This window comes from Colius striatus, chromosome 15 (genome assembly GCF_028858725.1).
Source record: "Colius striatus isolate bColStr4 chromosome 15, bColStr4.1.hap1, whole genome shotgun sequence".
Lineage (NCBI taxonomy): Eukaryota > Metazoa > Chordata > Aves > Coliiformes > Coliidae > Colius > Colius striatus.
In genome coordinates, this window is record NC_084773.1 from 11,461,527 (window position 1) to 11,533,615 (window position 72,089).

The following is a 72,089-nucleotide window of genomic DNA, read 5'->3' on the forward strand; positions in this document are numbered from 1 at the left end:
CATCTCTTAAATCATCAGTTTCTAATTTATGCTTTTTTTTTTCCTCCACATTTCCATCTATTTACTTATTTATTGCTTCTCATAATGCAGAGTAATTAATATTATCTTCTCAGCAGACAAAAAACCCCACAAAACAACAAAACAAAAACAAAAGGAAGAAAAAAGATATATTACCAGAGCACGTGCACCAAGTCCTCTTCCTTATGACCTTGTGTGGATGGGGCCAGTTGTGGAGCACGAAGAGTGTGGTTTAGGTTTTGGCCAAAGATTTCTGAATGCTAGACACAGCTCTTATATTTTCTCTATATGCTCTCAGTGGCCTTAAGCAATTTTATCACACTTTCAAAATGGCTTGAATACCGTTGACTTTCAGTGGGATGTGCTACTCAGTTTGGGCAATGCGAGCTGGGCTCCTAATGCAGATGGCTACTTTAGAAGTCTTCAGCTTTTATCTCTCTTTTTTCACCCCTGAGACTATATAAGTTTGCTCTAGGTTGTATGTTATCCAAGGCATAGACTGATTTTCTCATTGCATACCTGTAAGGTGCTCAGGGTGACAGGCTTTCCATTAAGCCCAGACAGTTTCACTCTACAGGAGTGGAGGCAGGAGGTGTGGAAGCCTCAATGCTTTTTAGTTGGAAACAAAACCAAATATGTTCTCAACTTGCTGTTGATTTTCATTGCCTCTACTTATGGTTGTCCAATCTGAGGAAAGTTAAGGTGACTTGATTTAAGGAGAGTAGATTCTCAGCACTTTTGGTAAAGCTGAATGCCAAAAAAAATCACTAGTGGTGATTGAAAATGGAAGCCAAAGCTTTTCACTTGCAAATCTTCAGTTCGATTCTGGCTCAGGCAAGCAGCCACTGGAAGTTGTTCCTGTCTGACAGTTGCATCAGTGGCATCTGGAAAATGAGTTGCTAAGTTTCAGCTTAATTTCTAGTGAATATATTACTAAAAATCCATTCAGTGCATACATCCTGGTACCTACCAACTGCAATTGACTGTGAATCATCAGGGATGAGTTTGTACAAATGATGCTACCACAAAAATAAATGGTTGTGATTGCATCATTCTATCCTCAGCGTGGAAATCAGACACTAAATTATAAAAAACATTTTGCTTCTTGAGGTCAGGAGCACAGAAACAGACCCAAATTTTGTAATCCAGAGCTAGATAGGTTTGTCTAGCTTCTGAGCTGCTCCTGAAATATTGCTACAAGACGCTTTGTGGGCTGACAGAGGCAATGGCCTCAGGGGAAGGCAAGGAGAGCAAATTAATTACAATGTCAGAGTTAAACTGGAGCAAAAGCAAGTGGAGGCAGACCCAACTGTGAGCTCAATGAACCTCTCTAAAGTAGGGATTTTGTAGCAATTAATAGGATTGTACCCTGATAAAGGTCACTCTGTCACTGCTAACAGTATGTGATTTTCCCCCTTATATCCATATCTATATTGTTTGTCAGAAATGAACTTTAATAAGATTAGGCTGTCAGAACTTCGGAACTCATCACCAGAGTGACCACACACATAGTGCAGTAGATTCAGTTTCAAACCAGTTCAAATATGCATTACAGCCATTGGCACCAAGACAAGTTCCACAATACCATGGCAGGACCATCTTCAGGACCCTTCTCTCAGGATGGGAAGGAGAGATGCAAAGACAGGCTGGTAAGAGGTGAGATACACAAATTCTAGTCCCAGCTTTCGATAGCTGTGTTAGGCTGTCTGGGTCATGATATTTCCAATTGTGCAGTCACATGTGTGAAAATACCCACAAAGCAGCCACCAAAGCACTAGGCAAACCATCTTCTACTCAGTTACCCATGATGCTGTGCACATTCTTATGACCAAACTAATGTTTGGATCTAGGGAGAGGGAAAAACTGAAAATACTTTAGTGTGAGCACTTTAATATGAGGAAAGTGCATTAGAGCCCTGTCTGTTTCAGTCCAAGGTGAATAGCCATGGCAACAGTCATAGTCTTGTCACAAGCCTGTTCTGATGCTCACTCCTTCCCCTCAGCTACAGCCAGACTCCTAGGAACTGTTCCCATCTCCTCCTCCAGGTGTTCTTAGTTCCTAAAGGGAGGAGAGGATCAGCATTGAGTGCTCAGCACTTTCTAGCACTAAAGCTTTACAGGAGTCAGGGATATTGAAATGAAAGGAGCCTCTGCAGGATTCATGCATTGCAATGGTAATACGGGGTGGAGGAAGTGATAATATCTGGAGGACTTTTATTTATTAACCATTTTGTAATCACAATACATGCAATTACAGTTTGACAAGGCACTGCCAACGTGAACAACATCTGAAAGTATGCTGAGGTCTTCAAAATGAGTACAGTTTCATTTCCATTATTATTTGCTTCTGCTGAGAGTGGCAGTAAACTGTAGTTAATAAAGGAAAGCCAGCTTTTATGGGCTAGAAAGACAGTAAATATATGCAAAATGGTTTGTTGAATCTAGCAGTGGGGTGCCATAAGAGGCTTCATAAAGCAAGGATAGAGTTTTGTATCATTCATCTAGGTCTGGGAGTGATGCAGAATAAATCTCTCTTGAGTCTACTTACTGACTGGCCCGGTTCAGATAGTATATACACAGTCAGAGCTTCTTCCTCTGCAGTTTCTGTTAATCATTGTTAACGCCAGTCATCAGATCACTAATCACTTGAAACAAGAAGCTACAGATATCAAGACAGAGATTCAGAATGAGATAAATAGCACAGAACCCCTCAGAGGTAGGAAGAAGGTCCGAGCCTACCTGCCACTGATGCTGCCCAGTACAGTATGAGGCTGTTTGTCTTCCTAATCTTATTTATGACAGGAGCTACTCTACCCTGGCACACAAAATGAAGCAGAAAACCTGAGAAACCTTCATGTGGACAAATGGACACAGGGATGGATGTGGCCAGACCTTAACCATGTCCCTCTGCAACAGATGACAAGAGTACAATAAATCTACCTCATGGCTGTCCCCTACCAGACTCAAAGTCCACATCTTTTGTAGTAGTTTATTGAGCTGCAAGTGCCGATAGCCATACACTGAATCACTTGAGCAGCCTTGATGGGAAGCCAAGATTTCTTAAGTCCCATATTGCTCTTCTAGCCCAACCTGATTCTTTCTGTTGACTACACAAATCTGAGAGCTGAAGCAACATCATTTTCTCTTGCTGTTGGGGAGGGTTTAAAAGCAGGTGCACAGGCAGAATCTGTGGTTTGATTATGCCCAGTTGTGTCTCAGTTTATCACTTGCAGTCCTGGAAACATGTTCTGGGTTGTCTAAAACAACCCTTTTCCCTGCTCAGAGCAAAGGCAATGAAAAGGTTACGCCACTGCAGTGCAAATTTTCCTTGTAAATCAGATCCAGAAGTCAATGTCTGGCAGCCTCCACCTCTGACATATTTAAGATCCTGAACCAATGGCATGTGCTTGCAGATGTCAGAGTGTGGATTTACATGGTAGTTTGGGATGTGGGTCTCTGGCTGACTTTGCATGTACTACCAACATCAGCTTCATTTCATCTGATGATGGCATTCGGTGTCCTTGGCATTAGACATTTTATGATAAAGGATCTGTCATTTGAACACGGGTTCACCTCTGAAGCATTGGAAGAGGGTAGACAGCAGTACAAGTGCAGTACCCAGTGACTCTCAAGGGCAGGACTTCACAATGTAACAAGCAAGAAAACTGGATGTCAAGGTGGGAAGGAGGGGGAATAGACTCATGGTATGATCTTGCCTGAAGCTGATTTAAGCAGACTTAATGGGAGTTAGAACTATTCCCTTCTTAATAGTGGGAGTCCAGGTAATTGTGAGATTGAATCTTACAGGAGATCATGACTTGCCAAAGGGGAAGTCAAATAACATCAAAGCAATCAAAGGAATTCTTCAGAAATTACTGACTGAAATTCTCTGGCTCAAGCAGGATGTTAGGCTGGATTAATTACAACTGGCATGTCCAGATCTAACATCTGCAAATATCACAAGTTATGTCCATTTCTATTTTGTTCTTGCTTCCAAGACTTTACTTTGAAATCCTGATCTGATGGAAGTGAAAGTGAGAAACAAAGAGGAGGAGCGCTGCCAGGTGATGTCTTTAGAGGAAGGGCTGTCTAGAAACAGTGGGTGTGAATGCTTTTGGAGCAGAGAGCTAGGTCTTGCCTTTGTTCAGTGAATAAATGGAGCCAAGAAGGGCAGTGAAATGGCCCCATGAAGCCTGCATGTAAACGAGACTAGAAATACCTGCACAAAGAGATTCTGTCTAGCTAAATTCCTTGGCACAGATCTGAGATCAAACATAACTACCAGTGGGGCTGGTTCCAGACCAGCATCTGCAACACCATGGTACAGACCAACATCACAACCATTATCTCACCAACCACAGAACAACTGCATCCCCCCAGGTCTCACAATCAAATTACATCCCAAGCAGAGGCAGTTGTGAAATCCTGCAGCACAGCAAATACTCATTTTACCAGTGAGGAAGGACAAGGTTTGCCCATCACCACTCCTCAGATCTTGCCTTCAAGACCACTTTTCTCAATAGTCCTGACCCTTTCAAGTCCTATCAGAGCTGAAGAATCTCAATTGTTATTCTAAGAATTTCTTCAGGCTGTGCTGGTAAATGCTTTGTTGGATTGGCAATGATTCAATGAATTGTTTAATCTTTCTCAATTGATTCACAGAGAAAGGAATGAGACAGATGATTTATTTATTTTTTTAATCTCCTTTTTCTCTAAGCTTCTTTAAGAGACAGTTCCTTCTGCTCTCCCTTCTTCCAGCACCCACATGCACTCTTGTGCACACACTCACCTGAGACCTCAGTGTCAGCTTCTCCTGGTACAGATCAGGTGCTGTGTTGCTGCTGGTGGATAACATCTCTGAATAAAAATATCAGGGAGACAGTGACCCTTTAGAGAGCAAGTGAGCCATTTGCCTTTTATTTTGCATAAAGTGCAAGCTGATGAGCTTCTGTTAAGTTTATGTGCTAGAGTTCCTCCGCATCCTTCCCAATTGCCTACCAAAAAAAATATATACCTCAAAACTTGCAAAGCATTTGCATACTATAAAGTAAGGTTGCTTCTCCATGTGGCTAAGGTAGCTTGGCATATTTCTTTTCAAAAATTCCCAAGTGTTGCTGTCCATTTCCTAACTCCACACTGCAGCACAGCATGTAAACCTCAGCTTCTCTGGAGATGGATTTTAGCTGTGTGTTGACTGTAGTTTATGCACACTTATAAGAGCATCTGTAGAGAACAAGGCCTGCATTGACTTCATGAAGCTAATATCCACATCTTCTGTGTCTGCAGCTTACCGTGTACATTTTTTTCAATTAAATCCTTACGCAGGTTGAGGGATGTGATTCTCTCTGCTCTGGTGCATCCAGCTCTGCAGTCCACAACAAAAGTAGAAGATGGAACTGTTAGAGTGAGCCCAGAGGAGGCCACAGAGATGATCAGAGGGCTGGAGCAACCTCCAGGGTGAGAGAATTGTGAGACCTTGTAGCAGCCTTCCAGTCCCTAAAGGGGCCCACAAGAAAGTCAGAAAGAGACTGTAGTGATAGGACAGGTATAGTAGATTCAAACTGAAAGAGGGGAGATTCAGATTAGATATTAGGAAGAATTTCTTCCCTGTAAGGGTAGTGAGGCACTAGGACAGGTTGCCCAGAGATGCTGTGACTGCTCCATCCCTGGAAGTGTTCAAGGGTAGGTTGGATGGGGCTTTGAGCAACCTGGTCTAGAGGAAGGTGTTCCTGCCCATGGTGAGGTGGTTGGAAGTAGGTGATCTTTAAGGTCATTTTCAGCCCAAACCATTCTATGATTCTGGGAAATAAGAAAGTCTGCATTTCTTCATTTTAAAAGCAGAGGTTGAAGAAAGCCCCCTAAAGCTTTGCTTGGGAGCCTAATGAAGTGGTCTGGCTTCCAGGAGGGGCTGAGTACCTGGCATGTCTGATGTAAAATCAAGGGCTGGAAATCATACTCTTCAGGGAAAGTGTTGTTCTTATTAGAACTATAAAGAGGTCTCTTCAGTCTGTCAGCATAATGCTGAAGCCAAGTTTGTACTGCAAGACAGGGTATCTTCCACCTGCCAAAACTCAGTAGTATTGGATTCAGAGTTCGGGTTCAGATTTCTTCTAGAATATATACACAAACATAACATCAGTAGGTAAATAAAACAGCCTGATGGGAAAATACTCATCATAATTTACCATCTTAGGAAAGTAAAGAAAGAATTTTCCTTCAGTCGGAGCTATTAGAAAATTGGCTTAATGAAACTACTAATTAAGCTAGTCTTCTTCCTCTGAATCATTAGCTATGTTGTAATTGCTACCAGACAAAAGGGTCCCATGGTTGATCTGGTGTGACCAGAGAAAGGATATTGCAAATTATTGCTGTTATTTTATGACAGCTTCTGTCCTCCATCCTCTTTGACCCCCCTCCTGTACATTCTTCACAATTCTCTCCAGCCTTCCTGAGTTTGACTTACAGTTTTAGAGAGTGGTTCCTGTACTAAAGCTGTTTTCTAAACAGGAAACATATATGACATAGATAAAATAAGACATATAAAATATAGGAACTATTCTTAGTATAAGTACCAGATCTGTCATTACAGAGACTGTTCCAGTTTTCTTTCACTATATACATCCTCCTGATAAACTCCCTCTGCTAGAACTAGGAATGATTACTTCAGTCCCCCTCTTAGAGACACGTAGGATACTTATGATGAATGAGCTTCCAAGAGTGCAGATACTTAATTTGCAGCTACCACGGTTAGTGATGATTAAGATCCTCTTGTTTTCACAGTGTTTCTTAAATAAAGTGTAAACACGTCCTGTCCAACTCTGTTAAACAGCGAGACACATGGGAATGCTAGTGGAATTGCTAAGAAAGATACTGAAACTGGCCAGGCACAGAGTAAATACGTGTGATTGCACATATATACAACAATGCATTTAGCTGTGTTTGTATATATGAAAAAAAGCATGCTTACACAGATATAGATATATAGAGAGTTATATGTATTCCTTCTGTCAGGCCTTGACTGCAAGTAGGCTTAATGTCTAGGGATTTCCACTAAAACACCAGCTTGATTTCCCACCAGTAAATGTGGGAAAATTAAATCAACCTGTCTGGGTACTCAGTGAATACAATTCCCTATTCACAATTGATGAATCAAACAGATAGGCCTAACCAAACAGTACTTGCAGAGAAGCCACAAGAGGGAAAGAACAGGAACAGAATAACAGGCAAGAAAAAAGTACAGTTCACAAATGGCCCCTTCCCAACATACTCCTGCAAAAGGCCAGCTAGGTTTGCTCCTCCTGTATTTGCATCACACAGAGTTTATCAATCTATATGAGTGTTTTAGGGTAGCATATTGCACTGCAGGTTGAAGCAGAAGACATCTTCACATCTGTACATGGGAAGCCAGACGCTCTTCCCATCAGCCACTTATCTTAGTTTCCCCGTGACTTCCACTCCTCTGGAGTAGCAGCATATTGGATCTCAGGACAATGTTTATCAGAAATCCCAGAAGTGTATGAAAAGCAGTGCTTTTCCTCATTCCTTGTCTCACTATTTCTGTTCTGTGTTTGCAAGCTACAGGATCACATGAAGATTCCCCAGGCTTTTCACAACACTATTTTATATTCGGTATTTCTTTGACTGTACAATATAGTTGATTTTAGCAGAAATTGCCCCAAAATGTTGCAGATTGTGAAATGTGAATTTTACCTGTGAAGGGGCTTTCTGTTCAATCTCCTCACTTCTCACAAGATATCAAGGCAATATTTTTATCCTTCTTGTTTTCTGCCCCTCAAGTGCTCTCCAGATGCAGCTGATCTTTTCTCTAAGGCTTCAATCTAACAGACAAATCGTAGAATCATAGAACTGTTTTGGTTGGAAACGACCTTTAGGATCACCAAATCCAACCACTAAATGAAACCATGTCCCTCAGCATCTCATCTATGTGTCTTTCAAATATCTCCAGGGATGGGGACTCCACCACCTCCCTGGGCAGCCTGGGGCAATGTCTAACAACCCTTTTGGTGAAAAAAGTTCTTCTCCTAATGTCCAATTTAAACCTCCCCTGGTGCAAGTTGAGCCCATTTCCTCTTGTCCTATCATTCTTTACTGGAGAGAAGAGATTGATACCATATATCTATATCTATTTACACACATCCATACATGTATATACAGCTGTAAGAATTAGCAAATAACTAAATAAACAAACAGAAAAAGCCTGTTACACACTACAACTGCTTGATGAATTTGTAACATATGGTGGCAAAGCACTATAAAAACCGTAAACTATAAAGAGGGTTACACAGTCCCATTCATTTATCATGTTACAATGAGTAATTTGTGCACTAGGCAGGAAAGAAAAAACCCACACAGTTGGAGAGTGCATATGTATTTCTGAGGCTCACACTAGAGAGCCTTTTATAAAACATACACACAATTTGAATTCCAAAGTGAAAGCACCGAGAGGCAATGCACAGGCTAATATTGTTAAAATGGTGTATGCAGAGCTTAGGAAGAAAGAGCACTAGTTGATGTCCTTTAATGATGAGGACTTTCAAACAACTTGGGTTTCTGTACAGTTCAGTCCTTGGTTTTGTAGTTTAACCCCAGATGACAACTAAGCACCAGGCAGTTGCTTGCTCACTTCTTTCCCCTCCTTGGTGGGACAGAGAAGAGAATTGGGGAAAAAAACCATATATAACTCATGGGTTGAGGTAAGAACAGTTTTATAACTGAAATTTGAAAATATTATAATAGTAGTAATCAAAAAGAAGATAACAAAAAGAGAGATAAATAAAATTCAAGACAAACAAGTGATGCTCAATGCAATTGCTGACCAGACAGTGCCTGTACAGCAAATGAACTCCCCCTACACCAACTTCACCCAGGTTCTATGGTTTGGAATAGCCCATTGACTAGTTTGGTCCAGTTGTCCTGGCGATGCTCCATCCCAGCTGATTTTGCTGGGATTGTTCTGTTTTTTGATAGTTTTCCTATTTTTTATCTCCCTTCATATGTCTGGTGGGGGTTATGTTGAACCAGGTGGGTCTGTGTGCTCATGGTTCAAGCTGTGTTTACACTCAAATCCATGTGTTATGTAGAGACAAAACAAAAATGGTAAATCTGACCAGTGCAGTGTCTCACACGGTGTATTATTAAATCATCTAGATTCTCCAGCTAGTACAGGGCCTTATAATTCACATCTACCTGTTCTTGCTTTGACATTTCCTTTTTTTTTTTTTCCAGTTGGCAAAGAGCTTTTATGAAACATATAACACACACCACATGCTCTGTCCTGGAAATGGATTCGTTTTCCCAGTGGGGAGAGTGAATGATGTAGGCTGCATCCCGGTTGTCATGTCCCGGTGCAAATGGTTAAGATCTTCTTTTTGTCTCAGCAAATGCCCCGTGGAAGCTTGAGCTGGGTTTAGGCCCTAGGGTCATTGCTAAGCAGTTTCTCTTTCATCCTTTTTAGCACCAGCAGACGCAGCTTGAAACATGTATACAAGATGCCGCTTTACAGCATCCCTTATTCACTGGTACCTTGGAGACTCCAGTTCATTGAAAGTAATAAAACCAGATCATCAAAAAGAATCCTTTTGAACAGGCTTTGGGCTGTGCTGTGCTACTTGGTTACGGATATTCATCTTCCTGGAAACTGTGCTGTTTGATACAGCATACCCGCATGAAAGCATCAGCTGCCTCCCTGGTGCATTAACCCCTCGAGTGTTGAAATCACCATCCTCGAATAGCAAAACAGCTATTGCTTATAATTGCTTGAGGGGAGAGGCAGATTTTATTTTCCCAGATGCAGGAAGGCTGCATGCTGGAGTCAGAGGGTTTCCCTGTCCTCTTCCTACTCCAGTGATGCTTTTGTGTACAAAAGGGAACAAGGAGCAAAGAGAAGCAGCCTCTGTTGATTACAGCTACAGGCAGGCTGTAAGGTGAATTCTGTATCAAAGGGTGCCATGGCACTTAATCCAAACTGAAGACATAGATATGCTGAAAACACAAGCATTCTGATACTTGGGACTCTAACCTTCTGTTAACCTTACATATCTCGTGGTCCTGTGTATCTTACAGAGCTCTGATGTCAAAGCCTTATACCAAACCCCTTTGTTTTGTTTTGTCAGAGGGAGAGTTGTCACTGTTGTCAGAGTAGCCGGAGTTCTGGTGCATTTTCATTGCATTCAAACTTTCCTTTCTTTCATATCTCTCTACAAGAAAGAAGAGACGGTCAATACTGGCACCATGAACATAGGTCTACAGTCACTGAGTTTCATTTCTCTAAATGGGAAAAGAGCATTTCTCTAAATGGTACAGCTGGGCTAATTTCTGCTAAGCTTCTTGTTTGAGACTTTATTGCATACTATTTGCATGTATGTTTGCAGCACAAGGAGGATTGTAGTCTGGACTCATGCTCTGTTCTCCACAGGGCTGCTGTGTGCCTCTACCCTGAGAGCTCTTTGCTTTGTTCTAGCTTCACCCTGGGGCAGCAAGTCCATCTTGTTTGCAAAATTGCTCCCTTGAACTGCAGCTTGTCAGCTGCTGGGAAGAAGCAGTGGAAGAGGGCTACTCTATCCACCTAACCTTTTCCTTATACTCTTTCCAGGCCTCCTACCATTACAGTCAAACACCAGTCTGGCTATTTGATATGTCTGGCTATTTGATATGACCTCATACAACCACTCTTACACTTCACCTCTCACACTGCACTGTTGGAACTCTTGCGCTTAGTGAGGATGGGAGAAGAGAGATCTACCTTCCTAACTCACTCATTTCATACCACTTTTCTTCGAGGCTCTGACAGCAGGAAAACATATGGTGCCTTTTTACTCATGGCTTGCAAACAGCTGCAAAAAAGGGAACATTTCAATGCACCCTTTGAGTCTCCGTTCCCTGCCTGAACCCCATCTGCATCTGTCCTGCTGCACCCATGTCCCCCGAGAGGCTGTCTCTGGCTTCAGATTCAGACAACACAACAACAGTTGCCTTTACAGCATCCTTCTGTTTCCAGAACAGGCTCTACTAGGGACAAAGAGAGGAAATGGCTGAAGTTTCAGATCAGTTGAGAATAAATCAATGCATGATCGCCAGGAGGTCATTTTTACAGAATTGCTCTGCACTAGAACAGCAAGCGGAGGAGCAGGAGAGTACTAGCTGGCATTGATCACACCTGATTACTTATAAGTTTATAAGGAAAGATGTTGGAGGAGAAGAACAGCAGGAGCACCTTTTATGATCAGACTAGAAGGATTTGGGGGAAAAGAGAGAGGAAAATCACTCAAAATGGATTCTTACAATGTTTTCTTATGCTGTGGTCCCATTTTTTTCTACAGATTTCATCACTAGTTCATGTATTCTGAGGTTAAGGTGAAACTGTTACTTGTGAGGTGTCTGAGTAGAGTGAGGACACAGGCAATAATACATGCCCAACCATTACACAAACCAACACTGTGAAAGGATGCCTCTCCACTGAAGTGCATTAATTACTCTGTTTCTGCACATCTCTGTATAGACACATACCTCTGTGTGTGTGTCTGAGGACAAGCATTCCTTTCTCTGCAGGTATGAGCACGTGTTTGTGCATATACATAAATCTGACATTAGAAGATACAGATCTTTCCTCATGTGGTAGTTTCAGTACGGCAACTGCATGTATGTGCAGGAGTGCATTTACGTCTATAGGACAGTATGTCTCCACCCACATGCATGTCTGAACACAGATCCCCCAAAAGGACTGGTGTGTAGCAGAGAGCCTAAAGCAAATGGGTCCTTTGCAGAACAGCTCGTAAGCTACTGTGGTGTTAGTTAAGAAAGCAACATCCCTTCATAAAACCTAAAATAAGCCCTACATCAAAAACAGTACCAAACAACTCTAAACCTCCAGGCTACTGCAGGATTATACAGTTGTGAAATACATTATCCAGCCTTTAAAGTAATCTTTGACTATCCACCTGGGGTCATTCAGACAGCCCAGACTCTCAAGCTACAAGAAAAGGCAAGCTTGCAGATGTTCCCAGGCAGGCAGCATGGCGAGGTCCAAGCTCTTCCTGCAGAGAGTGGCCGATGGGATCGTATTTGAATTCCTTGCTTGCCAAAAAACCAAATGGCTCAGCAGAGAATTAGCACCAACAAACTGCTGTTAGAGAGAGATCTACTGTGTTTGGTGACAGGAACAGAAAAATCAAAGAGTTACTGGACTCCTGTGACTGAGTCGTTGCATCAGAGGCCTAGAAGCAGACAGGCTACTCCTTAGTAATAAAGAAGCAAGAGACAGTAATTTCCAACAGCAGCCTTTAGATGGATATGCAGGTAGAGTTTTCTGTTTTATTCACAGCAGGCATACCAGCTTCAGCCTCCAGTTGTTTTTTTCTGGTTAGCCAGTCAAGCTTCTAATTGGATCTCATGTTGGACATTATCTCTGAGACACACCAGGGCTGAGAAAAGGGGGCCAGGCTACTTTGCCAAGACAGCCAAGCCATCAGGCATCATCCTGCAGTGAGATACACGCAGAGAGGGGGCTATATGCAAAAACTCATCCAAAGCATCATGTAGTCATCAGTTCACTGTGGTTTTGCTTAAGCCTCTATCACAGGGCCAGCAGCAGAACCTCACATACCAGCTTGTTCATTTTGTTCTTACACATGGGTAGTCTTGGCTGTCCATTCCTAGCTTACCTCTTTTATTCTTCCCAACAAGCCCACGAAAATGCTGGGATCCCCAGGGAAAATGAAGCAGCGTGAATTAGCTTGTCAGCAGCTTAACCAAAGGATAAGCCAAACCAACGCTGTCAGCACAGCTAATTCCAGCTTCAGTCCAACAGGCAGCTGGATACTTCAAGTGCAAGAAAATAAGTGTCCTGAGAAGTTCTGCAACTGGTCCTTGACTGACATTAGAAATGCTCAGACCGGGAGGTCCATGCCTTGTGGGTAAAGGAGGCTTGATGTGATATCATCCAGTAGGTATGTTTTATGAGAAATCTCTAATTCAGAGAATGAAGGTGATGAGCTCTCTCTAGCAACCAGCCAGAATCCTTCAGGAGATGAGAGGAAGTATGAAATGAAAGGATTGTTTTCAATGACAGTAATGGTAAGTCTAGAGGATTTTTTTGTTCACCCCAACTACTCAGATGGCCTTTTTCTTCTGTCAGTTGCAACAGATATTTGCCCACTCCTTTGGCTGCTTACCAGCTGCTGCAATGGTGTATTTTGTAATTCTTACTGGGACAAATTTGCACGATTATTATCTGTGTTCTACATAAGAGCAACAAACCTTGAAAGGAGCTCAGATACAAATTTCCATGAAAGCACAGACCAACTGGCAGGTGACTTCACCCCTGTGTAACTGGCCAGTGCCAGAATGCCTCATCCAGTCAGGCCTGATGAGAGTTCCCTTGCAATCTCTCCTTGGCCTTGCATTGCCATTAAACTAAAGAACTATTTCCTTAGTATGGGAACTATGGAAAGTAACTCTTTCTTCTTAAGAAGTGATGAAGTCCCTGGTCTTCTGCAACAGGTCTGCTGGTGCTGACATGCAACTGTTGTTCCTTATGGGGTATAGCTGTGAAGTACTTACAGTCAATTTATCCTTTTGTTACTGGAGATTTACAGGGGGAGAAAAAAAAAAAGCACAGGCTGTGTTTACTGAGGAGCAGTGGGGATTGTTCTGTGAGCTGTGTGCTTCTCGAGCTGGAGGCACTTGTACCCCCAGGACTCTGCCTGTAAGCGTGTGCATCTGACCGCTACGTCGTCCCTGTTCTTGCGACCTTGGGTTCAGCCTAACCAATGAGCCAGCTAAGAAGTTTGTGTTAACACAAGCAGAGGCAGTGGCAATGGCAGTCAGAAGAAAAGACATCAAAAATCAAACCTGAGAAAAGGAATTAGAGGAAAAGAATTCATTCATTTCCTCTTTGCAGTGACACATGCTTTCCACTCACTCTTTTAAAATGACATTTTACCTGCTATAAGTTTACTGGAAGCATCTCCAGTGCTGTCTTCCCTTCCCACAAGAGTTCCCTCAAGAACAAAATTAAATTTAAGCTACTAAAGTTGGACCTTTCTGAAGTAAAAAGAATCTTTAAAAATGGATTTTTTAAAGGTCATTTTGAACTTTATCTGAGCACACAGAGAGACACAGGCCATTCAGCTAAATAATGCCATCTGACCACCTCCTGTCACCATTACTAGGATAAGAACATCAATTAGGTGAGGGAGAAAGGAGAAGGCTTTCCATTCATTCCTTTTAGTCCTCTAATTTTTGGAGATTTTAATGCTATTCATTTTTATAGCTCCTTCACCACTTCCTGCTTCTCTTAATAATCCATATGAAGGTCATGAACTTACACTGAAATGAGACATCCTGACTTTGACCCAAAACAGGACAGACTGAACTCCATGCTCCCATGAGATCAAGCTGCATTTTCCAGGGCTCCACTTTCTCCTCACCCTCAGCATGTCCTGCCATGTAGGTAGTGCCTTGACAGAACAGGTCAGAGCAGTCCATCCTCTTTCTTGGGTCTCTTTCCTCTTCCAGTAATTCTGCTTTAAGAACTAAATAAAACATAACCTAGTATCGTGCTTAACTTCAAGCACAAGAACAATCTAGTCAACTTCATGAGCCTTTTTTTGTGGATTTATGCTTCACAGTGCATGAGTACAGTCTGTGAGACCAAAACCTTGCTCCAAAGTAAACTCAGGGAAGTATTTATTGTAGCAGTCTCTGTCTGCCAGAGAAACCTTCACCACTGACCTGAAGCACCTAGAATCAATTAACTTCAACATTATCTTAACAGCAAAGGCTGGTGTGGGGAGATGGCTTTGCACTGCCAAGCTCCAACTCAAACAAGTAAGGCCTTTTAAAACCATGGACTCTGTTTCCAGATGTGTCAGATCCACCCTCCTGTTGTCAGCCAAAAGTAAAGGGGGTTGCACACAGCCTGCTGTGAGACGAGCCATGTGGCAGAGCTCAGTGCTATGAAAATACTGCACGTTATTTACTGTACCCACGTCTCTCTAATCATGCCTTAAACAAGGCCATATTTATTGAAGAGACACTTAAAAATGTCCCATGACATGTTTTGTGTGAATAGGGACTTTCCTCAAATGGAATTTCAACACTCCAGCTCTTCCTGCCACGGCATTCGTGTCCCACCTCACAGCTGCCCAGTCCCCTTGAACAAGCTTCCTTTTAACGACGTTCAAATATTTAATTTGCCAAGTGCTGTGGGAATCCCAAAGGTTTGGAAGAACTATCTATTATAAATGACAAAACATGACATTATTATAGGTAGCCTGCCTACTCGATGTCATCTGTGTTCTACGCTGCTCCTTTAATGAGGCTGTCTTTCAGATCCTATACATAATAGAAAGATCCTGATGCCAGCACTTCCCAGGTACTCTAAAAATTAAAACAGTCAACTCCTTACAGCATAAAAAAAGACTGCTTTCTAAACCCTAAGCCCTTCATGTGCAGAGGAACTGCTTTTAATATTCTGTTATTTAGTTGTACAGGCATTCAGAGGAGGCTGCTCACAGCCTACCAGTGCAATTCAGTAAATGCTCCCCTGAAACCTAACCACACAGTGCCCTCTGCTGTATTTTTCTCTGATATATTAAAAGGAAAAAAACCCCACCAACCATACAACAAACCAACCCTGCCATGCTTTACAGCCTATCCTCTGGCTCAAATAAAGATAAGCAGATGATTTGTTAATACTTATCAATGACTCAATAACATCCAAGCTACTACACAAAGCACTTTAGCCAGAGAGAAGTCAAAATAACAAAATGGATTCCATATGACACTGAGTAAAAGCAATTGAAATACAAGGTAGAGTGTACAAGTGCTAGAAGCTCCATGCCTTAGCCTGGCTGTCCCTCCTCTCCACGCAGAGCTCCAAACCCAATTAATTAAATAACTAGTTGCTACAGTCTCGTTGCTCTGGCCTTTCCACTGCCCACAGTCCTATTTACCACATCCTCCTGTGACAAAAGGCCTACAAGAATTACATGAACAAAACCAATGACACACAAGATTGGCAAGGCCAAAGACCGTGCTAGCTGCACAGTCTTGATGTGGAGCAATTTGCATCAAATGCAAGCACGACCACCTCGGGAGAGAAGGATGGGTCCCCCGCTCTCTCATTTCTCTCATGCTACTCTTGATTTTGATGGCAGTGCTAGCTGATGACATTCCAGGGGACGGGGATCTTTGTAGATTACTGCAGAAGAGGAGGACAAACACAAGACAGCCTTGGGAAACCTCAAGGCCAATAACAGCACTTCTGCAATTCTTACTTTGAGCAATCACTTTGGGCTCAGTTAATTAAAATCAATAAATGCATTTGCTTTGATTTGGATTTTAGGCCTTTACTGAACAGTGCTAAGGCTTTCTTTCACCGATTCACCAACAACAAAGCCAGTAATTTAAAATGACTTAGGCATACAGTGATTATTGTCTTGGCTATGTAAGGTACCTCTGAACACAAGGACTCCAGGGAGTGCACAGGCATTAGGATTTTAAAGCTGGTGCTGTGGCTAAAGAACAAAAACATTTCAGATATACCAAAAAGCCTATATTCAGATTGAATTGCACACCAGTGTTTGGAAATATTTTATTCTGTTTTCTAGGTTAATCTGACAGAAAACTAGGGACTGCGTGGAAACTGAATCAAGAGTCAATCATATGACAATTTCTAAAGAGCTGACAGTTGAGTCTTGCCACTAAAGCATATAAAGATCAATAGGCTCTAAAATTCTGGCAGTCAGAAATGTTCAGTTCTTTGCAGTCAGGCTGATATGCAGGATTGTCGGACCCCTGTTTCCAAGCCATTGTTTGCAACAGAAGCTTAAAGACAAGGTAGCATTTCTCTCCTCATCACCGCTTTAAGCAACACACAAAAATTGAGAAACTTGTCTAAAAATGCTGAGATTTGACAACAGTCCAGGTTTGTGTCTGAGTTATGCTGTTATCTAGCAAGGCCATGAAATCTATTGCAGTGCAAATATGGGTTTATTTGATCCTTCCCTAAGATCTGAGCTTCATCCATCTACAAACCTTCACAAAATGTAAGTCTATTATTTCTTCTCCTTTCACCAATACCTTCTCTTGTGCTTCCTGCACCTTCCTGGGTCCCAGCCAGGCCTGGAAGCACCAAATAACCACAAGAAAGATTGCTCCTTGAGATCACCACCCAGGAGCAGGAAATATTATGAGCCTCTTGGGCGGGCCTGTTTTTACTGAAGGAACCACCCTACTTGGCAGATGTGAAACCTTGAATGGATCCAGAAAGTCAGCCAACAGCTTATCCTTCCACTATTAAGAATCAACTCATTCCACTGAAGCAGTGAAAATCCTAAAAGGATGGCTTGTTTTGACATAGGCAGTTAGCAACACTATTCTGATCAGGAGGGAGCACAGTATATGTGAATCAAAAGGCACAAAGAGCAGAGTTGTCAACTCCAAGGAGTCAAAGATGTCGAACCTGTGTGTCTGCAGAATGGAAGAAGAAACTGGAGAAGACAACTGCAAACTGGGCAGGAATCTGGATGAACAGAAAGAATCTCTCTCTGATGCAGCTACCCTGAGGGAGAATCCCTGCTCTGTTCAGCACAGTATTTAATTACCTAAAAGAAAAAACATGTAAATAGACTTTTAAGAGACACTCTTGATAATAAATCTTTGACAAAAGGCAATGTAGAAAACTGTGCTTTTGAATTTATTATCTGACCTCCCTGCTGAGCATTCCTGTGCAGCTGCTGGATAAAATAAATTGGTCTAGCTGAAGAAACTGCAGGAAACATTTGAATATTCCCTGTTTTGAAGTATTAACCTGTGATACTTCTGACCATTTCCCTCTCAAGTGGAGAATGGCACAGTCACAGTGGACAGAACAAGACACCAGGAATTTTACTGGAAGTGAGGAATGCAAAGGGGAGTAGACCCCAGGCCAAGACCCCTGCGTTGCAAGTGCAAAAGAGTTGTCTTGCTATAAAGCTGACTAGAATGTAAAAAAAAACCAGCCTTCATTAAAATACTCTCCTGGGAAATGTGCAGCATATGACTACTTAAAGGAACTGGTTTTGCTTAGAAATACAGCCAAGTTCCCATATTTCTAAAAGATTAAAGACTTTTTTTAATCCTTTATTGCTATATTTCTTTTCTTTTCCTTTTTCTTTTAAAAATGCCTTCGTAAGAAACTTAGCATGGAAAGGTGACTTCAGTGCACAGGAGACGGACATCCTGCTGTTCATTAAAGCAGAGAAATAAAGAGCTCATCCTGTAAAGCAGCTCAGCACCAACACTTTCTGTCAGCTGTAGAAAAGCTTCTGGCTTGCAGCACTTAACACAATTGAACTGTGGAGGTCATTATTCTGCAGGTTTAGATCCAGCCTGAGTCCCTCTGACTTCATTAAAACTTCATCTGGGCAAAGGGAGACCCTGCTCTGCACAAATCCTTGGAGCCTGACAGTCTCATTGCTTTCCCTCTCACTTGAAGTCACCTGAGGAAGAAGACCTGACACTCTCTATACTACTGTTTATTGTAAAATACGTATCAGCCACAAACATTGTGCCTTACACCTATAGGAGGAGACGTTCCCTGAGCCTAAGTGCTGGCAATCTAATTATCATGTGTGCAGAAAACCTGACGCTCACCTTAGCACTTTATAATAATGACATTAATGAAAAATTAAACACTAACCACACATCTTAGACTGGAAATGTGACAGATAAGATTAGATGAGACACATTCAGCAGACTGTCAGGGCCAAATTTTGAAACAAAGGACCACCAAACATCACGTCTGCAGAACAGCAGGTACACGGTCATCTCTCATTTGCAGGCACAAACTAGCAGATGGTTTTCAAAACCAGGAAAGTGAATTTAAAGCACCTACTCTGTCTTCTACAACTTCACAAGTATGAGTTTTATGTGGGAAAAAAAAAAAAAGCATGTGTACATCATTAACAGATGCAGGTCTCAACTCTTCCACTTTGATTATCTCCTTTTAACTTCCTCGTTTCTGATGCCTGTTAAAAAGAAGCGGACTAAGAATTCTCACTATTTATTCAAGACCTTGAAGAAACATTCCTGGTGGGTCTTGAGCTCCCCTCATTGACTTTTCAATAACAGGTAACATCCAGGCCTCATTTCAATGCTCCACCGTGGTCCAGACAAGCTTTCCTGTGTGGGAAGTTAAATCTTTACAACAACAAAGACGTGATTGCCCTCTGCTGTGTGTATGCTCCTGTATTTTAGCACTACCACTGCTAACAGAAGTTATTGCTATGCCCAGCCCTTCCCGGAGAGTGCTGCTACTCAGTTGAAGACCTTATTTTCCTCCTTCTTCAGTGAAGGAAGAATAATCATTTCTCCCTAAGCTCTTCCTGTTTCCTCCCTGGCCAAAGTCTCTTGTGATCTGAAAGACTCTCCTAGTCTTAGAATTAAAGCACAGGCTTATTATGAGCTCTCTATTATGTGCACCATCAGCATTCTGATGAGCTGATGGTAATATGCTTAACGGTGCCAAAACTTGTGAATGTGCCAGAAGGCTTTTGAAAACATTTGCCATGAACCTTAATCCATAAACTCTGAGCTGCAGGCCATCTGCATGTCACCCAAAAGACTAGCTATCAAATCAGGTTTCCAACTGCCTGCAGCATAGCTCAGTCTCCATTAACTCTCCATTGTCATTGTTGGTAAAGGGTGTAACCATGCTCATGGCTAAGGAATTTAGCTGTCTCCTGGATTATGACCAATTTCTATAGTGATTCAAGGACAGGTAGTTGTTATTTTTTTCTGAAGAAATAAGCAGCCTTTCTTTTCTTCCTTCTAGCCATGAAAGCTTGTGGCTTTGGGGAGATCTGTACCTCCTCCTTCAAAGAAGGAAACGCAGTTCTAAAATGCAGCACCCTTATTCTTCTCCTAGTGTGGACAGAGTAAGTTTCCAGAAAGTCAGGGAAGTCACTAGAATAATGTGAGGAAAACTGCAGACACAATTCAGGGCTTTTATCACCTTCTTAATCTCATTCTCTACTTGTTCTTAGCTGTGTTACAACATTTTGGCTATAAAAGAGGCCAACAGGCAGATCTGCAATGGAATATAAAGCTGGATATAGGTCATGCTCTTTCCTTTCCTGTGCTGTGACATGAACACTGAGTCAGAAAACAAAGGGATGTGGCTGGGGGTGAGCTGTTGGGCTATTCTTCACTGTTTAATCAAGTCTCTTCAGCAGCATTTAGGCCCATAGCTATTGAATGCACCCCAGGAATGGGAGCAAGCCCAGGTGACACATTAATTTTATTTCAGATTAAAAGATGGCTAAATGTTTTCACAGTCATGTTTAGAACAGCTCCCTGGTTTGGTTTGGTTTGTCTACCAGCTTATTTGCACCTTCCTCCAAATATCCTCTTGAAAACAACTTCAATTAGAAATATTTCCAACATATGCTGTCTGTGTCAATTTGTCTTTTGGAGCTTTTTGTTTATGGCAGAGACTGTCTTACTCCAAGTTTTTCAGAATGGTATGTGGCTTTTAACTTTTAAATATGGGATCAAACCTTTCTGATTCTAAGAGCCTTTTACTGCCATACAAGAGCTGTGGAGACGGTGCATACTGTATTGCATTCTATTCTATTCTATTCTATTCTATTCTATTCTATTCTATTCTATTCTATTCTATTCTATTCTATTCTATTCTACTCTATTCTATTCTATTCTATTCTATTCTATTCTACTCTACTCTATTCTATTCTATTCTATTCTATTCATAAGCTTTCCCTAACAGTTTCTACCTGGATGCCTTCCCATGGCATGTTATGCTACATGATTAAGAACTGTTTTATGTGGTTTGGTTTTTACTAATCCTCAGACTAAGGTGAGTAATGCATATGAAAAGACTGTCTTAATAAGACCAGTTGCTTTTATTCTAGCTGTTGACATTAGAGAGTGCAGACCAAGGCCTTTCATGAGGAAGGTGGGGAAGCTTACTGTCATCTTATAGACTGTTTGTATAGCTGCTGACTGGCTTGCAGGAAGTCACAGTTCAAGCACGCTTAAATCTTTATTAAACAAGTCTTTCACACTCATATGTTTAAAACAGTTTCCTGGTTCTTTCCACAAGCCACTTGCGTCTTCCTCAGAAAATCTTCCTGCAAATCACTTCACTCAGAAGTGTTTGCAACACTTCTGCTGTTTCTAACACTTCAGCATAGTCTCCTAGGCAGTGGAATGGTTGCCCAAAGAGCCCTAGTCAACCTCCTACATCTATCCCCAGCACACCCGAAGAGCACAGTCTTGAATGCTGCATACAATCTGGTATTCTGAGGGAGAAAAAAACCCACAGAAAACAGATTAAAGGCCTGTACTGTTAATAATAATAGAGCTATTATAAGCTATTGAGGTGCATAGGTAGGATATTAATGTGGCAGTCTCTTCCTCTCTACAGCTGAGCAGTTGTTTTCCCTCTTCTTCTTACTACAGAGTTCAATCCTTTCCTTTTCTTTCAGTCAACAGTGACTCCAACATAGCAAGACCTTACCTCCCTGTTCTCTTCTCCACCTCAGCTTTGAGGCAAGCAAAGCTAAGCAAGATATTACCATGACAGTGCTTCCAGACCTTCCATTTGTGTTCTGAGTTGACATCCTCCTCATCCATTCTTCATAGAATGATAGAATGGTTTGGGTTGGAAGGGACCTTTAAAGATCATCTAATACTATCCTACCGTAGGAACATCTTCAACTACATCAGGCTACTCAGATCCCAGTATCAACCTAACCTTGAATGTTTCCAGGAATGGGTCATTTACTGCCTTCCTGGACAACCCATCTTCCTTATATCTAGTTTGAGTCTATCCTCTTTTAGTTTAGTTTAAAACTTCATTTTTGCACTAAGGTAATAATAAGGTTATAATAATAACCAACAGCAGAGAAAGGACAAAAGGGAAAAACAAACCTCTAGTGGCCTAATTTGCCTTGGACGTTTTATTCCTCATGAGACTTGGCATATTGCCATCAGTGTTGAGCGTTTCAAGAGAAAAAAAGCTATTTTGAGTATTCATCACATTCTCTAATCTTTCTGGAGCTGATGGATGCCAAGTTCAATGCGAAAACATACCAATGACACAAACCCTTGAGCTTGTGATACTAATTCTTGTAACAATAGTAAGGGTAATAATGTTTCTCATCAGGTAAAAGGGGTTTGAGGAGGAGGGAGAACAATTAGTCAAAGCTAGGAGCCAAACAAGCAGCTTTGGCTGGACTACTGAAGGCCAGTGTATAGCTCTGGGTCTCTGCCTGTTGCGTCACACCTTAGTAGCTGCAGGTACCATATTGACTTTCCTACACGCCAATACTGAAATCAGAGGCTGCAAAGCTTAGATTTTTCTCAGTGGGGAGTGTATAAACAGTCTAGAACTCTTCCATCGGCAACATTCAAATAAATGTAATACACATTTTTTCAAGCTCACTGGGCAGTGAACACCACAGACGCACGTGATGGGAAAGAATTAGGCAAGTTAATTCAGCTGTCTCCCACCAGGCCCATTTTCATCACTGGTACCATTACAGCTTTTATATGTGATTATTTTTAGCATTACTAAATAGCAGTCGGGCTGGTCTGTGCCAGGCGTGGGAGACAGCACTGGACTTTATTACCTGCTTTGTTACAAAACTCTTACTGAACTGTATTAACTTGCTCTGCCTCTGCGCTTTCTTCACTTATGCAAAATGATTCCTGTCACTCAGAAGCTGGTAGGGTTTGATTTCTTTCTTAGATATTAAACCAGGATAACCTTTCAATTGTTTGCAGAAAGCTGCCGCTGCAATCAGCAAATGATGGTGTGCTCTGAGGAAGATGACCAGGTTCTTGGGACCTCAGCATGCAGCCCACCACTCCTGGCCAAAATCCCACCAAAGCCAGGGACTAACCAGATTCCTCTGCTATGCCCTGATACAGACTCTTCCCACTGTACAGCACAACATTCCCTCCCACCTTCCAGCCCTGACAATTTCTATGATCGTTGGAATAATCAAATGAGAGAAGCGTGTGATGACAAACAGATGCTTCAGCATCCTCTTCCTAGTTTATAGGGCACCGAGAGCGGACACGACCGGCGCCCTCGGCCCCCGCTGCGAGTGTCTGTTCCACGCCGGGACACGGGGCGATGGCCGCAAGCTCGGCACCGAGCGCTCCGTGGGGTGGGAAGGAGAGGCGGGAGAAGGGCGCACGAGTCCCCGGGACAGCCCCCACTCCCGTGTGCCCTCGCCGGAGACTATTTGCCCTCCCGTGCCGTTGGAGGGCCCGCAGGCGCCGCGTAAGCCGAGGCGAGCAGCCACCGCCCCGAACAGCCCACTGCCGACACTACCCTCCCGCCACCAGGGCTGCTCGACGCCCGCCGCGCATGCGCGCTCCCGCCTCCCGGGTTATGCCACATACCCTCTCAGAGGGGAGGGGCGGCTTAAGAAAATGCAAGTTTATCCTTCTCTACATCACCTTTAGGTAGATAGTAATTACCATAACTCTGATATAAAAGTACTGTTTAATTATTTTACAACGATTCATGGCACGTGTGGCTAGAAGATAAGACCGAAAGCAATCTTTGTCATTTTTCTACCCCCTCTCCTCTCTGTCTATAGGTCGGTCCGGCTCGTCACCTTCCCTGCTCCGGAAGGCGGGGGTGAGGCTGCGGGTCAGTGAGGGTGTTGGGCACGCGTCGCTGCCGCCGGGGTGAGGCGGGTGCTCCCTGCGCGACTGGGTATCAGTGCCTCGGCCTCGCCATGCCGCCGCCGCCGGGACAGACCCGGCTCCCGGACTGGGATGGCCTGAAGCTCCGCGTGCGGACCCTCATCGCCTCTCACCGCGTCATGATCTTCAGCAAGAGCTATTGCCCGTACTGCAATAAGGTGAGGCGGCGGCGGGAGTTACCTTAGCACGCTCCCCTCTGGGCCCCTCTCCTCCGGCCGGCAGCCGCCGGAACGGGGGCTCGGGGAGCCGCCTCCCTCGCCTCGCCGACCTGGCGCGGCCCCGCGGCGGGCCGGGAGGGATCTGCCCCCAGGGCGCCCGTTCGCACTCCCGGCGGCCCGCCCCGGCCGGGGGAAGTGCGCAAGGGGAAGAGGGGCGGAAAGCGGGCCGTGTGGGGATGCTGCTGCTAGTGGCGGCACCCTTGGGATTCGGGGATTACAGCGGTGACACTGTATCCGTCCCACTGAAGTTAAGCACTGGCTAGTCCCTCTTGGAAACTCCTTTATTAGGCTTGAAATGAGGCAAAGATCCTAACTGGCATCCTCAGTAGTTCTTTCCCTTTGCCTTGTGGGTTGGGATGAATATGTGCTGGTGGTGGTTGTGTTGCTGTCTTACTGAAAGTTTGAGCACCACGTTGATGTTCAGCTTGGGTGAAGTTGCATCTCTGAGGAGAAATAAGTTTTAAGTGTTCCGCTCTTTCTAAACTTGAGGGAAAAGGTTGAATGTACAGCAAGAGTGTGAGTTCTAAATGCTGGCCATAGTGTGTGTTTCAGAAGAAAATCACTAGTGGTGAAATGTGGTGTTTCAATGAAAACATCTTTTTAGTCCTGGTTATGCATCACTATCACAGGGTAACTGTAAATAGTGAACTAGAGTCAATAAAGAAGAAAGCCGGATCTTCATTAGAACTCTGTGGTAGGAACAACATATACTCATAGCCCATACCCAATCTGTGTGTTTGTAGGCATTGTGATTCATGGATAGTTACAAAGAGCATGTTATGAAATGTCAGTTAAACTTTATAATACCATATTTGTTCTGACCATGGTGGGAAAACGTAAGTGGAATTGTGGGACTGAGTCTTGGTGTGCCTCAGTGGAACTGACAACCAAGAAAACATTTAGAAGCTGCACTTGCATGTATTGATTAGATTTAGTTCCAGTATTTCTTGCATGGAAGGAAATATTATGACTTATAGAAGAATTAAATGAATACATCCTATCTCACAGCTTAATTGAGGTTTTGGGAAAGGAAGCTCTCTGTAAGAAAGGCTAAGCAAAACAAACACCTTGTCTCTAAGAATGCTTTGGCAGAAAGATAGTGTAGCGTAGTAGGCAGCTCAAATCTTCCTAGCAGTTACTTACCAACTTACTCAGTAAAAGTTTTAGCAAGTGAGAGATGGGCATCTTTACTTGAGTCTAGTCCAGTTGACAAAAATGTTATGGTCTGTTGAGGGGAAATCCTGTAGTTGTGAACTTCAGGGCTACCCATTGAGGAAAAACTTAGTTGTACCTCTCTGTATTGCTTTGTGTGCTTTTAGTGATCATGATTGCCTAAGTGATGGTAGACATGGTGTCCAGTCCAGTGGTTTTGAGGTCATACAGTGGCATGGTAACTTTAAACCTTACAGCCTTTTCTTTCGTCTATTTCTGGTGATGCAGCGAGACTGGACTAACACAAGGAAATTAAGGGGAAAATAGACCTGGTTGTAGTCCGGTAATTAATTTCTAGGTTGATGTTTACTCCTGCATTTGTTCAGAGCTTCTCCTTTAGCCAGGATTACTTACTTCAGGGGAACAAACAGATATGAGAAATATTACTCTCATTGTCTTGGAAAGGGGAAGAATGAATATTATGAGAAGGAAGGCCTTATCTCATGGCCCTTTCTAGGAAGGAGAGTTGAAAGACCCCATATGAGTCTTTGTGATGGAACAAGTGATAAACTTGAGGGAAACAGGGCAGGGCGAGGCAGCACAAGGTAGAGCTGGTTGCTCTAGTAGGCAGATTTCTTTGGCATACTTTTCTGCTTGGGACAGAGGGGAGTAATAACATAACGAAGGAAACATGTAGAATAGGTATATATTGCAGAAAGGGAACTAGAAGCAAAAAGCTTCTGAGAGAAGGAAGCCACACTTTAAATGTGAAGTGATAAAACAGAAATACCTGCAGCAGTATAACATTCCCTCCTACCAAAGACTTAGGAAATAGTGAAAGGGATGGGAGAACATGGGTAATGCAGCATTCTTGCTAGTTGATCTAGTCTGTAGAATTAATGAAGTGGATATCATTTGGAAGTGTAGTTACTGCTTGGGTACTTAGCCTGTAATCACATAGTTTTGAGTTCTTAGATGGATATGAATAGTGTGCACAGTGTCTGTCTCTTACTGTGGATGGTTGTTAGCAGTGTGCTTTTGGTAGGATTAATTTAATAACTGTTGATGTTTAGCACTAGTGAAGAGAACACTCGCGCTTTAAAAGGACCTAATTTGGGGAGTCGGAGGAAATCTCTTCCCAATGGAGATAGCCATGATGGAAGAAAATCAAGATTGTGATTTCCTTCAGAAAAGAACTGCAGATAAATTCTCTAAACGAATCGAGTAGCTGATTCTGTTCAGTTTAGCTAGTAGCATGACTAGGCAATTGCGCAGTTTTTTGGCAAATGCGATTTATTTTTCAATTGCATTAGCAAGGCAGTAGCAGAGAGAGGTTGGTATTAGAATTACTTCCTTGTTGTAACTGAACTTGACTGTTCTTTAATTGCTTACCACCCTGAAAAGACTTAAATAAGGTAGAAATGCATAAAGAAATCACAAAGTTTTCACATGAAATTTCCAAGTCAGTGATATATTGAAATTGTTTGCAAGGCAACAACTATGACTGCATAGAAATTGCCTGATAATCTAGTTACATGTTACACTGTTACCAGTTGCATTCTGTGTCCATGGGGATTTCTGGTCAGTTTAGCTTATATGTGGAACAGCAGACCTAGGACACACCAGTATTGCTTAACTTGACCATATGCAAGTTTATCTCAAACCTGCTTAGCTACTCTAATGACAGAAAGCAGGGAGAGTTTTCTAAAGTGTTAGACCAATTTCTCAGTTTCAGAGAAATTATCTACGGTTTAATGTCTCTTTGTGAAAACTGGAATAATTTCATAGGTAAATGAGACCACTGCATTGGAAGTGAAGTGAATGATTGTATTGGTGACCATGCAACTTAGTATCCTGTTCTAGACCCTTGTTGGAGAAATTACGTTTTTAGGATTGGGGCATAAAGAAGGAAATTTCCCAGTATGCCACTGAAGTTTCCAGTACTGTGTAGCTCAGGAATTTCTTGACCTGACTTTGCATTAGTCTTACTGGATTAAGTTTTCAGTGGATCTTTATTTCATTAATTGCTTTAATAGCTCTTTAGATCACCTTTTAATTTTTAGCTTTTACAATGTCAGGTGGCAGTATGTTCTCTGGTTTTGTGTATTTTATGGAGACTTACTTCCCTTTCATTTCAAAATTGTTTTCTGGTGGCAAATGACAATTGTTGCTGTTTGCTCAAGTGAGTATTTCTCAGAATCATTTCCCGATCACCTTATCTAGATGTTACTCATGATTAGTGTACCTTATCTTTCTACTCTTCCTAATCATTTTCTTTTCCAGACTGAAATACTCTATTATCTCTTGCCTGCATTGGAAGTTTCGTAATTGATGCTACTTGTTACTTTGTTTCATTAGTACAACACAACTATCATATTTATACTTAAGTCTAAAGTGCAATAGCTGTTTCTAATCAGGATGCTGACATTTGTCTGTTTTGTTTTGTTGTGTGATTTATTTTTTTTTTCCCCCTATACTACATATATATAGAGAATATATATGTAGAGAATAATGGTTGCTTAAATGCATTGCCTTAAATCTGTCCTTTCTGGAACATAATTCTCTCTTGTTCGACTAATGTTCTCTGCCTTGTCCTCCCCTCTATCAGTTGCTGTTGGAATGTTTTAGCATTTAAAAAAAAATCGACCAAACAAAAAAACAAGGTAGTGAAAACTTGTCTGTACTCTGCTGCTTTGCTGCAAACTGTATCAGCATCCAAGTAGCTAATTTTGAGACTTCCTTCCAGATTATTTACTTCATAGTAGTGATCTCTTTAACTTTGCCTTTTAGATGTTCTGTGGCGTTTAGCTTGGACTTTGTAGCAGCAATTGCAGAGTGGAAGGTTTGTGACAGTTTCACTGTTTTCCCTTTCATTTGGTCTGTAGCCATAGTCATTCGAGTAAGCAAGCCTGAAGTAACAGTGAGTTTAGGACAAAAGTTTAGGGCCATGTGGATGGTTAAATGACTGAGGCATGGGATGTGTGTAGGAGCTCAGTTTGCTCAACTTTGAGAAGACTAAGGAGGGATTTTAGTAGTTGTCTTCAGATAGAAGTGGGAGGATAACCAGAGTTGTCAAAGTGAAAGAACAAGGGCCAATAAATACAAGTTGTAATGAGAGGCACTCCAATGAGATAAAGTGGAACATCTTTCCTGTGATGATGGTCAAACATTGGCAGAGGCCAGAGGTGCTGGTTTCTCTGTCCTTGTTAGATATTCAGAACTGGAATAGACAGTGCTCAACTAAGTTGTTTAGGATATTAAGACCAAGCTTGTAAGTAGTGTTCTTTTATCTATTGCTGACTTTGGATATATGAAACTTGTCTCTAGGACATGTTCTAGTGATCCCTTATCTCAGCTTTTTAATGACCAAATGTGTTCAGAATGCTTGCTGTGGGTAATAGACAATAATGATTTAAAAGGTTAAAAATGTGACTGCTACACTGTGGTACTAAACTCAAGCAAGGTATGATTGATTTAGTGAAACAACAGCAAACAAGTCAGAACTACTCCTACCTGAACCTGGAGGCTGTGACAGATGTTGTTAAGCAGCAATCTAAAAATCAGAACTCGAAAAAAAAATCATGAGATCATCTGGTCTTGTCCCTTGCCTCAGGGTGGGAGAAGCTATATTTCAAACAAATGTTGTACTCTGAAGCCACTCGCTGGTGACAATTGTCACCTACCTAAGCATTGTGTTCCATGGTCTTGCTATTAGGAAAAAACTCTTCTGAAGTCTTAATGGCAATCTCTTGATGCAATTCAAGACCATTAGTTCTTATTCTCTTCTTTCTGAGTTCTGCTTCTCTTCGTTCTCGAGGTAGTCAACTGTTTATTTAAACACGACTATTTTAAACCATAAACTGTGGTAGCCATGAGCTGTCCTAGTGCTGAGGACACTTAAAGATTATCGCCTATTCTGCCACTCTTTAGAACATGCTTTCTTTTTTTGCATTGATTTGGCAGTGTTTTGGTTTGCATATTATCTCCTTCCACTAAAGGCAGCTATTCTCCTGGCTTTTGGTATCTGTCAGGGATGGGGAAGTCCACAGCTAAGCAAATTATATATAAAATTAAGCTAATGAACTTGTACTAGAGGGTTGCTGTGATGCAGGATGCTAACCTGAGTGCCGTTAAATAGCCTGACTTTAAGTGAGGAACATACAAGTCATAGAAGTACCAAGCTTTCCAAAGCCATGTAGAGCAAAGCCTTTGGAACAGACCTGTGTTTGTACAACAATCAGTTTATTCTGAGCTGTGGGAGGTGTCTTCTGAAGCCTTTGCACTGGCATTGTGTCTGTTACTATTGCAGGTGAAAGAACTCTTTCGTTCTCTGAGGGTGGATTATTACGCTTTGGAACTTGATGTAACTGGTAAGTAGAATATATTATGTGCTGCTTCATGTAACTAAAAGTGGGTGACTACATGATTACTGAAGCTGTCTAGAACTAATTGGAGGATATAGAAAACAATTAAAATAAATGTTAATATATGCAAAGATAAATAAAAGCAAATGGGCTTCAATGTAGATTTTTATACAGGATGTGTTTTTAATAGAACTAAAGGCTTTGATTCTCACTGTATAAATCATAAACTGACAGAGGATGTGAGATGTTTTGATTTCTTTTGGGGAGAAAGCATGTAGTACTTTTCATCTACCTCAGGTTCTTTTGTGGCTTTAGAAGAATAGTTAATGTTTTACTTGATATATGGGTGACCTTCATAGGGGAAGTTGCTGAGTCATTGAAAGGAAGGGTAAATTTCAGTATCTTGACTGTTGCTAGCTCAAGATTGGGACTCTTAAAGAAAACAGTCTAAGTTGCTTTAGTTTTAGTACATCTGTGGTGCCTTATGTATATATGTACATGATGCATGTAACTTTTAATGTAGCTTTAAGAACAAGTAGTCTATAAAATAATTCTTGATAAACTCTTAATTGTACTGTTGGTAAGCTGTTGAATGTGTATTACTTTTTTTCTGTACAAAACTTAATTTCCAGTGCTTTTTTGAAGTGTTTGTGCCTAAGGAGTGTTTTAGAAAAATATATATGTACTTATTGATCTGTAGCATTTCTTCTTATTTGTTTTTACTTTTTATTAAAGTTGTGATACTGTGAAGCAGTTACACACTAAGATACACAAAGTACAATGCCCAGTCTTTTTCTGGAATTTCTCCTAATTAATAACGTATTCCCTTGTAGTTGTTCTTATTACTGATCCTAAACAGATATGGTTTTGGACAAAGAAGTCTTTAGTCAAAGTGACTACTGTAAATTCTGATTGACACATTTACTGATAGACATCTGCTTAGAGATCCAAACTGAGCTAGTGTGTAGGTACTGCTGAGTCACATGACAGATCAGGCGATTATAATCTTACAATTGGAAGGTTTAAGACAGTGTGGTGGGTAGAAATTCTGAAGGTAGGTTTAAGTGAAGTAGAAGAGCATGTTCGTTCTTTCAATCCTTATATTCTCATAACACAAAGCTGCTGGGCAGAACTGTGTGTACTCACACAGAACACATTCCAAAGCCAGACCATTCTGATGAAAATAAAACTGTCTGTATTATCTCCTGAGAGATCTGAAAAAGAATTTTTGTGTAGGACCAGTATAACACTCTCAGGAAGAGAATGATAAGAATCCAGGGAATGCAAGGACTAAACTCTTACTGCTTCAACATTACTCCATTACTCTATTTGTAGAATTATGGTTTGGAGCACAAATTTATCCTCAGTATTTAAGCATGCTCATTTCAGGAGCAGTTTTTGGAAACTTATGTTCAGGAAATCTACAGATGTGATACTTCGATTAGAATTTTCTTGGCAGGCCTACAATATGTTGCAGTCCAAACCTCTAATACACAGGTTGTTTTAAAAGTTCCCTCCTTAAAAAGTTGTTCTAAAATATACCTGTTTCTTTTAATCTTAGAGGATGGACCCAGTATTCAGCAAGTGTTAGCAGAGCTAACTAATCAGAGGACAGTGCCTAATGTATTTGTGAATGGAACTCACATAGGTGGCTGTGATTCAACATACCAGGTAACTTTTCTTTAAAAATCAACTGGAAGTAAACAAGACTGAGCAAATTTGCTTCTTGATCATAATGAAATTGTGTGACATAGTAGACCATATCTAGGACACAAAAGATTGTTGTTCAAGTTTTGTTTGCTCAGAAATGTGTGTGGTAAATTGATTATTTTTCCTCTCCCAGGCTTATCAAGATGGATCACTGCAGAAACTTCTTGGGGATAAAGATGTGGAACCCTATGATTATGACCTCATTATTATTGGTGGTGGTTCAGGTGGACTTGCGTGTTCCAAGGTATGACATGAATGTTGCATTAAAGAACAGGTTGTATGTGAAACTTCTTCAAAGGTTAGTCTAATAATCGTAATGATATAAAACAGTCTACATATTGATGATTGTTACCATTCAACTTGATGAATCAGTAGTGGTCTAGTAACGTGCGTGCTCAGGAGATCATGATTTGTGACCAATTTCTAGACAATGTGTATTGAGGTCTCAATCCTAATAACAGGGTTTACGTTCCTGGCTGCGAGTGGAACCAAAAGTTTTAAGTATTTCCTCTTCATGTGTAGCACACAAGCATTTTAACGCAAACAGTGATCTGGAAAACTTAAAGGCTACTCTTGAAGAGCTTTTGACTGTTTAGGATTCAGGATCACTAGTCATCTAAAATGAAGCTCTTTCAGATGGAAAGCTCTTTCAAGGAACAAGTTCAGTCTTTAGTTCTTTCTAAATACTTTTTTAGAAATGGAAATAGAGATTCTGTGCTACTTAAATAATTAGCTCTTGTTCAGAGTGCCTCAGGACCTATGGTGTGCATCCAATTTTCTCTTCTACCAGAGGGATTTCAACACACACTTCCTGCCTCTCAGCCAGGTATCCTAACCATCAGTTTATGATCTGGACATAGTAATGTTATTCCCGTCAGCCTTGATTGCTGTAAAACAATACACTTAAGCATGCATCTCCTTCTTCTGCCTGTATTATATTTATGGTGACAACTGAATTCTTCAACTGGCCAATTGGGCATTTTTAAAATGCTCCAGATCTGTCCTCACAATGTCTTCTGGGATGTAAGTTTTAAACATGGTGATAATGACCAAGCTGTTCAGTGCAGAAGAGGTCAGGTATTCACAGAATACAAGATAGCTAGCTAAACCTTGTTTGAGCCAGCATTGCAAAAACTCTGCAGGTCTTTGTAAACAGATTTCAGGCACCTAGATATTTGTTTTAAGCCTTTGAGAGATCAAACAATGGGTGGATCCAATCAAATGCCTGGTAATTTCTTGAATAATCCTAAGATACTCTATCCAGGTTGGAATGGACATTAGGAGGATGTCTAGTCTTAAGCTCCTGCTCTAAGCAGGATCACTTGTGGAGTCAAACAAGATTATGCAGGATCTCCTCCGCTTGGGTCTTGAAAATAGCCAGGGGTAGAGTTGGCATTAGCCTTTCTGTGAAACCTGTTTCACTGTTTTGAGTGTGTTCATGGTGTGAAAGTTCCTTGTATCCAGTCTGAAAACCTCTGGTTTCAACTTACAGACACTGTCTTTTGTCCCTCCACTGTTTGCCTGTGTGATTAGCCTGGCACAGTCATCTTAGTGACCTCTTCATGGATATTGGAAAGTTGTTGTTCCCCATCCAAATCAACCTTTTCTCCAGGCTGGATGTGTCAGGTTCCCTTACCCTTCTCATAGTGCATGTGCGCCAGCTCCCTGAGCATCCTGGCAATCCTGCAATGAACTGTCTCCAGTTTATTAATGTCTCAGTTTCTCTCTTTTATTTTTTTCATTCATGAACATGACTAGTCAGTCCTGCTCCCCTGAAGGAAAAGAAGTAACAGTGTAGATATTTCTTTGGGTGTGGTAGAAGAGGATTGTAGGCTGATAAGCCTGTCATAGCCCCATCAGACCATGCCTTTTGACAGTGTAGGATGAATTGGATGCAGCACTGAACAGGATGAATTGGATGAACAGGATGAATAGGATGAATTGGATGCAGCACTGAAGTATCTCTTCAAAGTCTGGAAGAAAGTAATAGTTTTGAAGGATTTCTGTTTTGGTCTAATAAAGGAGGTGGTGGAGTCCTATATGATATGAGACTAACCAGCAAAGCAACCAGTGCTAAGTATATCATGACTGTAAGTGAATGGACAGGCTTTCCCAGTCAGACAAAAGTTTAGTAATGCTAGCTGTGTCTCTGCCTTTACAGGAAGCTGCTACTTTGGGAAAGAAAGTAATGGTATTAGATTATGTTGTTCCAACACCACTTGGAACCTCGTGGGGTAAGTTTCTGTTAACTTGTGTTTTTTGATGTTTGAGTGACGGTGATTTGTGGATACTGTGAATTTGTATTCTTAGAAATTGTGACTGAATTCATGTGATTCTGAAATTTAGATACCGAAGAAGCTGGTTAGTTTAGTCAGGGTATGAATATGCTTTCATAGCTAAGATTTCAAACAAATGCATATTTCAAATTCCACAGAATAGGTGATGCTAAACTCTAGAAACTCTGGGCTTTTCACCTTGCTTACTTGACTAAAATCTGAAGCACTCTGGAGCAAGTATCCTGGGTCTATTTAAGACAGCACACTATACCCTTCTTGGTTCAATGGGTCAACTAACCTCTTATTTGTGTGACTATAGCACACGTTGGGAAAAACACAAATATCCTTTGCACACAGGTAATAATGTGATTCTTTCCATCTCAGGGCTTGGTGGCACATGTGTAAATGTAGGTTGCATTCCTAAGAAGCTAATGCATCAAGCAGCACTTCTGGGTCAGGCTCTCCAAGATTCAAGGAAATACGGGTGGCAATATGAAGAACAAGGTTAGTAAGAACAGACCTCAGACCAAGGTGCTGTACAGATGAGACTCTGAGCTTAAGATTGTTCTTACACTTTGTACTTAATAAACAAGAGGCAGAGTTCAGTAGTTTTTGTAGGTTAATCAGAAGGCGTCCTCTTTCTTTAGTCATAGAAACCTTTAGGACTGAAAGCTGTGTTTTGTTCCCTATGTTATCTGAAATTAATAGAACTGAAATGAACTTCTGGAATGGGCTTATTTCAGATAGCAACAAATCAGGTAAATGTTAGCATAGTAGAACAAGACTTCAATATATATCCTCATTACTAATTATAATACAATGAACAAAACTTAAGTTTTTCTTTAGAGTTCACTGCACTTTAATTTCTTTAAACATGAAATTAATGTCATGTTTCAGTTAAACACAACTGGGAGGTCATGGTAGAAGCAATTCAAAACTACATTGGTTCTTTAAACTGGGGCTACCGAGTGTCCTTAAGAGAGAAGTCTGTGACATACCTCAATTCTTATGGAGAATTTGTTGAACCACACAAAATTAAGGTATGTGCTGTGTTTAAAACATTCAGTTGGGAGGGAAAACTCGTGTTCTCAAACAGCCTTTTAAAATACACCAAGGAAGAGGCTTCATCTTGATTTTAGCAGCCTAAGTCAACTGAAGTTGAAAACTCATTTGTGAAATAGGTTATTGATTCAAATCGTTATTGTACTTTAGTACATGCCACAGTGTTTTGCAAACCAAGTAACTGTTATCTAAGAGTAATGTGGGTATCTGTAGACTTATGTCTTGCATGAATAGAGTGAGGTGATCTCAGTTGCTAATTTCATAACCAACGTCAATGGCCTGAGTGAGAAGGAGGGGGAAAATTGCTTTAGCTGTATAAATTTGCTGCTTGTAAAACCTTCATACTAAAGCATAAAAACTATTGAAGTTAAATTCAGAGTAAGCACTTGCATAACAGTGCTGCTAGAACCTTGTGCTGTATCAGAGTAAGAATTAAACTGTCAGTTTTGCAAAACAAATTGTGTGCTAGCAGTCTTGCTGTAAGGGATCATATTGTAGCATATTGTAAATAACTTAGAAGTACATATTGAAGACAATTGTTTGGTTCACTGCATGTAATTGTCTGTTTTCAATATGAGCTTATGAAGGTTGAGCTACATGTGTTTTAAACTAAGAAGCTAGCACTGAGAAGGCAGTAGTATGCTCAGTTTACCTCATCTACCAACTGTTCTAGTGTCCAGGTCATCTACAGAGGTGTCCTTAGTGTAGAAATGTACTAGAACAGAAAGACTTTCAGTGGGAGGTTGGACTAGATGGTCTCCTGAGATCCATTTCAACTTGAATTACTACATTTCCTGATGATTTGATAGGGGTGAAGTTTCCCATCATCTGTGTTGGAAAATAACTAAAGAGCACAAATGAATGTCAGGTTTTGAAAGAGGCCCTGGCAAGGTGAAGTCTCGCAGGACTGAGGGTCTCTAGAGGTTAAATGAGTTTGAATTCATTTAAAGATGAGTTCTTAGGCCCTCTGAAATTATGTAACTGGATACTTTTTTTTTTATCCTTATCTACATTTGCCTAAGAACTAATTGATGTCACTAGCATTATATTGGACTTCAGTGGAAACAGACCACAAGTAGGGCTTAATTTGTGGTGACATTTGATAATTTGAAAGTAAAGTTGTTATGAGCAATTCAATCTAAATGAGGTGAAATGGGCAGGAGGATTCAAAGAATAAATAATCTTAAGTGATCTAACTAATGGGAGAAAGGCCTGATAGTCTGATTTAAGCCTAATCTTCAGCAACCTGCATGGCTTCTCTAAATGCATTAGTTCTTGTTTGAAACTGCTTGTTACTGATTCCTATCAATCTGTGTTTAAAATGATGTAATTCTCCTGTTAAAATTTCATCTTAAAACCTGTTCCTATGATAAAGACTTTATTAACTGTGTCTAAACAGGCAACTAATAGAAAAGGACAAGTGACCTATCACACAGCAGAGACTTTTGTCCTGGCAACAGGAGAGAGGCCTAGATATCCAGGTATCCCTGGAGATAAAGAATACTGTATTACCAGGTGAGATGAAAAGGCATAATAGACTGAACTTTGCTTTAGGATTTGCAAAGACAAGCAAGCTTGTATTCAAAGAACCCTGTAACTTATGCTGCTTTTCTTTTTAGTGATGACCTCTTCTCTCTGCCTTACTGCCCTGGCAAAACTCTAGTTGTGGGTGCTTCCTATGTGGCCCTGGAGTGTGCAGGATTTCTTGCTGGTCTAGGTCTAGATGTCACAGTGATGGTGCGTTCCATACTTCTTCGGGGCTTTGACCAGGAAATGGCAGAAAGAATAGGTGCTCACATGGAAACACACGGCGTAAAGTTCATCAGGAAGTTTGTACCTGTTCAGGCAAGTGCTTTCTGTAGGTTTCTTCTCTCCATGCAAAATCACTTTAGACAGCTTATGTAGAATGTATGTACTATGTGGGCATGCTCTGACTCTGTACAAGAAGAAATTTTGTGAGGTTAAGGGGATTTTTTTACTGCTGAACGACAGATTAGTAGATTAGGGTTTGAAGTGACAATTTATTGGGATTTGAAGTGAGCTCTGCTGCTTAAGGTGATTCTAAGCTTACAAATATTTATACAGGTTGAACAGCTGGAGGAAGGCATGCCTGGAAGACTCAAAGTGACAGCAAAGTCTACTGAGGGACTAGCAATCTTTGAAGAAGAATATAACACTGTAAGCAGTTCTGGATTTCAAATAACAGAATATAGCAGCACATGAAAATGTATTAAAATGCTACAGAAGTTGTTCAGGGAAAAAGTAAAGGAAAATTTGCTTGAAAAATTGTTCATGTGCATTACTGGCAGAAAAAAAATACACGAAAATTTAATATTCATCTTCACTTGTTCACTTGAGCCCTATCAGCAGACTGGGTGAAACTTTGTGTACCTGGAGTTTGGTTCATGTGAACAGTGTTGTTTCCGGCTTTGTTCTGATATTAATATTTTACTGTTTATTTCTGTTTCTGGAACAAGCTGCACATGGAAGAGCCTGAACTGTTGGTGGCTCTTCAAAGACTTCTTGAAAAAAACCTTTTTCAATCAAATGCCTCATGTATTTTTGTCAGGAGACCAAAGGAAGTGTTATGCCAATTATGTTTTTCTTGCATGAAATAATTGCATTTAATTTTGTTGACTTTTAGGTTTTGATAGCCATTGGCCGTGATGCATGTACCAGAAATATTGGATTAGAGACCATTGGTGTCAAAATCAATGAAAAGTGAGTATTGCTCAATTCAAATCACTGAATGTGGTGACTTTTTTTTTTCTTTTTGCTGCTTTAAAAATACCTAATGATGTTTTTTTAATCCTTCACTTACACCTGGCAATTATGCAAATTTTTAAAGCCTTTCTTCTCCTGGACTTGAATGTAGTTGTGCATTAACTCCATTTCTTGAATATGTATTTTGTAAAAACTATTGAGTTAATACCTAATTGTTGGCCACTATGTGTGAGGAATAGATTTCAAAGATTTGCTTAATTTGCTTAAACCACAATTTCATATTGTGTAAAAAGTTTTATTTAACTCATGTGACAAGTTTAAGCTACGGCTTGAGAGGCAGCAAACTACTACAGATTTAATTTTTTTCTTGGTTAACTTGTTTCTCCTTGGTGTTGGTGTAAAACTGGTGCAAAGGAAGAGGAAAGATTATGTTGTTCAGGAGAAAACAAAGATTAGGTTTGCAGCAGCTAACTTACCAATTTAAACAGATGAATGATATTGCAGCTCTTTCCCCCCCATAGGTGAAAATGCCTATTGCAAACTGTAGAATAATCATGTAAAAGATCATTAGGTCCAAAGATGTCCAAATAACTTCATTGTCATCAGACACATGCTGTTGCTCAGGTCAAAACTGGCCCACTGAGTACTGACTTCAGGCTTATGTCAGAGTCAAAGGTAATTGACACTCAGAAGAGTTTGCAGCTGAAGTAAAAAGCATAAGCAGATTTAATGTGCTTGGTAGTTAGAATAACATCTTCATAGCAGAACTTCTCCCCTCTGTTAATGCTGAGTTCTGAGGAAGATTATGATACTCAACTCTATTGTCTTTTCTGTTTCTTTGAAAGGAATGGGAAAGTACCTGTAAATGATGAAGAACAAACCAATGTGCCTTATGTTTATGCTATTGGAGATATACTAGAGGGAAAGCTTGAACTTACCCCAGTGGCCATTCAAGCAGGGAAACTGCTGGCCCGCAGGCTTTATGGTGGTAGCTCCACAAAGGTAAAGCTACAAGAATACAACTTCAACTTATTTCTGTGCTTTTTTTTGCCTTAAAATTTAAGTAACACGAATTGATGTGTCCAAAGTGGTGTGTAAAAATAAAAGTGCTAAAGAAATTCTTCCTGCTATGTACTGTATAGAACTTCCATAGTCTAAACCTTTTTTTATTTTGCTTTTAGTGTGACTATATCAATGTACCAACGACAGTGTTTACTCCTTTAGAGTATGGCAGCTGTGGGTTACCTGAAGAAAGAGCCATAGAAGAATATGGGAAGCAAAACTTGGAGGTGAGAGCACTCAAGACTTGTTTAACTTGTAGCTTGAGAATGGTGTTTTTTCTCAGACCTTGCTGCTTTACACTTGGGCTTAGGGTTAAAATGAGATTAGAAGGTTAGCTAGATAGGTCTTTGGAAGTGTTCTCATCTGGTTACAAAGGACTCCCAGAAATTCAGAACTGGACTTAATACTGTTAGACTTATGAATTATGCATAGCAATTTGCATACTGCTGAGAAGTGGTTGGTTTCAGGGGGCCACACTCAGGTTACAAAACTGTAGGTGTGGTTTTCTTCTCATTGTGAATTAAAGGCTTGTTGCTGATGTTTACCCAACCTGTGGGATGATCTGACTGTCTTCTGCTTCTTGCTGTACTTGAATTGGGAATGAGTTTCATCCTGACTTTTTTCTTATGACTGTAGTAATATCAGGTGTAACTTCCATGTTTTATGGTAATTTCTGAATTCTGCACCTCTCTGAAGAGTTTCATTAAAGCTTTTTGCATGCCTTGTATTTAACCTTATGCCTTTTCAATACGCTTGGCGTTATTTTGCTTCTAGTGTTCACTGGTTTGCAGAATAGTTTTAAAATTATAGTAACTAGATATTATTTTATTACTACTAAAGCACTTCTCTTTGTCAAAGTATGATTTTAAAATGCTGTGTCTTATAGCTGTTGCTGTTTTAATAAAATATTTCAGTCAGGGGTACATGGTTTGATTCAGGCCTTTGCAGAGAGACTTTAGGAAGATGGACTGCTTAGGCCAATGGGAGCAAAAATCTTCTATCTGTTATAAAAATCTAGTGGTTTTAGTTCAAATCACCTATTCATAATATATTAAAATGTAGCATTCTGATTGAATTAATTCATCAAACTGTAATGTTCTTGTCATCCTCCCAGGTTTATCACAGTTTGTTCTGGCCACTTGAATGGACAGTACCAGGCAGAGATAACAATACTTGTTATGCAAAGATTATCTGCAATAAACATGACAATGTAAGTAGCAAACTGGAATAGGTAAGCTGAATGTATTCCTGAAATTCCTCTAGACAAGGCAAAAGACTAGTATCTTTTATTTGACCTACCTAAGGTCAGCTCTACTATTAACATAAGTATCTGATTGAAAAAGTCTAATTGATTTGTAGAACGTTGATTGGGGTTTTTTTGTTATAACAGCTGTTATAAGTTTCACAATGAAAGTTCATCCTAAGTTCCTATTTAAGAATAGATTTGGCAAGTAATTTGCCAGGGTTTTTCTTCCAAGTGGATTTTGAGTAACTATACTGTCTGATGTCTTGCTTTAGGTTTCTAGACCTTGAGGTTTTTGCCCTTTTGCAAAGTGCTGAGTTTTGTATGTTTACTGGAAACTTAGAAAACATGTGATTGGTCCTAGAATTGGGAATTTTTGTGGTCAGTACATTCTTTTTGTTGCTGTCTGGTATTTTCTCCAAAAACTATGTGAGAGAAAAATAAGATATTTTTTGGTATTTAAAATTACTTTGAGAAGAAATGGCATGACTTTTAAGCTAAGAGGAAATAAGCTTACTTCTTTTTTTTATTAGCCCACCTAATGCGTTTTTCAAAGATTGCAGAAAGGTTCAAAGTTCTGCTTTTATTGGAGTCTCATTGGAAATAGTCCAAATGAAAAGAATGTAATGAAAGGAAGGACTTCATTTAGATTTCTGTGTGAAAAGCTTTTTCCTAGGATGCTGAAGGAGAATGTAAGGTAAATTAGTTGTGATTTGTTTGGATTTTTTTTAATTGCCCTTATTATGAGGAGTTTTAACTTATGGCCAGACTTAGGCTGGGATATCTCTGAAGGTATGGGAACATCCTGGGAAAACATTTTAAAACATTGTTTACATTCCCCTGGATTAAGTGATTAATGAAACAAATAGAAACAAACTACACTCATTTTTAAGTTGGTTTTATAGCCTCCTGCCATCACTCTAGATCTTTTTACAGTCAGTTTGCTCAAAATTCAAGTCTATAACGTTTTCCTTTTCCTTCTTGCTAACTGCTTGGGGAGGAAGAGGAAAAGCCCGTAAAGCTCTTCAGTATGAGATTTTCAGCAAATGATGCAATCAGATGCTCTACCTGACCTGACTTTGTAGGAAAGCAATATTAAATCTGACCATATTAAATGTGCTGTACATCCATAAAATCATTAAAATAGCTGACAGAACTAGAATCTATGTTGTTTTAGGGTCAGTATCTTTGAACTAGTGCTGTGATTTTTAAATCTCATTTTAAAACTTGATTCATTTTGTTGTAATGGATTGCAAAAAACTGCAAAACTACTTCCTTGGAGTAGTTCATTTTCAGTTAAACTTGGCTGTTGACCTGGTTACATAACAGTTTTAGTGTAGTGGGATTTACCTACTAGGACTTTGGTTAAACTTTACCTAGTACTAACTCCTGTTTTGCTGTCGCCTATCTTAAAGAATCGTGTGATAGGATTTCATGTCCTTGGACCTAATGCCGGTGAAGTCACTCAAGGTTTTGCTGCTGCAATAAAGTGTGGTCTCACCAAAGAATTACTTGATGAAACAATTGGTATCCATCCAACTTGTGCAGAGGTAAGGGATGGAGAAGGCATAGCTTGATTTTTTTAAAACCTGCTTTTGAAGGTGGTTGCCTAAGTGCAAGGAAAGAATAGTACATTGTATTTTGAGATTTTGTCAGTACTACTTAACTTCTAACAGGAATATATTGACGAGTGATAGAAAATCATAAATTGAGCATTGCAACTTGTTTTCCATTGTAACAGTTCAAAGACATCTATTATTGTTTCAAAGGAGACCGATAACCATGTGAAAGATAGTACAGAGCCACCGTAAACAAACTGTTCTTTTGGATTCTGCAGGTGTTCACGACGATGGATGTTACAAAAGCTTCAGGACAAGACATCAGTCAAAGGGGCTGCTGAGGTTAAAACTGCTGTTTTACATGTTTCCATGTTGTGCACATTGAGTTCTGTGGAAGCTCTAATACATCAAAATAAACATTTGCATCAGTACCACTGTATGTACTGCAGCTGAGGCTTCCTCACTTTAGTGTTGCAAATGGAAACAGTAATACAGCAGGGAAATCTTGAACTGCTAATCCTGACTTTGCTTGGAATCAGCACCACGGTGCTTTTTTTGATGTTATGGCTCTTAACCTCGCTGTGAGGTGAGCTCTAACTGATGCCTGCCATGCATGGTTGGGAGAGCTTTGTCTAGTCAAGTGACTGAACTCCTCCTGAAGGAAATTCTTAAGTTGCACAAATTAAAGCTAATGTTTCTAGGCTCCAGTGTCTTGTACAAATGCCTGAGATAGAGGACAAATATATAATTGAATGATTCTTGCCAACAGTTTACAGTTGACTGATTTATCTTTTTAATGCATTTTGTTTTACTTAATTGCATATTCAGTTGAGGCAAGATAGCACAAATTGGATGAAATGTTGAGCAGTGCAGTTCAAGCACTAGTCTCCCATCTTGACCAGTCTAAAACTTGAAAGTAATGTAAGACACTGCTGTTGTTCAAATTCATAGGTATTTGACCACAAGTGATGACATGTCTTAAAGATAATTTGAATTGTGGGGATCTTGTGTATTGGGGTTGAAGAGCATGAGCACAAGACTTTGTTAATTTGCTCTTGCTGTTTGTGACTGTACTGCTGACTTCAGATTGGGTTCCAGCTCTGTAATGTAAAACATCACAGAACCCAAAACTGTGAGTCTTTACTCTTATGTGTGGAGTTATTGGAGTTTCAAAGGAGCAGAGACTGAGAATAATCTGTCCCACTAAAAAAGTAGGTGCCTGCCCATGATGGTAGTAAGCATTGTATGAAATTCCTCTTTGAAGCATGTGTTGGAGCAATGACTTGGTGTGCTATCATGCTTTGTGTAGTAGTGTGTACAGTCAGTACTCTGAAGCTTTCTTCCACTCCTAGCATTTTGCTCTGGAGGAACTGTGCTTGAGTTTGGCTCTTAGTTTTGTCCAATTAGATGTTTTGAAATACTATTCTGAACACTGTATGATAGTCAACAGTTTTTAACTATTTAATCTATGATGTACTGTGGAAATTGAAGTTCAATAAACAACACATAAAGCACTTTGGTGTCTGACCTCATGGTTTATGTTGTCACATGCTTTATTATGCTTCAATTATATTATTACGTGTAATGCTAAAACATCTGTAGACTTCTACGTGCTGTAATCTTTTAAATGGAGAAACAAGTTGTCTTGCCATGTGTGGGGGCTTGCCCAAGAGATCTAACATGCTTCTATTTCAGTATGCAGAATCCTCTCTGTTCAAGCTGAGAACACAACTTTATACCACTTCTGTGTGGTCCAGAAGATCCTAAATGTGTATATTGTAGTGTTATCTGCAACATAGCTGAAAGATGCTCAGTAGAATCTAGCTAGTGTTAGGAACAGATCTTGCTGCTGTTCAAATCTGACAGCTTTTGGAGAATTTGAGGTTTTGCTGTGGATGCCTACTAGTACTGCAAAACGTCTTGACACTGAAGAGCCTTGCTGAGCTTCTGGTGTTGCTTCGCTGCAAGCTCTGTTCTACTAAAAATATTTGCTAGAATCACCTGTTTGTTATCACTTCTGCATCACTGACCTTAAGAATGGCACTGACAAAATGTTGCATGCCTGAAAGCTTGCCTCTTGCTAGGCTAGGTATCATAGTTTGAAGTAGGTGTAATGGTAATGTAGAAGTCACCTTAGTCTCCAAGTTGAAGTGGGTGAACCAGAGACTCAGCTGTTTTAAAAAGTCAGGGGAGATTAGGGTGGATTGTCTAGTAGTAGATAATATGTTACAGACTTTGTGTGACTGCTGAAATGAAGCTTAGGAAACAACAAAGCACTTGCAAGGCTTTATATTGTAAGAAACTGAGTGATAATGACAAACTTTACCCTGTGTAGCCATGTTTTAGAAGAAATGAAGGAGGAAACAAGTCAATGAATAATAACTTCCTGAATTGACTATTGGTAACTGTTGAGTCATATTTCCAACTCAGATTTGAACTGCAGGTTCAGGTTAATTGATCAGTAATTATCACTTGCATATCTGTACCAGTGTGCTAATTGCGGATGTTCCTCATGTCAAACTGGTCCAGGCTATCAGCTCTAAGTTACGTTTTACGAGCATTGGGCACTTTGTATAGGTAGTCTTGAGCTTTAAACTGTAAATTGTAGAATAAGTAGCTAATAGGGCAGTCTTTTAAGTGAACATCTTGCTTGTATTTTCAGTAGGCTCAACTGTAAAGTAAAAAGTGCCATGACAGCAAGATGGTTAAAAGACAAAATTTTAACCTTGATGATAGATGTTAGAGAAAAAAGGTGCAATGTAAAGAACTGTGTGTACCAGCACAGGCTGGTGAGCAGCTCTGCAGAGAGAGACCTCAGAGTGCTGATGGGCAGTAAACTAAATATGAGCTAGCAATGTGCCCTCATGGCCAACAAAGCCGATGGCATCCTGAGGTGTATTAAGAACAATGTGGGCAGCAGGTTGAGGGAGGCTCTGCTTCCCCTCTACTCTGGCCTGGTGAGGCCTCATCTGGAGTCCTGTGTCCGGTTCTGGGCTCCTCAGCTCAAGAGAGATGAGGAACTGCTGGAGAGAGTCCAGCACAGGACCACCAAGATGATCAGGTGACTGGAACATTCTATAAGGACACGCTGTGGGACCTGGGGTTTTTCAGCCTGGAGAAGACTGAGGGGAATCTCATTAACACTTTAATATATTTAAAAGGTGTGTGTCAAGAGGCTGGGATGACACCTTTTTTCTGTAGTCTCAAGGGACAGGACAAGGGGTAATAGACAAAAGCTGAAACTTAAGGAAAAAACTTTGCTGTTCAGGTGAGGAAGCCCTGTCACAAGCTGCACAGGGAGGGTGTGGAGGCTCCTCTGGAAGTTTTAAAACCCATCTGGATGTGTTCCTGTGTGACCTGATGGAGGGGAACCTGCTTTAGCAGGGGGCTGGTCTGGGAGATCTCTTAGAGGACTTCCAGCCCCTACCATTCTGTGAATGTAGAGTCTGACAGTTTTTTTTTTTTTTCCAATCTCTTTTGTTTGGTCTCTTATGTAGAACTGTTCTCTGATTCAGTCTGTTCTCAAACATCTTTTATGAAGTGCTCTGTGCCTGTGGTCCAGCTGTTACGTGACCCTAAATGCTCAAGTTATCAGTTCTCCCAAGCATTGGAACTATATTGTGTCTCATTCTGAAAGCCCACTTTTGCCCAGCAGCTTTTAAACTTCTTGTGTCTTAATAATGTTTTATTTATAAAAATTAAAATCTTAGAAAAATCTTGAGCCTAGTGTAGTGGCTGAGTGGGGGGAGACTCTGCTGATGTAGTTCTGAAAAGGTTTTTAGACAGCTTTTACCTGTGTCAGTACCTTAGATTTTCTACTTTCTGATGGTCTGCCCTCTGCCCAATTAAGTGCACAGGAGACTGGGGAGTGAGGTACCAGCTGCTGGTACCTCAACTGCTGGTTATTAGCTTGATGAGAACTGTGAGAAAGGGCCTTCAGTTTACAGAAGCTGATTAAATAGTCCTCCATAGGCCAAGTCAGTGCAGGTAATTAAGCACCTGCACATTCTCAGTCTGTATTTGTTTGCTTGAGTTACCCTTAAAACTGCAGAGAGTCATTTGAATAAGCTACATAAGTAACACTTAAATGAGTATCTGGTAACACTTGTCTTCAGCTTTCAAACTTGGTTTGATGAAGCTCAGCTACTGCAGATCTAACTGGCTTCAGAAGGCTCTAAAACCATCTTCCCTGTAGCTAACAAGGAACAGAAGCCTTGTCCTCAAACTTTTTTGCTCCAAATCATTAGGGAGTTTGGATAGTACAGGTACTCAAGCAGTGGCATTAAAGGCAAAATGTGTTTATATTTCTGTTGTCATGTTATTCATCAAGCTCCAAAGGGTTGTTCACTCTTCTGAAAACACTCTGATATTTATTCACACTGTAATACAAGGAACCTTTTACAGGCTGCAGCTGAAAGTGCTTAGTTGTTTCCCGAATCTGCTCTTGGCAAAGTTTTGTCTAGATCACTCTTAATTATGATGCTCTTGTCTGTGGACTTCAGCTTTTGAAACAGTGGATAAATAGCAAAGCTGTGGATTTTTTAACTTATTGGTTAAAACTTATCCTTTCCAGGTCTAGGAGTGGTTATGATTATAGTTATTGTGAATGTGGAAAATCTTAATCATCAAATTAGTTGATGGCTTTCCTCATAGCATGAATTCTAATTAGATTTTGAGCACTGTAATTTGTCTTGAGTAACATGAGCAACTAGTTGGCCTGTGCAAGAACTGTGGGGTCAAACCAGAGACAAAAAGCCACCAGAATATTCTCTGATAAGCCTCAAAATGCCAGAATAAGACAGGAAAGATATTTATTTTTTTCTGTAGAACTGTACTGTCTTGAACTTCAGTTTCTCACTATTCCCCTTAGACTGGCTTTTGACAGACTCAGTCTTTACCTTTCTTCCACACATCTCAAACACTGGAAGAAAAGAAAACAAACCCCCCCTTCAATTTTTTGTCTCTAAACTGCAGTTTCTGTGTTTAAATCTTACACTTGACAAGCCTCCCTCAAGTATTGGCAAGGGAAAAAATTCCTGGATGTACCTTAGCAGGGGTGGGAACAGCAGAGGAAGGAAAAGTCAAGTGTCTCAACTAAAAATAAACATTGGATCTAATGAAGCAAACAATTTCTTTGTGGGTTACAGCATTACATAATTATTCTCAAGGTTGTAATTCAAGTGAATGAAGAGACAGGTGAAGAACTTCTTTAATGACATTTTTTAATTGGCAGTAGACAGCGAGAGTGTGATTGGACATTTTCACCTCCACCAAGGTATATGAGCTCACAGTTTGGAGCAGAGTTGCATAGTTTCCAGTGCTGCCTCTAAAAATAGCAACCATCCTTTAAGGTGAATCCTTTGCATGGCAAAACCAGTAACAGTCTTGTGCTCAAAAGTGTTACAACAACAAGATGTTTGGGAGGCAGCACTGATTGCCTCTTAACTCGAAAGCAGGATAGAAAATGACCTGTGTCATGCAGAGCCAGTGTCCCTGGTCTGCTGGTTACTGGTACTTCCTTTTGGATCAGCAAACATCACTGTCACATCGGTGGCTCTTGCTCTGCAAGGGGAGAAATTGTCAAATTACTAAAATGAGCTGTGTATGTGTCTGCAGCAGATGTGGAAGATAAGAATGACCATCTAGAGAGTCAGGTACAGATAGCATTTGGAGGGGTTTTATAAGTATAGCATTTTCTGCTACCTTTTCTTTAAATAACTTTTCACTCTTGTGTTTAAAGTCCAAATGTTATGGTGGTGAAAATCTATAAACTTTGCCTTGGATTTCTAAATAGAAAAAGTTCTTAAATATATATTTTTCGTATTTCATTTGTAATAAGATTCATAATCATTTAGTAGCTTTGTTTTGTCCACTGAAAGGACAAAAGAGCTATTTCTATAATTTGCTTGGTTAAAACTTATTGTAGTCTCCTGTTTCTATAGGAATGATGTTCTGTAAGGAATTCTGTCTTCAAATAATTTCTCTCTGTCTCCCTTTCCCCCATTACCCTGCCAAGTCCCCTGCTGTGATTGATTCGACTTGTCCCTGCTGCTCTGAGTAATGTGTCTCTAACTGTAGGCACATGTAAATTGTAACTGCGTGGACTGAGAACCGTAGTTTTGTGAACCTAAGAGTGTCAAGAAGCTCTCAGTCTCTGTGAAGTACTACTGAAAGAGGGTTATGGGTAGGTGCTGGCATGGTTCACCACTTCCTTGCTTTACAAAACTGGAAAAAAACTTAGAAACCTGACACTGCCTCCCTTGGGTAATCTTCCCTTTGACATGCTCTGACTTGGGGCTTGCGTGGCATGTGGGCGGAGGGCAATTTGGAGCTGCAGTGGGGTCTGAGGTATTGCAGATAGTGATTGAGTGGAAGCCATGGGCTGGCACTGTGCATTGGCAGGGGAGGGAGCCCATGCTGGCAAAGGCTGAGCAGGAGAGGGAAGAATTGAGGGTGGGAAGGATTGGTTTCAGCTGGAATTTTTCACCTACCACTCTTCTTTTTCTCCTTCACCTCAAGCAGGAAATAAAATCATGATAGAGCCTCTACCAGCATGTGCTGGGGCTATATCAGCCAGGTCTGTTGCCAGGTAATGTGTGTTCCATCCATCCCATCTTTTCTGGGTGTAGGTAGTGATGCCTATCAGTGAGTGGACTGGGAAGCAAAGATTTTACTGCCAGCTGTTCCCTCCTTCTGCAGGCAGAACTTTCCTCAGCCTCATTCACTCTGTTGCATCACTTGTCAGTCTGCCTTGACAAAGATTATTGCCTGACCTGTGGGATATGAGATCTTCCCACTCTCTCCTCAAAATAAGAAGCCCCATATTTCCCTGGAGCAAACATCTCTACAAAATTGCCCTAATTCTCTTCACCTTGCTCTGTCTCTTGCTAGGCTTTCAATTGCAGATGTTGCATTTCTCTTGCTCTTGAAAGATAATTTTGTTGATCTTTGACAATACTCCCTCTCCTCCCAGCTGAGGGACAATCTCTGGAAGAATTATTACTCTTCAAGGTGATTAAAGGTGTTTCTTGATTGCTAGATTGGCATTTCCATAACAGTCAAGGTCTCTGATGGGCCAAGAAGGTGGAGGAAAAAGGCTTAGGAAAGGGGCCAACTGCCTCCCACGTTGGATGAAGCAGCATTAAACAGCCTTGAATTTTCTCTCTGTGTTAGTAAAGCAGTTGAGTTTCTAAATTGGGAAGCCTAAGATTCTACTGTTGAGGTGGCCACATTTAATTTAGTTCCCATTCTTCAGGAGCTTCGGTTCACCTCACACATCCTGACCTCAAACAGCAGGGAATGCACGTTTTTCAAGTGTGTGTCTTGTACTTGGATTTGCTTATCTGAGCAGTGACAGTTAAGGTTAGAACCTCACATTGTCTTGCATGTGTGGTGTGACTGTTGGTTACTTAACATCTGTGAGCATAAGTACATATTGCATGAGAGAGGATTAGTTGCTGTATACGCAGCATTTTAGAGTTATAAAATGGGATGTGTTAAGAGCAATGTCACTGACAGGATCTGTTTGATGCAGATCCATTTCTGGCTGATTGCCAGCAGTTGTGTCAGGTCTTGTTAGGGGCCCTGTGAGAAACCTGATTTCTTACTCCTCTGTTCGTATTCTTATGAACAAGGTGAGGTGTGTTAATGTTTTTGGTGGGCTGGCTACCAAGCTGCTCCCACTCCTGTCCTGTAAAGAGGTAAAGAAAATGCAATGAAAAAGCTCATAGATCTGGATAAGGACATGGAGACCGCTCACCAGTTACTGTCACAGGCAAAACAGACCCTGCTTGGGGAAAACTAATTAAATTTATTGTCATTAATACCAGACCAAGACAGAAATAAAAACAAACTAAAACCACCTTCTTCCCTGGTTCAACTTCACTCCCAACTCTTTCTACCTCCTTGCTGGTGGTGCTAAGGGATGGGGGATGGAAGGTTGTCATGGAAGATCATAACTCTTCATGTGGTTCCTGCTCCAGTGTGAGGTTGTTCCCAGGTGATACAGTCCTTCACAGATTTCTCCAGTGGGGATCCTCCCCACAGTCACTTAGGTTTACACTTTTGCCCTTGATCCCATTTTTAATATCAGGTACAAATAAGCAGTTAATACTTTTCAGCTGAGGATTTACATTTTGGCACTTTTCCTGTGGTCCTGCTGCTGTCCATGGAATAGTAGTAGTAGGACAGAGCTGTTATGTTTCATATGTGTTGCTCCATATTGCATGAGTCTGGAGTTCAAGCATTAAACTATTTTTGCAATTCACCCTTGTGCTATAGGAGAGCAAGCATAGATTGCCCCTACAAATTACAGAAAACTGGTGAGCCTTGAGTTACTTCCTTCCAGTACAGTAGGAAAGACAACTGTCAGACACTGACAGATCAATACAGCTCAACATTCAAAAAGTTTGAAGGGTAAGACAAGATCCTGAGTAGAGCTTGGACATGCTTTGCTTATGTGTATGTTTTCTGTTGTTCTGAAAACCAAAGTTGCAACACACTTCTTGTTACCACTAATATTTTTTAGTGTGTGTGATTTTTATGTATAAGAAAATACAAGACAGAAAAAACCCATCTTTCAGCCTGTAAATTAGTTGCTCACACTTGTGCATTCCTTTGTAAACATTTGTTGTGTCGTTCTACTTTCAGGCCTTTTGTGGGGGGGCGGTTCAGATGTTATAGCTCAAGGACAAGGAAGCAGGGAGGGGAAAACATAAGGCAAAGAACTGATTTAAGTGCAGCTGTCCTCCAAAGCCTTTTGATTTGTCAGGAAGCAAGCAGTACAACATGCAGTAGAGATGGGCCATGCTGTCTCTGGCTTTCATCAGCATTGTGGCCTTTGTCTATGCTCTTGCTGGAGTCTGCACTGTGGAATCCTCCATCACAGCCTCCTCTGGTGGAGGTGACTTGGTAGGCTAAGGTGAGGAGTGCTCATCTTGCTGCTTTTTCATTGCTTCTGTGCTGTAAGGAGATGATTAATACTGTGAAGATCAAAATTGGTTTTCCAGCTAGCCCTAAAAATAGTAAGATGTGTTTAAACTGAACGATTTTCAAAGTGAAATATAAAAATATCAGGGTAATTCTTATACTAAATCGGTTTTTTATTCTTCTGGTTTCCTAAGTCATCCTTTATTAGAGTGATGATACTTTAAATATATTCATTAATTATTAGAACATGATTGATTATAACCTTTAATTTGAGGAATTCCTGCCTACCTTGAAAGAAACTAAGTGATAGTCTAAGACTCTTTATCATTGTCTTGGGGTGTGCTAAAATCAGGATGCCAGTGGCCCAAGCAAGGAAGAAAATACTGTACAGAGTTCTTCAGCCTCAGTGGTCGCTTTGTTTTCTTAGGTGAACCCAAGCAGCATTAAAACGTTTTCTACCTAAGCTGTTTCTTGTCAGAGATTCAGCAGTTAATGCAGGGAGCAGAATTAGTCTCTCTGAAAAGTCTGCAGCTTGTATCTCTGAACTGCAGAAGACTTCCTGAAGGAATGTTCTGCCCTCATTCAGTCCACAGCACTCATGTTGAAAGCTTTGTAGAATTAGTGTATAATAAGTAATCGATGCTTTTGATTTATGAAGGCCACGGGGCATCTCGGAGAAAAAGCAGATTGTATAAATTAGTCTAACACAGGGTGCTGATTTTTTTGATCTTAGTCTCAAAGCAAGACAGGGGAGTTCACTGTCTTCCCAATTTGCAGACTGCCTTGTCAAAGTATACATTTGCATGCATGAAATCCTCTATACAAGAGCAAAATGCATAAGCGAGCTTCTTCTATGAGAGTATTTTTCTATGGCTGCTTTTAAAACAGTAACGTCTGGATTAACACATGCACCAGTCCCTAACAGGGACAGGAAAAGGACTGGAAAATCTTGATGGAATCTAGAATTAGATTCCTCCTAGGAAAAGAATGACTTTATCTGTTCCTCAGTGATGTTTCTATAACCTGCCAGGAATATGTTATCTCCCTGCAGATACAACAATGAGAAAACTCCAGTCTCCTTAACTGAAACAAAAGTGGGACAAATTCTTAATATTTTACTGCTTTGTGAATGAATTGCCATGAAACGAGACAAAGCTTTTAAAAACAAAGGACACATAGGCCTTTTTTAATATATAAATAAAAAAAATACTTGGTAAAATGCCTACACAATATTTTGTCCCCAGAAACAACACAAACTTTCTTGAAACGGGTTAGCTTGTGAACTTCGATCTTTCGGTTTCTTCAAGAAGAAGGAAATGGTTTTCAAGAAACCATCATATTTTTCTGAGGTTATGTATTTGGATCAAGATCATTTGCTTGAAGTAAAATCTCTTACAGATACCTAGGTCAGGTGGCAAGATTGGGGGTGGGTTGTTTTCTGTGTTGTGTGGTAATTTGAAGATGGAGGGAAAGCCCATGAATCCTGTACATAGGGCTGTAGCATCCAGCCTCTAGGCACCAGGAAAATGAGGGCTAATAGCTCCAGCTTTTCTGATGAAAGCCTACTTTGGGGTATTTTTAGAACTAATAGTAGCTGTTTGGAGACAAATACTATTAATAGTCTCGTTACTGTCCTGTTTCTGGTTTTATCCTAAAGCCTTTGCATGTTTGTATTTGTGCCAAAGCAGAGGCCAATAAACAGAAGAAAAGGGAGAAACTTGGATTTCTTCTGTGCTAAAGGATAACAATTTTTTTTCAGATGATTCATCTAAAGTTTCTCTCAGTATAGTTTTTTAAACTTCAGTCAGACTTAGTTCATTGTTTTGAAAGAATAATGGAAACGAGAGATAAAGAAAGGGGCTGATTTTCTTGTCCAGTCTGAAGGTGAAGAAAGCAGTAGGAGTGTATGAGAGTCATGATGACATTTTCTGTGCCACTCTGCATGGTGTGCTTGGCTGGGGAAACCAAAATTGTATATGTTTAGGATTCACATATTATTGTTTCTCTATAATCCTGGGGTGAAAACAACTCTGAAGTTTTGTTGTGGCAATTAAATACAGTTGCTACTTCAACAGTGGAAATGGGGAACAACCTGGTAGAATTGTTGGGCTACTCAGAACTCATGGGTTTAATGGTTTTTCTTAAATAATAAACTTGCTCATAAAGACAGATCTTTAATAGAGTTGTAGCAAGTCTTTTTGGAAATGTATCTTTCCATAACCATGTTCCTACTTCAGAATTTCTCTCATCCTGAATTAAATGCTTCACTGGATTGAAGTCCTTATCCACTCACTGTTTATGGCCATAGGTTTTGGTTTAGTTATATGGTGTATGAAGAGATCTGTTTACACAACCATGGTTACTTGTACAGTGCTTATTGTATTCAATCTAGTTTAACATGATCTCATTACAACAGAAAATAAAGGTATAAAGGTAAGACATTTTCTTGCAGCTTAAGACAAGTATCTTGGGCTGTTTATGGAGAATGTGTGAGAGATGAGAATCAGTAAAGGATGGGAGACTGTGTTCATAAATCTTCCCTAGTTTTTTCTGGCTTCCCTAAAAGCCACAAACCGGTTCTGATTTCAGAACAACAAGACATAGGCTAGTAGGATATCTTTAGTCCAGGATTCAGTATTGTCTGTTTGATGTAATTTTTGAGACTGTATCGTGACACTCTGGGATAGAGAAGATACCTTTTTCTAGTAGATAGAAATATCCAGGCTTAAAATCTGTTAAACTATGACAAAGTTAGGTTTTTGTCTTTGTAAAGTATTTTTTTTTTCTCCAAGTATTCAAGGAATTTGAGGGTTTGTTCCTGGAAATCCCTGAGATGTTACTACCTGAAGCACAGAATGAGTGTTCAGTTTTATGACTTTCAGAGAGTTGTGGATTGGACTTTTCACAGTAAGGGCATTTGATTTCAAAGGCCAAGTAATAATTCTCTGACATTTTTTTGCATTACAGCTATTTTTTATGTGTTTTCAGCATGTAGCAGCATACAGAGTCCTTTGCCAGAATGTGGGATATGTTTGGGAGATGGATACATACTGGAGAAAGAAGCAAGTTCTATTGCCATAAGAAAAGGGAATCAATAAGGCCTTTTAAACCTTGTTTATATATATTCCACTGTAGTTTGCACAGATCTGATCTTATCAATGTTTTTTTTTAAAAACACCACAGTTTCCACACCTGAACATTTGGTGCAACTTGATGTCAGTGTATTGAAACTTACTGGTTTTTACTGAATGTCACATATGCTCTGAAAGCCCAGGGAATACACTATTTCAGTTTGTTTCTGTCCATTGGAATACTGTCCTTTTCTGTGTCTGGTGGTCTTTCAAGGACCCTGAAAGGAAAGGGGTATGTGCCAGAGTCCATCAGTCACACTTTTTCATCCACATGACATTTTTGAGCAACAACAACACATTTTTTACTGAGCTACCATTCTTTTAGAGTGATCTGCTCTAATTCTAAATGTAAGTGTAGCAGTGTCTGCTATCATATGCCAGATGACCCCTTCATCTCTAGTCAGCTTTTTCAAGAGGATCTGGGCAGAGGAGCAGATGTTGGAATCAGTGATGCTCAGTCCATTTGTCTTTCCTCTAATTTTCAGAAGTGAAGCTCCTGTGAGTCTACAAAATACTTGAAACCAAAATGATGTATGATGTTGACTTCTTATGAATATGGATGTTGTTAGATCCCCTCCTTCAGCTCCAGCTGCTAAGCAAGTCAGGCTCTTCTTTTTATATCAACACTTGGCCTTGCAAAAGTGCTGTTACAAAAGGACATCCAGGATTCATTTTCTGGAACAATAGCAAGTTACTAAGCTCAAGCAGTGAAGATGTTTGATTGATAAACAAATTGTGCCCTAACTCAGATACATTTGTATTTTTCAATTATCTTCTTAGCTCCTTATAAGAAGGTGTCAATGTTTTTAATTATCTCTCACCTCCCAAGAATCTCTCCCATGAACTCGTGCCTCTCAGATATCTGAAGTGTTAACAATAAACTTACTCTTAAGCTGGCTCAGACTTTGCTAATAAGCAGGAACATCTGGTTGTTCCTCTCAAAGCCAGTACTAAACATTAGAAAAATATCAACTCCATGATTTTGTTGTGGTCTTTATCAGGAAAAAGGGTCTTGGGCATTTTTAAAGATTCTTTAGAGGTTTAAGAAGCCCTCTGGCTAAGAGCAAACTTCAGCCTCTAATATTTTTTGTCATCACAACAATTATTTTTTTTTATTATCCATTATTCATTATTTGACAGTTATTTGTCTGTTTTCTAATGATGTTCTCAGGAAAATAATTGGATGGAAGCATTCTTTGTCTTCATTGGGAATTAATCTTGTGTGACTTGATACTAGTTTCATTAGAAACAACAAAATGCTGGAATAAAAAGAGCTGTTTGCATGTGTCACAGCTCTAACAAATTTCCTTTTCCACCTACATACCTCATTTTTGTTTATCTTTGAATCCTTGGATGAGGCAGTGAGATTACATCAATGGACACCACATGGGACTTTTATAGGTATTGGTGAGGAAATGAAATATTTGTTTGAATTTCAAGTGACAGGAGGGAGTCTTTAAAGGTAAATATTTGCCTAATGAACTATGTATTTCAGCATTAAAGGATTTTTTGGTGATACTGTGTACTCACTGCTCAGAAGTTAAAGACAAAAACAAAAGGTCTGCCCTTCAACTCCTCCAGTAACATTTGGTGTGGAAGTTGGGAGATATCGCTACTTGATCCTTCTTAGCTCACAGGATGAAGATCATCTTGGTGCTATTTCTGCTTTTAGTTTGCTTGTATGTTTTTATCAGATTGATCCCACAAAGTGTCATACTACCAGGAAGGCCTGTTGTCTTCTGAGAGGAGTCTTGCCACACTTGATTATTTCTTCTAACACCATGATGGTTAACTTTTTGAGTTTGTTTTGAAAGTATCCTCTGGTTTGATAGTATCTTTTGTTTCTGAAACAGAAGGAAAAAAACCTTCCTTGTCTAGATACAAATCAAATTTTCACTGTACTATTTCTCTAAAACTGATACTGTTTCAAATTTAGGAAAGTAAAATATTTCTATGTGAAGGAAAGGGTTGTTTTATTGTAGGGCTGGTTTTCATCAGGAGTCAGTAGAGCAAAACAGTGTTTGGCTAAACAGAGATAATAGAAACCTAAATATTACATACACATACACACATATACGTACACACATTCAGTTAGAATCTACAGTCTTGTAAGATGAATACAGTATCTAGCCACATGGCAAAGATTCCAGGCTTCCCAAACCCATGAATTCTAGCAGTACTGTTCTTTTGTGGGAACAGGCAAACAATACCAAAACTGCATTCTCTCCATCATTTAATCATTACTGCTACTTCAGTGTAGGTAAAGAAGAGATTAAAAGACCTCCCATTAAAAGACCTCCTTAATAGTTTGGGACTATTTGTGCAGAAGCTAAGATATGCAACAGACTTTTAATTCATAGCAACAAGAAGAAGAAAAAAACTAGAGGCTTGTATCTTGTTTGCAGTGTATCTTCTTGGCAGCAAAAAAAACCCCTACTCCCTTTCTGAAGCATATGTAACTCATAAAATCTGAAAATTGCTTTGAAGCATTGGCCTTGTACAGAGCTGTACTGTGTAATTGGCTTTTCAAAAACCTCTGCATCATATGCATTAAGATATGTACTAAGTGATTTAATAGGATATGTCATTTTTAATTACTGTGGAAGAGCATTCATAAGCCTAAAAATGCAAGTCATGTCCTCTTGGCATTACAGCTTCTAAAAGCATCTTTATGTAACCTGCAGGAACTAGCACAGTAGGGTTTTTATCCTCTAAGTGCATGATAGTCTTACGTTTTTGTGATCTGTAGGATGAGTTCAGTACACAATTCGAGGTAAATTAGTCTTAACTGAGCTTTCAAACTGCTGCCAGTTTCTGAGTTTAAATGCTCTAAAATTAGCTTATCCATCTCTACAATACATCATTGTCTTCGGAGCATTCTAGTTCTCTCCACTCTCTTAATATCATCTAACGCAGTATAATCTCTACTAACAGGAGAGGGAAAAGCCATGTCATTGTAACTGCCACATCCATGCCACAGCTGCATCTGATTCCAGTGGCCATCTGTAACAAATAATTGATTTTTGTTCTTTTCTGATCGTGAGTTCTCAGCAAATCATTAGAATTTAAAAATTACACTGACTTCTTTATAGGAGAAGCTTTGCTTTGAAGAAATGTCACGTGCAATTTACCCTACAGTCTGTCATAACTGATGTTAGCTGCCTTTGACAGTTATTTCATTATTTTCTCTGATGTGTCTGTGCTTTAGCCCTGCACAGTGAAAGAATACTGATGCCTGACAAAGTGCTGTTCTCATTGCAGCCTCCAAGTGTTTTGAAGGGTTTTATCCAGTTTGGGGTTTGTCAGTAGTCCAATACACACAATCCAGATGGAAAGCCCAGCTGAGTAGGAGTGATGGGAGCTGACAACAGGTTTGTGGGTAAAATGGGAATTGCAAACCACTGAAACATCTTATTCCAGGATGGAGCCTGACACAGGTGCAGTAGGATAGAGCTCTGAAGTTTTGGATGAGTATTAGATTTGTCAAAGAAATGAAGTGACCAGGAAAGGTCTCAAGCAACAAAGCAAACTGCTAGCATGTATAGGAAAAAGCATTCCAGCAAAGCTGGGACTAGCCATCTTCAACTAGACTTGGTTTTCATCCTCTGCAACACTTCTATCATGGTTTGAAAGCTTCCAGTACTTTCTAGAACTCAAAAATGTAGATTATATGCTGGTACCCATTTAAATGTGTTAGCTGGGGCAAGTTTTTTTAACCTCAGGGTATAGAAGAAATTATTCTACAGAAGCTGTGACTTGACCGTAAAGGAAGCTGTGCTATTGCAGTCTTATGTTTTCCTTACTAATGCCATTAAAAATACCCAGGCTTTTATGCATTAATGTAAATTTTCACCTTACTAATACTGCTTATTAAATAAGAAGTTATATATGCTAAACTGTAACTTTGCTGAGGGAAACCGAAAAGAGCAAAGTTTTCACAAAAGAACGGCAGCCAGAAAGTTCATTTCCATTTTAACAGGATTTTAGTTGTCCTGAATATGCTTCAAGTTTAAATACAGCATTTGGAAATCTCATATTACAAGTAGAGTTTTATTTTCAGTGGAAGCATATGGGTTTTTTCTCCTGAAGAACCTGATCTGTCAGGTTGCACCCTGATTGTTGATTTGAGTATGTGAAGAGGACTGAGTCTGTAATTGTTTATTTACATAGATTGCTGTGGGATTTAGAAGTGTCACTAAAAGTTCAGAGTCCCTCTGCATTGTAAAGAGAGTTTGTTTAACATTATAGGCAGATGCATTAAATGAAGAAAAACAAATATCTGTGGGAATACTGCCAGTGTTCTGTATTTGCATGAGCTGTAGTCACAGGCATCTGGCTGTCTTAGCTGGTGCAAATACTGAAGCAAACACTTACTATTTTTATTTTATTTCAAGACTAAATCTATAACTTCCCCCACAATCAAGCTGTAAGTAAGAAAATCAGTTAGTTTCAGTGGGAAAAAAAAAAAAAGGAAAAATAGAGCAATACTTATTTCTCTTCAGATCACTTAAAATATTGTCTCTCCTAAGTAATAAAGAAAATGCCATTTCAGATAATGACTGAATTTAAAACCAGGTAGCATTTCCAGTTAGACTATGTTTTACCGTCTAATGAAATAATTCCAGTCTTGCTAAATTGTGATTCCTGTATGAGATAGTATAATAGTGACTCCTAGATACTTTCATTTGCTTTTCAATGGAGTCAATTACCAAAGGGTATTCTAATGTGTTTCTAGGGAATCACAAAGTGATACAAAGCAACAATTCCATTATCTCATTTATATCTCAGAGAGGAAAAACACAAAAAAGGACCCCATTTGAGTTATAAAAGGTAGACCAAATTGTTACAGCACTCACAGTATGGACTACTGTTTCTGCTGTCTCTGTCATAAGAAGTTCTCGCCCTTTTCAACTGCAAAGCTTACTGCATTACTGTCTAATTCCAGCCAGGAAAGCATTACTTCTTCTGATGTGCTCAATGAGTTGCAAAATTTCAGTTAAAGCTTCAGCACAACAGTTAATACACGTCATTCATCCATAATGCCAAAGATTGTTAGGATTAGCATTTCACTGGTCCTTCTCTTGGGACTGGGTGCCTCGGACAGCCAGTGTGCAAACATTTAGAAGCATGTAGGAAGCCTGGGGATGGTAAGATGACATACTCTGATGCTTGTGCCTGCATCTATGCATGGTACCCCTTCTCTTTTTTTGCAGTATCCAGCCTACAGATGAAGTGCTGGAGCACTAAGCACCAAGCTCTCCTTCAAAGTCTAGTTTTCATTTCAAAAAGCTGTTACTTTGATCCTTTGGCAAGGCACATTCAGGAGTGCCATGGGGCAGGTGGAGTAGTTAAATGTGTTATGGATATCTGACATGTCCAACTGTATCTTTCATTCACAAGGAGCCAAAGGCATTCCACAAGTGCACAGTTCCTTCTCTTTCTCAGAAGCTAAGTTGCCACAAGAAACCTGGGCAGCTTGGTCTGCTCCCTCTGGTTCTGATAGGTCTGTTCTCATGGTCCTGATATGGATCTGTGGGTGGTAGAATCAGAGCCAAATCCCTTTTTCACTGATTCAGAGCAGAGATTGGAACCAGGAATTTTCAGAAATAAACCCTCATCACTGCCTTTTACAGTAATGTAGGCTGTGTGTTTCTCTAAGTCTTTAGGTATAATTTAACCTGACCAATTTCTCTGTAACACTTTCGATGTCATACAATGACCTTTTGGGGACTCCATTAAGAGTAGCTGTTGTGGCATTTCTATTACTTCTGTTTTTGTACATTGTTGTAGAATCCTTAGTTACCAGACCAGAATGTGAGAATGTCTATCTATTTCTAAGATAGACATTAGGAATCAGGAAGCCTTGAGTCCGTTCTTCCTCTCTTGACAAGCTTTGTAATGTCAGTCTTTTCACTTCTATTTAAAAATCTAAAATAAAACTCAAAACACAAGTGTTTTGTCTCAGGTCAAATGCAACATTGAAGCCTGCTTAGGTGGCTGTTCCAAATCTTTGCAGAATATGGAGTTCTTGACTAACACTGTAATGAAAGATAGGCAAGAGAGAGGGGGAGTCACAGAATTTTGATGCCCTGTGTGTGCTTAGTGAGTTTTAAGAAGCTGTGATTCTTCTGTGGTGTGATGTGAGGCCAGGGAAAGCTAAGGAGTAAAGAAACAATGCAGCAGCTCAAACAGAAGAAACCTAAAGCAAATACCTCAGGAATAAAGTGATCTAAAGGAAGTTGAAAGCTGTTCTGGAGTAGCATTTTAGAGGTTTTGTTGTTCTAACTTCTTCAGTAGCTTAAGAATCGTGTATTATTAAAGTATGTCTCTATTATGCTACGTGAAGAGCGAGATCTGTGTTTAGTTCTCAGTCTCTACTATGTCTGCTAGATTTATTAACAAAATGTCAGCCATGCAGCCATGGATTATTAAATCTGACCAGTATATCTTATGGCACACTGGGCATTAAGTGACAAACCTGCTAGACAAATTCCATACTGCACTGCTATCACGGCAGTTCTCACTGCAATTCATACTCTGCCCTCAGTAATAACTCTGCAACACCAGAAGTCTCTTAGGGTTTGTAAAGGTGTATTAGAGGGCAGTGGAGTTCAGCTCTGCATCTGAAAGCTTCTTAAGAGCGGTATGGATGGGACATGAGAAACTGCAAAATACAAACTGGATTTTATAGGAGCTGTAATGCTGTTTACAAGAAAAGTTATTAAATCATCTGTTTGCATATAAAGTGAGTGTATTGCAGGTACAGAGCAGGTGTATTTCATTGTTTGTCATTTGGTTTTAGTAGTGCTTTATTTTAAAAGTACTGCACAAGCCTCTGCCTCTGAATTTCATCTTTAGGCATACCATGGATTTAGATGTTTTCTCACAGCAAGTGCATTGAATGACTCCTTGCATTATCCTTCTTGGGGTCTCTGCAGAGCCCCAAGTAATTGTAATCTCACTCTTCCCTCTGCTAGAACCAGTATTAAATCCAGAACCAAGAAAGGAAGTTGCACCATAGCTTTGAATGAATAACATAGTGACTTTGCAGCACTGTGCTGCTATTGAAAATCAACAGCTTGTTATGATTCAGCAGGTGAATGGACATTCAGGCAGAGTGTGTTGTTCTCACATGCTCAGCTATGTGCACAACTGAAGTTCATGTAAGTTTACTACATCTTCACAGTCAGGTGAAGATTATTCTGCTGACTTATGCACAGCTCTGGATGAATGGGTGTGACCTTATTGGGATCCTAAAGGGGCAGGGAGTCACATTGAGCAACTGTGGGGTCATTGCATGTGAAAAATTTTTCATAATATTCAAAGCAAGAACTTACACAGAACAGGGCTGGTATCTCCAGGCATCAGGAAATGCTTGCTTTCTTGCACCAAGTACTCTTCAGCCTTATTGCAGTAGCAATCTGAGATGTGAAGATGGAGATAGTTATATTCAGACATTCTATTTTCCTGAACAGATTTAGAGGGGGGAAAAAAATCACAGCATGATAGCAAGAGCATGCAGAAAATTAGGTGGCTGCCCAAAAGTTACACTGAAGTTTGTGGCAGAGCATGAAACTAAAATAGTGAGGTAGAACAAAAGAGATTTTTGCTGGAGTAAGATGAACATTTTTCAACTAAATTAGCAGTCAGTAAGAGATACAGACTTGTCAAAACTTGTATGTGTCCTAGAAACATGGCAGCTATGTTGAAATTTGTGTCAGAAAAGATCCTAAAGACCTGAATTAATTTTTTGTTATTATTTTATCCTCAGAAAAACAGGTCTAATGGTCAAGATTTTTTTCTTTTCCCCAGGATATGTAAAATGCAAGTTCAATTTTTGCTTTTTCTTATTTTGACTGGATGCTGGAAGATGAGCTTCCCTCATCCCAGATAGCTCGGAATTTTGATCTTCAACTGTTTCCAGGCACTGGCCTCATCAGCTTTATTTTTGAAGGAACATGCAAGTATCTTTGGCATCGTTAGAGTTTAAAAGGGTGAAAATCCTCCTCTTTTTCATTTAAACACATCAATGAAAGAGTTGCATTGCTCATGCTGCTTGTACTAAAATCTTCTGCTTTGATGGCTAAAAACCATCTGTAATGAAGGATAAATTGAGTTATGGCCAATTTATTAGACTTACTTGTTGTTCTGAGAAGATTGTCTTTCAGATTTTTCTCTCTTCTCCGTGGTGTGCTGATCATGGCAACGTTGTTACGTATTGTTATTAATGGTAATAATATGTAACAACACTTCATTCAAGGCATGACAAGAGAGCAGTGTGAAACCAGAAAACCACATCAAGCCAAAAAGCATTTCAGGCATTTACCCATACCTCTACTGTTCCATGTGCTCTCTTGTGTGTTATGTTGTTTTTGTTTACCTGTTTGGTTTGGGTTTTTTAAGCACTGAGTGTGCCATAACTTGCAGCTTGTCTTCTGAGTCCATTCTTACCCTAATGCAGCACTGAGTAGACCAGGTTGTGATGTTTGTGTGGAAAAATATCTCACATGATAGATGACTGAACTCCTTCCACTTGTGATTTATGTTGTATTTTTGGAAATGTACAGAGACTGTGGCCTTCTCTAATGACTAAAACACAATAATTGCTTTTCCCTTAGAAGTCATTCAACAATTGCACTCAAAAACAGCAACAAAAAATACACTTAGATTACACTGTTTCTGCAAAATGGAAAGTCTCAAGTTGTTTAGGCAGCCTCATCCTCCAAGACTGATTACCTAAAGGATTCTTCTGAAGGTTTTGCTCCACATTTCCAGTTTACCAGATGATCAATGGCTGTGCTGAAAAGACTTCTCGGTGCATGGCTGCATGCTTGGATGAAGTAAGCAATGGGTGTTCAGGCTTAATCTTTTCTAGGCAGATTCAAAGTGGAACCATGTGAAGGCAACTTGGAGCCTAAGCTACCTCTGCCCTCTAAGCCCACCTTCTTCACTTGAATCCAATACCACAATAACAATAGCTCTCCGGCTTCTTCAACTTGTTCACAAAAGGGCTAGAGACAGGCAACAGTGCAAGGTACTTGGTATGAAGGGGAAGGAATTACACTGCTATCTTTCTGGGGCTCTCAGCTGTCTGGAAAATGCAGAAATACTTTAATTGCAGCAGGAGTAAATGTAAATCCAGGATTTTGTGAGTACTGCTTTAATGATGCTCCTGTCCTCATGAGGGTTTGGAAAGCTCAAGTTTTCTGGGCAGCTGCCAAGTGCAGGTAATGAGTGGTTGTTGAGCGCTTTGGAAATGTACAAAGCAAATGCTAAACACCAGTTACATTCTGCTATCCAAGTCACAAGACTGCCCAGAGAGCTGCCAGTGATAAATGTCCACAATTACAGTGTACAAATCCCAACAGGAATTATGTAGGGTGGAACAAGGCAGGGCCACTAAGGAGTGATTAGATGGACTTAAGGAGAGGTAAAAGAAAACTTCCTTGAGAGAGAACTTTTGAAACTGATACATTTGATCAGAGAAATATTTTTGTATAAGTCCATGATAGGTTAAATTCAATAATTTTAGTTTGAAAAGTACATCAACTCATTCAGAGACCACTGCATCCAAGGGCCAAATTCAGTGCTTCTAGTTGGAAATGTAGGCTGCTTTTCACTGATGTTTTTCTTCTTTGTAGTACTTGTTTAAGTCACTTAAGCATCTGCAAGTTTAGTGATGCATAAGATGAGGAAAGGTTCAGTATGTATGAATAGGCCAAACTGCATTTCCAAGCTGGCTTTTCTTCATGTGCAATAGTGTTGAAAGTTTAACAAGCAAGTACATTACACTAATTTCTTTCATTTGTCCTCTTCATTGCTTTATTAGCAATTACAGGATAATCTGTTCTTTCAACCTAATTTTACTATCATTTTGCTGGATTAGCGATGGAATCATTATAATGAATCAAGGACATTGCAACACTTGAGGTTTGATGTCCATTTGCACCTGGTGAGTGGATGTACAGTGTATGTACAGACGCAGTACAAACTGTAGAAAAAATATAGCAACATCTGCACAGAAGGCATCCCTTATCTTCATGAGCTCCCTTAATTAGCTTGGCATAGAATTAAATTGCCTTCCCTGCGGAAAGAAAGTTTCTGCTCATTTCTTCTATGTTTTCTGCATACTCCTGGAGTCTTACCATTTATACAAATGTGTGGGTTTTCCCCCAAAGAGGCTTGAAGTGTTTAAGCTTAATGCGGGATGAGAGACAGGTCAATGAGTTAGGAGATTATTCCTGGGGAGAGGGAAGAACTTTTCTGGTGTTTAACAACGCAAGTTCTGTGGAGTATTTTGTATGAAAACAGAAAAGCTAGAGAAGGAGGAGGGTGATGGTTAAAAAGAGAAGTGAATGAAGGGATTACAATGAGAACAGAAGGGGAGAAGCTGCTGATTTGTGAGGCCATAGAAATGGGGTGCAGGAGCTAAATTTGAAACAATAGGAAAAATGTCAGATGCACAAACCTGGACAGAATGGTAATTTGGACACTGGCAAGTTGCTGCAACAGAGAGGCTCTAAATCCTCACCTGCAGGACTACAGCAGAGAAGCGACCAAAGCACAAACTGCTACTGAGGGTGTATAACCACAGGGCCTGCCAAGGAAAAAGATACAACTTGTGTTCAAGCAGTTGTCTGCATGATAGCAAGTCAGATAACTGGCTTTTATGAAGTCACTGTAGAGCCACCTGTAACTCCTTCAAATATGATTGACAATTGCTCTAGCTATTTGCTTTTTCTTCTTGTGGATTGTGAAACTTTAATCAAAATTACTCTCGATGCAATAAGTTTGCAAAAGCTGAGTTCTTCATGGTTTTTTCCCAACACTTTTGCAATCTGATCAATCTTTAATAATGAGAGCCAGATGAAAAAAATACAATTTTCTATTCAGACAATGCAATTTAATAAAAAATGAATCACCTTAAGTGAATACATTGATTTAGATTAAATTTGATGGGGAAATATCAAAATGATTAATTTTACTGTATTTCTTGCTGGCAATATTGAAATACTTTATATTGGCATTTTATTCCTTTCATTTCAAATTTTATGATATTTACTTTTTTTCCCATTCCTATACTATTGCATACAAGAGTTTCAGTGATTTCAACTCAGTGTGCTTTTTATTCACACTGAAAATAAATGTCAAAATGTTGGAATTTCCCATGGGGTGAGAATTTCCACTTTCTATTTACAATACAATGTGAAAAGAAATACAGCACTTCAGAGTAAGTCTGACCTTAGTACTTCTCAGCTCTGGACTGACAGTCAATCTAACATATAGATCAGAACTGTGTAATAAGATTTCTTAATGATTTATGCCAATCATCTTTTATTTCCTGACCGATGTTGGCAGTGGTTAGTCCTCGTACATTAATGCATTTTTTTTTCCATCCGTCTAGATGCAACTTCCATGAAATAAACAAAGGAGTCTTCTTGGAGCATGCTTTCCCATTTTAAGAATTGTTCAGCTGTTTCATCTTTTTTTGCTGAATTAGGCCCAGTACTGGTCAATGTATGATTTGAATAATCTCTAATATTATCATCGGTGTTTGTCTTACAAAACGTTCTGCAGTGTTGATGAGTTTCAGTCCACGTGGAGATAATGGCAACTGTCTTTACATGCTTGCTCATAGAATTGTTCTGAAAGCAACCAATAAGGTGGTAAGATTTTAAAGAATGGCAGGTAAAAATATTAGTAGGGGATCTTTTTTAAATTAAGTACTTAACTAATCCTCATGTAAAGAGAGATGGCTTCAGCTTGTACGGAGGAAGCAACACATTAGCTGAAACTTGTCCCATTCAAATTGTGTTCCACAATGTAAAGGAAATGGAATGCACTCTAAATTTGTTCATCAGAAACACACTCATATAAAAATGGATTGATTTTATACTTTCCTGAAATAATAACAAGGTGTACAGGTTCTTCCATCAATTTGTCTGTTGGAGAGAAATTTATGCAAATATGCTGCAGAACCATCTCCGAAACTTTGTATTTTTGGTAGGTTTCTTCATTAAACTGTTTTAATTTGACTGTCTTAGTTCAGATCAACTTACCCTCTCTTAAATATGTAGGATTTGAGCTCTTGACTCGTCACCTTCTCTCAAACCAATGGCAAGGAAGACCAGATAATAGCCTCAAATTTTCTTATGCATCATTAGTCCCACAGAGCTCTCTTGTTTATATGGTCTCCTGTGTATAAGGTATGTTTGGAAACTAACAGTGCAATAAATGTAAGCAAGCTTGTAAAAAGGAGAGATGGTAGCCAGAGCTTCCCTAATATCCCGTATTACACAGTCTAAACATTAAGCAACACACAGAGTAAATTATTTTTTGTTATCAACAGAATCTGCTGGTGATGTGAAAAACAGGATTTTAATATTTAGTTTCTCAAATACAGGTTTAAGATGTGTTTGCTGATGTCTGCTAAAGGGCACATGCCTGGTGGAAGCTTCCAGAGCACCTTGTGCATCCTACTCCACCAGAAATACTACACAAAACCTGTTAGTAGAAAACCTAAGGGGCAAATGTTGATTGAAGCCTCTCAAGTTCTGTCAGAAAGAATGCAAAAGCTCAGCACAAGTGTTTTGTCATTTCTGCCATCTAATATAGACTCACACCTAAAAATCTTTGATTATCTATTTTTCTCTAATCAGAGTCTGCAGGGTAGCTGGCCTGCCTTACAGGAAAGAACAATAACTGCTCTGTAAAGGTATTCTCTCCTGTTCTGGGCACAGATTCCATGTTCTATTTTTTTATTTATTCCAAATATTACAAGGCTGAAAGTTATTCCACTGGTCAGGGACACCACAGGAATTTCTTTGCTTTAAACAACTCCATCATCCTCTCTCCTCCTTGCTTCTTCCCTGCTGAGTGTCTGCTGGGATGAGTTGGTTCATGGTCATGGCTGGGTAAGTGTGGGTCCACGCTGCCTTAGGGGAAAGCCATTGGGGATGGCTGTTTTGTGAAAAGCTCCTCCTGAAAGTATATTTACTATATTAAAAACATGTTACACTTAGATTTTGCACTGACAGACTGATCTCATAGCAAAAACACTGCAGGAAAGTGGGTTAGTAAAGATTTCATGTTGTCAGCTTTGAATATCACACTTAGTTCTATTTATTTCTCTGAGCAGAATATGCTGATATATGCCACTGTGTTTCAGATGTAATACCTCAAAAAAATCAAGCAACTTTAAAAAGTGCCATCTCTTAAAATCAACCTGCCTCTAAATTCAGGTCATGCACTTTGCTTCCCATGGAACAAAATTTTGCAGCTAATACTAAGACTTTTATTTGTCTCTGGTTGTTTGCCAAACTAAACCATCCATTACATGACATGTCACTTGTACAGACAATTTGTGTTTGAAATGGGGTCTCTAGATACCCTTTTGGTTCTGTAGACAGACTTAACTGATTGTTTCAGTGTTGTTTCCTTTGTCAGAAAGAGTTTAAACCACATCTTCTGCTGGCAAGCTTCCCTCTTAATTGCAGCAAAGCCATGTTGCTGGTGTCACTGTAACGTGGCAGACAGTAGCAGCATTTTAAATGACAAGCTCTCTGCAAGGCACAGAAAAAAAAGCCCCTGCCCCCTGGAACCTGCTGTATAAACAGATAAGTGTATGTCAAGTATGTAACCAGTGAGCCAGTCCTTGCAGAGTAGTCATTTGTGGCTTTTACAGACAGGATCTGCCTTGTAGGGCTGACTGAATAAAAGGCAAAGGGATGAGGGATGCACCTAATGAAGGCAAAACCAGAGGCAGATGAGATGGGCTGACAAGCATAAAGATGTGAACAGACAAATTCTGAGGCAAAGCTTGTGGATAAATAAAAAAGACACTTAGTATACTACTAGGGCAGAGACATAAATACCTTGATTTGCTGCCAAAGATGGGAGGAAGGGAGAAAAATGTGGGTCTGATTGCTGTTGAGCTGGTGGTTGGGTAGGGAGTGAGGGAGTTAATTATGCTGTTTGCAGAGAATTGCAGCTGTGGGATGGGGTTGTCAAAAATCAAAACAACCAGCATTTTACCCACAAAATTTTGAAGGTAAATTAGGTACTTTTTAAAAATTTGAGAAAAACCAAGGGGAAGTGTGTATTAACAGCAGTGTGATTACGCCAAAAGGACAAACCAGAAGTCCTAAGACCGCACTGAGTCTGTGAGCCTCAATCACAGGATAAATGCTTTATTTTTCTCATGCCAGCTGCCAGAAATAATTACACTTAATTTCTAGTTTTCATCTGAAGATATATTCAATAGTTCTCAGAAGACACTCCTATGTCCAAAAGCACATTCCAAAGGCTCCAGTAGAAGTAATTGTCCTCTTTAGTAACTTAGAAAAACATGATTGGTTTCCTCTTGTTTTTGCCTTTAGTACACAAGTTCCTGAATGCAGACATTCCTGTGCTGTTTGCTGTCCAGCCAGGTGAGCATCTTACATTGATAAGACTTTTCTGCAAGTCACCATGATGTAATGGGAAGTGTCTGTTTTAATGATCTTCACTGTGTAAAATTTTATTGTGTTCAGCTGGGTTTCTTATAGCCTTTGATTAAAGTTTACAGGAAAGATGAATTTAAAAGACATCAGTTTTGTTAGATCTGCTACAACTTGCCAGTCACCCTGCCAAATTTCTCTACTGTGTACTTAAAGTTCTGCGTGGTTTAAATTTAACTGACCGAAGATGAGGAGCATTATTACAGACCTGTTGTTGCAGCCACTCTTCATATGTTTCACTCTTTGGAATGAGCAGTCACTGGGTTTGTTTCTGACCTAATTCACAAGGATGTAAAACAGCAGTGATTTCACAGAAAACAGATTTAGCTGGTGAGGAAGCAGAACTGGGCTCAGTGCTGTGCCATTAGTGCTCATTTATGGGTGAGTGGAAAAGAGAAGTCTATTGTTAAAACACGACATTTAAAGTTTGTAGGGACCAGCAGTACATTACATAAACTGTTCAGCTGATATAACAACATAGTTTGTCATGTTACTTCACTGACTTAGGAAGAAAAAATAAGAAAAGGAAAATAATCCAGTCTTTACAGCCTAGCTTCCTTATAATATTTAATTGTCTCACCAGAAACAAAGGTCTAAAGATTAAAGAATGGACAGAGATGTATTTAACATACCCAGTTACAAGAACTGGTAATGTTAATTTGGTGTGTTTGAAATAGTACAATTCCAGTATTCTTGTTTCAGTAAATTCATGTAAATTAATTCATATGTTGATTTCTGGGTTTGTCGGTACGTTGATTTATCAAGTATGTCTTGTTTATTAAATTCCCTTTACTGATAACAAGAAATTACTACTTTAGGTAATTGATTTAAAACACAGTGGAGATTGTTGCCAGCTGATACTGTGCCAAGAGTTATAGTACAAATTAATACAGACCAGAACTTTACGTGCCTTGTACTTGCTCCACCAGATCAATATGTGATGTAAAACCACAGCATCCAGCATGACTTTAACAGGATCTCATCTGAAACACAAATACATTGGATTTTACTGGTAGGGCCTGATTTTTATGTGTATGATTTGTCTTAGTCACTGACTTTGGGAGAATAGAAGGTACCATGATCTTAGTGGGAGTATGAAGGGAGAAGTTGAGACTCTGTTTCTACCTCTGTAAATGTTGACTGTAATGTGATGGATTTGGGGGTCTCTAATCTGAGGCAATCTCAAAAAATTCCTGACATAGCCATTAGCAGTCTTTTTAGGGCTGTAAGACAGAAAGCGAGAGGAACTGAGACACCTTAAAACAAATCCTCATCAGAAAAGGAATTTCCAGCTTCCTGTCAACACCAACAGTTAAATAACTCAGGACTTAAAACAATTGCTTGGACCTGAGACAAGAGCTGTGAGTACCTTTGCTTTCCTAGTTAAGCAAAACTCCATGAAGTCACTGGAGAAGGGTAAGAACAAACTCATTACTACATGAGTAATTGTCCTCTGGCCTCACAAACTGAAAATGGTGAGTAGTGATTTACCACTGAGGAGGAGAGATAGCCATGATATGATGTGGCATATTGCTCTTCCACATCAGATTTTCAATATTATTATAACAATATTATTAAACAATTCACTAGAAGTAAAGGGTCAAATTAAGATCTAGAGTTTTCTTCCTTAATTACCTAGTTTCTTCCCTAGTTACTTCAGTAGCTTTTACCTGACTGAGGTCAACAAAAAGTTTAGTTGTATTTTACGAGGTTGTTTCATCCAAAATAATGAAATGTCTCTAATCTTCTCAGAATTTGGGATTATTTGCATAGTGCATATATCACCTCTTTCTGCTGGGTTGTCTATCCCACTTGGAGCCTTTCCATTTGACCATAAAGATCCACTAGAATTTACAAATTAGGATTTTCAAAGTTTAGTCTATATTCTGAAGACTTAGACTTGTCTTCTGACAGAATCTGTGCCTTGAGTCTCTGGCCTCGGTGTTTCCAGAAGGACAAACAAATTCAGAAACAAACATTTCCAGCAATAGAGATTTCCACTTTGCTTTAGCTTTTTTGGCCTTTAAAAATGTGTTTTCTACTATATTTTCTACTAATGATTTGTTGTTTTTTTCAAAACAGTGCTTGCAGAAGGCCACATTTAGCTAATAAACATGCAAATGTGTTCACAGGAAGGTTTGTGCCAGGAATTTTTATGAGTTGCTCTTCTGCTCCTGATTGAGTAAATCATAGTGGTTACTCTTTCTTCCTCTTTTAAAATTTGGTTAATCAATGATGGAGCAGAAAAGAAGTGGGTGAGAAAAAGGTTGACAGCTCAAAACCTACAACTGGAAGCATTAAAAAAGTCCCTCTGACTTTTCCCCAAACAGACATCTATCTAACGTGATGTTTGCTGTCTTATTTTAAATGGCCATTTGGGAGAAGTTTGATTCATGAGTAATTAATAGACTTTTTTGTGAAAGAAAAAAGTTTCTCTGGTAAAATATTATTTGGGGAGGTGTTTGTGGGCGGTTTTTTGGGTTTTTTGGCTGGAAGAAATCAGTGAGCAAATTGCATAATAATGAACCTTTACTGAAACGTGCTTCTGCATTTCAGACTTAGTTGTCTTACGTGCTTCTCACTTCACTCAATAGTGTCCTTCAGCATCTGTCTCTCTCCTCCATCTTTGTCTCTGAAGGAAATAATGCTGTGACAGAGAACATTTTAAGCATAGAATAGTCCCATTTTCAGATTGAGTAAGGAAAAAAAATCCAGACAAATTGTGGAGTTACATTCCTCTACTTACCTTCCACTGGCAATGTTTAGTACTGATTTAAAAGACTGAAGATGTGGCTTGGGTAAACTAGTGCTGACCCCAGCATCCCCTCACCTGTTCTCAGACAGCAGCTCACCCTTCTCTTCACATTATGTAGCACAATTAACCTGTGTAGGCTTTAAGAGTCTACAGCTGGCTCATGTACTGGAGCAAGCCCTCCGTCATTTGCTCTGCTCAAGACAAAGATTGAGAACTCAAGTTTAGTCCTTGTGCTTTGTGCTTCTGTTAACACCAGAGACTGAAATAAAGGGTCTTTCATAGCTACTTCAGCTATCAGCTGGGAGAACACCACAGGTTATGTCAGCTCATGTAACAAACTCTATTACAAACGCACACTTTCCCTCCCTCAAAATAGAATGAGTCTTAGAATCTGTATTGCCAAACATGAAATTACTCTGTAAAGAACTTGGGTATTAGGTCTGTATTCCCTAAAGTGTTTAAGGCATTTGTGTCAAATTCAACAGGACAGATCTAAACGGTGTTGGGAAAATCTAATTAGATTTTTATACTTTTGTAAAGCATCTTTTATTTCTGAAAAGGCACACGGTGCCTATTACATCTCTCAGCAATAGTGTTTACAGCAAAAAATGTTCCATTTGTGTGTGATATGGAAACTTAATGCAGAAATCAAGTTTTTTAAAGCCTATTTAGACTGCACAGCAGGCCAAACAGAAAGACGTTGTTGTGACTGACCTACAAAGTACTTTTTGGTAAAGAAAAATCGGTGTGCTGATGCTTCTTCTGGCAAAAGAAAAAGAACAAAAAGAAAACAAGGCTGAAATCCCTTTTAGAAAATACTCAGATAAATGCCTCCCAGACCTGCCTCAAGTGTCCACTTTTGTTACCTTGTGATGTAGTGGAGCCCTCTGTAGATCCAACTTGCTTAGAGATTTTCATTTAAGTATCAGTTGCTGTGGTAACAGCATGAAGAGCAGATCAAATGGATGCCAGGACCAGATGGGTTTCTCTAAGAACTCCACATACATGAACGATTGGTGGTGACCCAATTCCAAAAGGTTATCAACACAGATTTGCTCTGCAGCTGACTTAACGTTGCCTACTCCAGGGGTCTGGACCTTGTTTCTGGTCTCCAGGGTTGTCATGAATTAGCAGCCCTGGGGTTTCATCAGAAGCTCCCACACTTCCCACAAAGGAAATGCTGGCAGATTAACAGAAGTGATACAGTTTCATACTCATGTATTTATGCTGCTCATTGTCAAGGGCTGGGCTGAGCTGAGCCTTGGACTGTCAAAATGTTGAGTAATTATCACATGATAATCACACACTGCAGTTTCTCCGGGGCTTAATCTGATTTCTGAACCATAGTTGCCTACAACCCACTTAAATTCCACCCACGTGTAGTTTGACCAATGCAACTGATTAGATTCAGTTTTCAAGTCAGAGCCATGTTACGTACGAGGTAGATCATCAAATATTTGATTTTTACTCGAAGTCCTTTTGGTTTGTTCTTTTACATTTAAAACTGGCTTACTTTTGGTTGTTATGAAGGCTTGAGTTAAAATCATGATAATGATCTGGTGCTTACTGTTGGGTAAAATCCCGAGTTTCCCTTGCTGTTTTGGAAGGTTTTCCTTTGTTTGTTTTCCGTTTTCCTGAGAAATGT

At 39.9% G+C, this 72,089-nt stretch overlaps 1 protein-coding gene across 1 annotated transcript; it reads left to right on the forward strand.

The window, feature by feature from the left end:
* Positions 1-23,695: 23,695 nt before the first annotated feature.
* Positions 23,696-42,646, forward strand: TXNRD3 (thioredoxin reductase 3). Its single transcript, XM_062008298.1, has 16 exons — positions 23,696-23,920; positions 29,442-29,502; positions 31,058-31,167; positions 31,340-31,450; positions 33,368-33,440; positions 33,867-33,986; positions 34,380-34,522; positions 35,944-36,059; positions 36,164-36,389; positions 36,630-36,722; positions 37,189-37,265; positions 38,114-38,270; positions 38,450-38,557; positions 39,445-39,540; positions 40,989-41,123; positions 41,411-42,646. The coding sequence occupies exons 1-16, from the start codon at positions 23,795-23,797 to the stop codon at positions 41,471-41,473; spliced, it is 1,815 nt and encodes a 604-aa protein (XP_061864282.1). The 5' UTR covers positions 23,696-23,794; the 3' UTR covers positions 41,474-42,646.
* The last annotated feature ends 29,443 nt before the right edge of the window (positions 42,647-72,089 follow it).

Excerpts from the sequence above, each read along its gene's own strand:
- TXNRD3 (XM_062008298.1), top strand. The coding sequence starts at position 23,795 with ATGCCGCCGCCGCCGGGACAGACCCGGCTCCCGGACTGGGATGGCCTG. Across the intron at positions 33,987-34,379 it reads GTGGCAATATGAAGAACAAG|TTAAACACAACTGGGAGGTC; the intron begins GTTAGTAAGAAC and ends GTCATGTTTCAG. Across the intron at positions 38,558-39,444 it reads ATGGGAAGCAAAACTTGGAG|GTTTATCACAGTTTGTTCTG; the intron begins GTGAGAGCACTC and ends TCATCCTCCCAG.